This window comes from Oreochromis niloticus, linkage group LG23 (assembly GCF_001858045.2).
Source record: "Oreochromis niloticus isolate F11D_XX linkage group LG23, O_niloticus_UMD_NMBU, whole genome shotgun sequence".
In the NCBI taxonomy this organism is placed as follows: domain Eukaryota; kingdom Metazoa; phylum Chordata; class Actinopteri; order Cichliformes; family Cichlidae; genus Oreochromis; species Oreochromis niloticus.
In genome coordinates this window covers 21,507,157-21,579,245 of record NC_031986.2, presented here as the reverse complement: position 1 = coordinate 21,579,245, position 72,089 = coordinate 21,507,157, and positions in this window count along the sequence as shown.

The window sequence follows — 72,089 nt, the reverse complement described above, 5'->3', positions numbered from 1 at the left end:
GTTGGATGTTTTCCTGTAGTTTCTCCCACAGTAGCAAATGCACTAAGCAACAGACATGTCTGAAAAGTATCTCAACAGACTGGCTGACCTTTTTTTTCCTTTGCTTTGCTTTTCAGTTTACTTTTATACTACTGTAACATCTACTGTAACATTGACCACATAACGCCAGGTCTCCCTGGAATATATTGTGATGTCAGTGAAACACAATAGGGAGTGTGCACCACCCTCATGCTATTCAGCTTACAATTGTGCTTATATAATATAAGTTACATTCTCAAGAAAGCAAACCACTAAATAGGAAAAATTAAAAATTCAAGCTTCCCTCAGAGATGAAGCTATCAGTATCTAAAAGTGCTCAATACTCATCAAATCTCCCAGTCCTGGTCTCAGTGCACAGAATCTTTAGAAACATTTGAGCCATAGCAGCCTGTGATGGTACATTTTGTTGGTTCATCACTATTATATTCTGCACAGAGGTCAGTGGAAGTCTGATTATGACTCCCCCTGACTTTGATGATCCACTGACTTTTTTCTGTAGCGCTATTATCAGGTCAACTTTTCTGGTTTGAGTGAAATGTCTCAGATTATTGCATTAATTATTCACTTTTCTGTGCTATAGGGTGTCAAATTCTCCAAATCAGTCTTTGTTTATAGCACAAAGACTGCAGAGGGAAACGAGGGAATCGCTAACGTGTTAGCTCTTCCAAATACCTCCTAAACAATGGTTGCCTTGGTCTGGTCCACTTTCAAGTTCTGCTTCAGGTTCAATTTATTTTCTAATCAGTCCATCCCTGTGGACCCTCCACTCAGCCCACATCTCGCCCTCCTCCTTCCTCCTCTGTTCCCCTTCAACTGTTCCTGCCCCACCCAAAAGGTTCTCCCCTCCTTTCCGCTGTCAGTACAGCACTTTTAAGGGAATTGGTGCTCTTTGAAATGCATATTCTGCAAGGCCCAACACTGGCATGTGTACACTGCTGAGTAATTGTGTAGGCCAAATGTTTAATTACACATGGCAGGCCAAGCAGCGGGAGGCCACACCGCAGCGGGGCTCAAAAACAACGGACTAGCTTCTCTTCTCTCGGTCAGACGCGCCAATAACAACCAGCCCCCCCACACCCCTCTCAAAAAAAACATACTGAGAGTACAGACGGCGGGCCTAGGGGAGGTGAAGGGAAGGGAGGGAGGGAAATTTGTTTTCATGTTTATGTGCAACAGCAGATTTAACTATTAAAATCCTGCACAGTTGATGTTTGATCAGTTGCAAAGTGCAGATATCCTTTGCAGTTACAGGCAGACGCTTTATGCAACAGCACAGCTCACTGAGCTGTGCATACCTACAGCCACAAGGTGTGCAAACACTTAGCCTAAATGTGCTCTTCTGCTGAATGTGCTTAAGCTTTGCATTAGCCCCGTGGTGGTGTTTGGTCTTCTCAGCAGGCCTGGGCTTTGTCCTGGTTCTGCTAATGGATCCAGACTGGTCCTGGGGTGCAGCACGGGGGAGACGGGGGAGACTGGGGCCCAATGTCTGTGACCTCTGGATGGCGGGGTCGGTGGTAGGAAGTGCAGAGCAGCGGGGGAAGTGGGAGCACCTGTGCAGGTCAGTGGCAGCCCGTCAAGCTTAACTAATTTTGAAATTGACCTTCAACCTCCATTCCCACGGTGCACCGGGGCGAAGGCTGAGAACGGTCTGCTCCGGTCTCCTCTTCCAGCTTGACTCCTGTTTCTAATTACCGGCTAGAACAAAGTTGTTATCTGATTAAGCCTCCTTATAAAACCATATCATTGATTGTATCCTTTGCTCAGTGTCGGTACAAATTAGCCCATTAACACACAACAGGGACGTGGCGAGTGATTTAATAAAATGAAGCTAAAGCCGATAATGGCTGCAGTTCTTTGAGTGGTTGACCTACTGTGAGGGATTAAGGAGGCCCGCTTTCAGCCTTACACCGATACTGACGTTGTCTACACACACACGTACCAGCCAGACTAACTTTACACTGAAGATATATGTTTGAAAAACTTGGTTCGCACAAACCAATAAAAGGTCTGCGTGTATTTTTGTATCTCTACCATATGGCTACAGTTGATGGTTTTACAGCTTGTTGATCGGTTAATCCTGCATGTCAAGATCAATGACGCGGTGAATCACTCTAATCTGCCTGCAAGGCCTGTTAAAACTTTCTCCCCCCGTGCAGCTACACTCGCGTACAGTATGTCGCACCTGTGAGCATGCATGCATGCATGTTTGCATGTGTACATTAGACCCGTGTGAGTGCGTTTTGGTCTGCCGGTGTGGTCTGCAACCATGTGCCTACAAGCTGGAACATGCTCAAACAATCACATAACAGTTAAACTGCTGTGGCCCCTCAATTTTCAGCCACACTCGGTGTCACGGGGAAAGCCGTCTGGCAGAAGGAGCGCTGCCAGATGTCTGGATGCTGGAGTCTGTACATAAGAAAGGGATGTTGGGGGAAAAAGCATTTATTCGTGTAGTTATCTGATTGTATGATCCTATGATGTAAAGTAACTTAAGTGCAACAAAAAATCCTTTCTATACAACAATAATTATGTGCTTACTATTTAATTTAAAGTACATATAGCAGAAATAATGTAATTATCTATGGTTACCTAGCAGCAGGAGCCATTATGATCAGTTAAACCTTGAGTTTGAGAAATTTGAGAACATTATTTTTTTTAGTGTATCTCAGAAAGGAAATGCACTGAGCAGATGGCACATTTAACTCATTCATATGGGTGCTTCTGGGCTCCTGTTAGATTTCATATTGATACATTTTTAGTTTTTAGATGGGCTTATTCATTTTATTTAGTTTTATGTGGATGTGTTGCTACAGTGTTACAGTTGGGGACCAGCTCGGCAGCGGCTCTTTACATAACCATAACTCTGTTACCGTTTGTGCTAGATACAAAATTTCAATGGTTTCAGAAAGAAGAGAAGATGAGCTTTATGGGGATATTTGGTGGATGACAATAGCACAAAGCATTTACCAGGTACTGCTGTTTGAACACAGATAGAAAAATCAGCTCAACCTAGATTTAACCATGTGCGCATCACATTACAGAGCTACAGAGAAAATTCAAATGGTTCCTAAAATTTTACACCCAAAATGAGAACAAATAAGTCCAGACAGCCTGTCTGCCTCTGTTGCCAGTCATTGCATTGAAGTTTTTTGCATTTGGTGACCAGCTGGTTCCTCAGTGGTCTAGAGTGCAGCGCCTTCAACCTCTGGGCAACCACTATCAAGGTGCCAGGCATTTGCACATGACTCCTGGTAGGATGTAATCTGTCTCCAAACAATCATGGTCCAACATGGACTGCCTGCAACTCTCTCAGACAGACCGGTGAGGATTTGTAAGTCATCTAATTTATCAAAGCAGAGAGAATCCCAACATGGTGCAATTAGCTGAGTGTTGTCTGCCTTGTGTTTCTGTGCAATATGGGACTCGACCCAACTGGTTGCCAGTTGGTTGTATTCTGGGTGTATTTGTATATACAAGAAAGGATATATATATATGCTATAATTTGAGTCTCAGTGGCTACACTGACACCCAACAAGTGAAAGATCCATGATTCGATGCTGAGAGAAGACACAACTAAGATCAGTCTTAATCTCGTTGGCCAATAGTTTTTTTCAATGACCTTGTTTTGGACAAAAATAAGACAATAACTAAATAAAAACTAATGCACAAGGACAAAACCTGTTATGAAATGTGTTGCCGCTTTTGTCAGTGATTAAAAAAGAGAAACAAGATCCAATCAGAACTAATTAAGTTGTGTAGAAAGATGGTACTCATTTTGAAATGATCCTATCAGGAGTAATCTCCTCCTGTAGTAAGGCTAGACGTGCACATTTGATCACCCCCTGGGAAGCCGTACAACAAGCTCCCATGCTCCCTGTTTCTCATGAAAACACTGCACAATATCCACACTTAGGAGGAAGAGAAGAGCAGACATGTGGGAACACTGAGACGACAAACTTTTACGTTTTGGCCACTGAATCAACGTTAGTCTACTTTTATCTCATCATATGTAGTCGACTAAAACTAAAATTTGATGTCAAAGGAAGCACTCAAGAGCAGCTAGTCTATAAGTTGAATCTCAAGCCAATGATAAGGAATTGCAAAACAGCACATTTCTGTGTAAATCTGCCAAAATCTTAACCACAAAGGTTAATCAACCAGCCAATGACGCTCACTCCTCTGCTGCGGAAAAGACAAGGATTCAATTCAAGATGTGTTTTAAGGTGGGCTGAGAGGAGAGTTCTGGTGGAGGGTATGTGAAGGATGACAACCAACAGACAACAACATCCGACAGCGGGCTTATTTTTCACCCTAATTGCCAGAGCCCTTTGTCAGGTTGGGTGGGGGGCAGCCAGAACGCTTGGCATTCTTGACTTCCTGCCAACTCTCTCTCTTTCTCTCTCTCAGTATCCATCTTCCTCACTCGTTTTGTGCCGCGCTAATGGATTTTTTCCTTGTTTGTCGTTGCCATGGCGAAGGGATCGTTGCCAAATGTGTTGTGTGTGTTTACACATCTTCTGCCATGCGATTTAAACGTCATGAAGAAGGTGGTGGTGGTGAACGGGAGTGGGGGGGGGGGGGTGGTTGGCTCTGGCAGATGGGTAGTGACAACCTCTTTAAGGAGGATGGGGAACGCCATGTGCTGATGACTTCTGACCTCTTAAGTGCACGTGCAGAAACAAAACACTGCCATAGAGCAACTTTTAAGACACCTGAAGTTAGATAATTGAAAATTTAATAAATTAAAAAGGATAAAAATCAAACTTGTTTCTTTTTTATCAGTTGATATTACGGAGATTTGAGCTTTTCCTCAAAAAAAACAAAAACAAAACAAAAACCAGACCCTCATCTCCTCTATTTCCCACAAGCATAAACCCTGAATCCCAGCATTCTCCTGGCATTGTTCCTCCACTGCTAGTCATTACCATCATAAAAGCTGTGAGGATATGCATGGCTTCATTCACAAAATCATCTCCCAGCGTATGGGTGATGAAATCTCTGGGAGGAGTAGGAAGAGACAAAACTGCCCCGGGAGCAACAACTAAATGAAAACAGCAGTCTCAGCCCAAAGCGTGTTCACTCAAGCAGGAACCCCCCAGAACAAAGGGGCTGTTGTGTGTTTTCAGCAACCCTGGTGTTGTACGGGGGCCTTGACCTTAGCCGGGCTTGACCTCAACCTGCAAGAGAAGCGGCTGTTTGTTTGGAAATGACACATTACACCTCATGTGTTGGACGACAAAGCTGCTGTCAGTCACAGCGGCGTGACTCCAGGCGTGATCGATTCTCGTAAGCTGGTAAATTCAAGCTAGACACTACGTCAGGATGTTTTACTTTCAGGCAGAATTTCATAAAGACTTTATTCATTCGTGTAGTTGATTTTATTCCTTTTTTGAAACGTAGTCACCTCACAACCTATTTTTTTCCTGTTTATATAGAGCTGGAAAACTATTCTCTTATTACAAAGCCACTGACATCTATCAGTCTGGAAAGGGTTACAAAGCCATTTCTGAGTCTGTGGGACTCCAGTGAACCACAGTGAGAGACATTAACCACACACGGAGGAAACCTGGAACAGTGGTGAAGATTCCCAGGAGTGACCAGGATGAAAACATTTCTCCAAGAGCTTCGATGGCTCATCCAGGAGGTCACACAAGAACCAAGAGCAACATCTAAAGAACTGCAGGCCTCACTTGCCTCATGATTCAACAGTAAAACAGAGACTGGGCAAAAATGGCATCCACGGGAGAGTTCAAGGAGAAAACCACTGCTGACCAAAAAGATCACAAAGGCTCGTCTCGCATTTACCAAAAACATCTTGATGATCTCCAAGAAAATATTCTGTGGACTGACGAGACAAAAACTGAACTTTGTGGAAGGTTTGAGTCCCGTTACATCTGACATAAAACTAACAGCATTTCATAAAAAGAACATCACAGCAACAGTCTGGGGCTGCTTTGTTGCTTCAGGATGACTTGCTGTAATTGATGGAACCATGAATTCTGCTCTCTAGCAGAAAATCCTGAAGAAGGATGCTTTGCATGGGCCATTCATGCCTCCGATGTGGCTGAATTAAGACGATTCTACAAAGGAACGTGGGCTCCATAGCAATTCCTCCACAGCAATGTGAAAGACTTTGACCTAACTTTGCTTTCTTAGTTAAACAGTACTGGCAACTTTTTACAGAATAGATAAGACCATTCCCTGTAAACCATAGAGATAGTTGTGTGGGAAAATCCCAGCAGATCAGCAGTTTCTGACCAGGCATCAAATATCTGGCACAAAATATCTCCCACACCATTACACCAGCAGCCTAAATTCTTCATATAAGACAGGATGGATGCATGTTTTCATGTTGTTTACGCCAAATCTGGGCTCACCAAACCAGGCAACATTTTTACAGCCTGCTATTGTAAGATGTCTCAGAGTCTTTGTGAACTGTGCCCTCGTCTTTCTGTTCTATCACCTACCTGATAGGAGTGGCATCTGGTGTGGTCTTCTGCTGCTGTTAAGATGCTCTTCTGCATACCTTGGTTGTAACAAGTGATTATTTGATTTGCAGTTTCCTTTTATTAGCTCAAAGAAGCATTCTCCTCTGTCATCAATGGGGCATTTTAACCCAGAGAACTGCTGCTCACTGGATGTTTTCTCTGTCTTGAGACCATTTTATGTACCTCAGAGATGGTTGTGTAAGAAAATCCCAGCAGATCAGCAGTTTCTGAAATGACAACAACAACCATGCCACATTCAAAGTCACTCGAATCGCCTTTCTTTCCCATTCTGATGATCAGTTCGATCTTCAGCCGACTGTCTTGACCATGTCTACATGCGTAAATACAATGATTTGTCCTGATTGGCTGATTAGATAATTGTGTTAACGAAAGGTTTAGCAGGTGCACCTAACAAGGTGGCTGGTGAGTGTTAACTGCTGTTGTATATGCCAGTTGCTAGACTGAAATGGCATCTAGCATCTGGCAATTCAAAAGCAGCCATTACTTCACTGTAATTTAGCAGGAAAAGTTTTTACAGTGTCGTTTTTAGAAAATGCTGCTCACACCTGAGGAAATATATGCATTACGTCCCAGTGGTGTTCTAGCAGGTATTTACACCGTGTGTGTGTGTGTGTGTGTGTGTGTGTGTGTGTTTCTGGCATTGAAATAAACCACAATGTGTGTTTGTGGTAATTAATGAACACTGATATCTGTCAGGTTTATCTATCATCTCTCAAAACCAGTCCAATTTTGTGAGTAGACTCAATAGATTGCCATTTTTAGTCTTTATTGCCACCTTTACCTTGCAAAAACTCTAACCTCACCTCTGTGACTCACATCCAGGCCGAACTGTAAATACATTGTGAGTGTTTTTTAGCCATTGCCTGCTCTATGCCAGTAAGCAAGGCTCCCCCACTGACCTGAAAGACCTGAACATGAGGCGGCACTCAATGCATGCTGGGTCTTCCGATCTGCTGGGAAACATGGTAAATTTGAACAATTCTTCACCCCAGAGAGGAGGTAGGCACACAAAAGGCCTGACCTTCTCACCTTAGGAGGGGAATAAAAGTGCAAACAGCTAAAGGTGGAGAAACATAAAATATAACCAACAAGAAAAAGGTGGTAAATCAAGTCCATAACGAGAGAACAGCTGTGAAAAAGGCTGTACTTACAAAAACGATACCCCCTGATTGTTCAACTTCCACCTTAAGACATTTCCACTTCTAGTCGTCACATGGACCGGCTCCTGCAAGCACTTAGACAAATGCAATTTCACTTTATCAGCTAGAACATACTTTAGCAATCATCTCATTTTCCACTCGGTCTCCCTCTCACGCTACTAATCTATATTATTTTCACATGCCGATATGGTGATCATACAGCTCATCCGCAGGCAGGGGGAGGGATTTGCATCCAGGATGTCGTGGTGAATGATGAGACTGTACTGTAATCAGTGCAGGGGGTGAAAAGACAATGCAGGGACGTAATGTGTATTCAGTGTTTGTTTTTTCAACTGTTTTATGATGATACAACTACAGTTTGCTTGCACAGGCATAAACCAAACATACTGCTTAGGTAGATGCAAGAAATAAGTAACACGGTATACTGAAATGTAGAAATCTAGCTCTCATCAGATTTAACACAAACACAAATGTTTGCAGTTTAACCATTTTCGTTTTAAATTAAAGGTACTTTCCAATGATTTTACATTTAAATGTCATAGAGATGTCATCAAGTTTATCTGGGATTGGGTCCTAGATATTCATAATGTTAAGTCATAATAGCAGGCAGTGCAGTCAGTGCAGAAGTCATTTACACGAGTCGGACATTCTTCATGTCTTCATGTCCTTCTTCCATTCATCCATGAATATATCTACCTTCCTTTTCTTCCTCAAATCAGGGAGTTCCCTCCCTTTAACACTCATACTACCTCCATTTAAAGTTCCTGCTCTCACATCTACACTCCTACCTTTCCTTTTCTTTTGCTTGCTTCTGAATAGCAACAGCTTCCACCAGCACCCAGCCGGTCAAAAATGGAAGTGGTCATTGTTAACCTCAAATTAACCTTAATTGTTGCATTGCAGCTTCCTTCAATATGGAAGTCAGATTTTTGATGATCCACATGACTGATTTGGCAAAGATTTTATGCCACAGACCCTTTCTCGCACAACCCTCCTCATTTATCCAGGCTGTTGGCTGGCACTGCTGGCTTATAAGGTCACTTGTAGCACCAAAAATCCAACATGGCAACAAACAAAATGTTAATGGTGAAGCTTCAAAATGCCTCAAAAACCAATGGGAGGTGTCACGTCTTTCTTTTACAGTGTGAATGGTAACATGAATTAGAATGTATCCAGCTTTATTATGAACTCATGCAGAATATAGATGTCACTTACTAACTAAGACCTCACAGAGGCCAGTTGGTGGCTTTTGGCAACCAACGGTTGTTATTCCCTAAACAGTGGCCAGCAGTTGCTGTGAAATCTGTTGGTAAGCCCCATTTACACAGACCATAAGACTGTGAGCACCGATTAAAGGGAAAAAAATTGTATTCCCCAACCAGGTGGTCAGTGGTTGCTGGAGGCTGCTGGCATTCGATTTTTTGCAAAGACGTATATGATTCTGCATTGTGATAGTGACTTTGTGACTCTGGTCAGAAACAAGTTGCCACTGTCAGTTTGCATAGTGGATGCTGACTTGTTTGCAAACACTCGCCAACTACTTGCTAAGTGGTCGTGAAGCTAAAACACAAACTGGAATCAGACACTCATTAGCTTCAAAGTAAAAGCTGGACCTTTTGAAACCTGTCTTACCAAACATGCAACATTTACCCTTTTATTTCCAGATCAGTCACACTTTTTTAAGTTTCACTACCTGTTAGCAAGTCGTTGGCAAATGTTTGCAAACAAGTCGGCATCCTCGAATCTTGTTGGTAACTGTAGCAATCTGTTTTCCAACCAGAGCAAACATAAGGAGGATTTTTACGATGGAATGTTATGGCCACATTAAGAAAAAAATATAGTTGATCATTTTGAGAAAAAAGCCAAAATGTTGAGATTACCATTGTTGTTTCAAGACAAACGGTCACAGTTGCTGTACCCTCCTTGTACCCTCTACAATATGTCTTGTTTAGATTTAATGAGGTAGTGAAACAGACTGGTCAGCTGTCTTATGAGACAACATAATCCTCTTTATTGCACGAGGGTGTAACCATTGATAACATCACATCTGTCCATTACCAGCCAGTTCCTTTTGTACAAATCCACTGTCTGTGTCTTTGTCGACGTTTATGTGCTAAAATAGAAATAATTTCCTTTGCAGATTTTAGTCCAGTAGACTCTTCATGATGGATTTCACCAGCAGCCAGCCAGAAACCTCAGCATCTGCTTGTCAACTAGTCAGAGATATTTTCCCCTATCCAAGAGATCGAGGGGGTTGCCAGTGGGTCTCTAGCCTTAGCTAATATACATATACATATGCATTGCTCCTTACTCCCCCAAAAATCAAGGTGGCTGCGACTAAAATGCTAAACATGCGCTGCATGGGCCTTTTTTATATGGCCTTTAGAGGACGACAGGGAAGCTAAGGGAGGGTGGGGGCTGGAGGGCTCGGTACTTTATGACACAGGTGAAGGAGTGAAGCAGAAAATCAGTTGAAACTTTAAAAGCTTGACAAATGAAAGCCTTACGTTGCACATACTGACACAACAACATTTTGCCTGTTCCCAATTAAATATCCATATATGTTAACACCAGCTTGCTAATACAAATGATAACTCATGCTACATGCCCTCACGTGTATATTTTACATTGACAGAACATTAAAAGTTTCCTCTCATATTTAATGGAAAAATGCAGATAATTGCCCTCTTCTTCTTCTTCTTCTTCTCTCCCAGCAGAGCTACTCTCCACTATCAAACCAGCCTGATCGTTTCAACACGTATGCATGTTTAAATATTTCACTTGTGATATGTAATATGTGGGGGAGGGGGGTGTAGAGCAGTGAAACAGCCCTCAGATAGTGAGCTTGATAATCAGAGGCTGTAGTTTCCTTTCCCCTCTCCTCTCTTGGTTTTGCACACCTTGCAGACCTGCGTTTACCGCTGACTTCTGAGTGCCTTTGTTAAACAGCCATTTGCACCCGCGTCCCGTGAATACATTTCCTCGGGGTGAATTCCATAATTTTTCATGTGCCAACGTGATGGATCGTCCCCGATTTTAGATCCCAACTTTGACAAGCATCCGAGGAGGGACCACACCGCCGCTGTGGAGTGGCCTTTGTTTTGCATTGCAGCCCATTTAGTGATAGACAATAAATCTTCCCCATGCAAATTTTTATCTCCCCCTAAGTGCATGATGCTTCCTGAAGGTTAACATGGATTGCGACGGGATTCAGCATTTTTGTGGCTGCAAAACGGCGTCCGCGCTCGTCCTCGTGAGGAAATAAGCCGTGCAGATAAACCGGCAATCCAGGCGGGGATTAGTGACGATGAGTGATTTTATGTTGGTTGTTACAATTTGATGGCTCTTCCGCTGTAAACGCTTGAAATAAAACCCATTAAAGTTTTTTCTTTTTTTGTGTGTGTACACTGTCCCCCTACTCTCCCGCACTTTTACCAAACCATCTAAAATTGCCCCCTTCAGGATTTCTGTCAGCCAATACTCGAGGTGCGCGCTATGTGCGTGCTCGCGTGATTAAAATGAACCTGCCGGCTTGAGTACCTGCAACTGGCGAGTCTGCGCGCCGAAGGAGGCACAACAAAAGCGGGCGGGCCATTCTCCCTCTGATAAACAGACATAATTCAAATGTCAGCATTTGAATGTCATCCTCAAAGAGCCCTCTCCATCAGCGCGCAAGTCATTACAGACGATAGGGAGAGGGAAGAAAGGAGGGGGACATTGTTTCATCTGTTTGAGCTTTCTACCCCTCTAATTATTAAAGCAGCTTTCTTCCCCCCCTCCTCCTCCCCTCCATCTTTTGAAAATGCACAGAGGGAGAAAGAGATTAGAAGTATTGTTGCCTTTTGACAATTCTATCCCATCACCAGCACCACCTCTCCTCCTCCTCTGCCTCATCCTCTTCATACAGGTTTGAGTTTTAATTTGTGGCCGTTGAAGAAACAGAGCCCAGATGGCGAGGCACACAACACGTCATCCCTCTGTCTGTCTTCTTCCTCTCTCTCTACCTTTTCTCTCCCTCAGAACCAGCACCGGATAACAAAGATATGCAGATGAGGCCGAGGTGGCGAGCTCTGGATCGGTGCCAGGAAGATCGTCTCTCACAATAGCGGGGGACAAATTGATGTGTCCTGCAAACTGTGCCACAGTAGCAGCGGGGTTACTCCGCCGGCCCTGCCAAAACCGTCACTCCGCCGGTGCCAGGCAGGCGTGCCCCCGGTGGCAAAGTGAGGACATCAGCTGCTGAGCGATTGCCAGAGGCCCGTGACACAATATGTAGCATCAGTGTCAATGATGTCATTAGACAGAGAGCGACGCTGCCAGCAAACTCATTAGCCCGAGTGGAAGTGCCCCAACTCTTCATATAGCCACAATACGAGCAACAAATGCACTTCTAGAGGATGCTTTGATAGTTTTCGAGTGCTGTGATTCCTCTCAGGTTGGGGGTTATTGGGTCAGATTGATAAGATGAAGCATGCATTACAGGACTACAGTGAGCTGCATATTATGCCAAGTGGTAGCCTGCCATTAGGCGTGGAAAGGTTCAGAAAAAGCACGACAATACAGATGGTGCGCCACGCAGAAGATCCAGTGAAGTGGGGCTTTTTATAGGGATAATCGTTTCTGGCTTTTGTCAAACTGAAACATCAAGATGTTGGAAACTTTGTGCATTTGCAAACTATACCTGCCAACACAACACTCCCATTGTTCCATCTACCCATTTTCTCCTGTTTCGATGTTTCCTCCATGCTTTGCACAAATTTACATTTGCATGAATTCTGTGCTTTGCAAAAGTCTTCAGCTGCCCCTCACACCTTTAGATTTTGCTTCCAAGGAGCCTGACTTTGTTGTCATTTTTAAAGTGCTCATGAACAATAGTTCTCCAGACTTTCCGAAGGTCTTTCAAATGGTTTCTTTGGACTCTGGCTGCTTTTTCACCCATTTTCCTGTCCTTGTACCTGACCATTTTCAGAGGAATGTGTTGTTCGTTAACCCACTTAACTCTGACCTATGAATGAACCCACTGAAGCATAAAAAAGTCTCTTAACTCAAAGGATGAACCGGTGTTGTGTCTACATATAACAGACAACTTAGCAAAGAACCTATTTTAAATTGTTACTTTAGGCTCTTTGTTACTAGCAGCCTGTCACAAAAACACATAATTTGTTTCCATTTCTTTAGTTGAATCTATGAAAAATGCCAAAGATAACACAGTTTGACAGATAAACAATAGTATTTTTGCACCAACAGGGGGATTCCCAAAAATCTATTAACTGTAAAGTCGATATATCTCAACATGGTGTACATGTTGTTAAAGCCTAAAAAACTATCTACATTAGATGCAACAGTATCTGAAACTCGTGCACAGTACTGTGCATGCCTCTGTAAGTTTAACATCAGCCAAGTTTCAAGATCTTCTATGAAATACCATCTTCAGACAGCCCACTACATATATTTTAACCCCACATGTGACCACAACCTGGCAGCCTACAATGTAATTTATGTGTAACCAACTAATGTCTGCACAGGCATGCAGATCATCCACCCATCCATTCTCTTCCATCATGGAGCCTATCCCATTTACCACAGGGTAATAGGCAGGATACATGGACTGTCCGGCAGCCTGTTAGCAGGGTACACTCACATTCACATGTGTGGGCAACAACCCAGAACAACCAATCAACTAAATACATGTCTGTGGAAGGAAGCCTAAGTACCCGGAGAACCAAAGCAGACACAGTTAGAACATGAAAACTCACTCTCTTAGCCTCTTTGTTGCTTCACCACTTTGTTCCCATTTATTTCTATGGTCTAAAGCCAAGATTTAAAAAATATGAAACTAATGTGCAAGTAATGCAGACTAAAGTTGGAAAGATATTTATTGATCAACCTTCTTTAATCAATAACTCATAAGTGAGTCATTGTAAAAAACACAAACAGCACTTCTTTTCAACCATATCAAAGTAGATAATAAAATGAAACTTTAAAATTCCATCAAAAAAGAGCAACCTTCAGGTTTTTCAAAGCAGCAGGGACCGTCTACAAAGTGTAACCCTGAAACAAAAAGAAAGATGCTTAAAAAATATTCAGTCTACACAATGGGGTGTCAGACAAAATGACTTCACATGTGTTTTTTAACACAGTTAAAAACAATTCACTAACTTCACAGATCTCCCGTCGTCTTTTGGTTAGGCAGCGACAGTCAGTTTGGAAAACCTCCCATACTCTCAAACCTAAATGTTGGCAGGTGTATACATGTGTTCCTGTTATCCTAACTACACCTACGCAAGTCAGTTTGGCTGTGTAGGCTGGCTTCTCACAAGCACTACAACCATGAAGTGCAATGCTACTCTAAGATGCTAAATTCTCTTTTATCTTTTCTAATGTTTTTTTTTCTGCTACCAACTGTAGATTTTCTTTGGCTTAGCAGAAAGAGGTCACAACTTGCTGAGTGCGATCTTCCTGCTGAGCAAACACCATCAGTTTGGTAAGACTCTCCCATTCTTGACTTTTTTGGACCTGTGCTCTTTATATTATTATGTTTTTACCCTCATTGAGATATGCATACCACTGTCAGCAAACAGCGTATAACCTGAAAATACAGCCTGCTTTCATTCTCAGCAGTAATCTTATGTAACCCTGCTTGGATTTAATTTGCACAATGACAAATAATTCAGAGCTCCTGATTTTTCTGTTTCTGCCCTTCTTGATTAATACAAATAATGTAAACAACTGGTTCACAATGGTTTTCCTGCTTTTCACCAGTGCTTGCTTCAACAAAGTACACATAATAGCACCTAGACCACAAACTGAAAAACCAAAACTCTTCTTATAATCTTGACATATGAACTGGTAGTAAATACTTTAGAAGGTTAGCGAGGCAACTGGAACCTAGCATGGTTCCAAGAGCCTGGGAATGAGGTTTTAATGAGGTGATCAAGCTGGTTTGGGCTCAGTCACACAGGCCTAAAGACTGGTTGGTGACCATTTGGCAACCAACCAACTAACCAACCAACCAACCAACCAACCTCAAAAGCACAGTCACCATTTGTCTTTAAACTGGATCAAGATACAGCCAACCTGCTTTGTTCAGTGGATGTCAGAGATCTAGACGTTATATGTAGCTACAGTACTTCATCCATATATGGAGGCATCTGAGCATGGAGAGAGATAAAAATCAAAAATAGCTCAAAAGACCAACAACAGTTCAGCGACTCTAGTTAATGAAAGTAAAGCATATCAGAAGTGACAACATTTCCTTGTGTCAGGACACCTGTTAACAAAACATGCTGGAACTATGTTCATTTAACCTGTAAAGTTGGACATTTTAACATGGCAGGGTATGAGCACTGGCCTGCTTCTGGAGCCAGTGTCAATCTTTCACTTCCTTTAACAGAAATTTTCAACCCCCATTCTTGTTTGAAAGTGACATGAGCCTGATAGCTTCTAAAATAAAGACGTGATGAAGAACTACAGCTTTCTGGAGAATAATGTTTTTAAAAAGTTTTTAAGCTTTGGGGTAAAGTCAGATTTGGAGCATAGCGACACTGAAACAAATGGTGAAACTTGCTTCTCCACTTTGCACCAGCTCCTTAAATGTGAAAGCTGAAAATTGTGAGCAACCTTGGAGAGGAAAAAACAACCACTTGGAAACCCATTTATAGCATATTATTCCAAATCTTCTGAGAGCTGATCCTTCATGTAAGAGGAAGCCCCACTGGATCACCTAAGCTGGAGAGCATGCAGGCCTGCAGAGACACCACCGGGCCCCCAGTAGGCTCTCTGTGCCTCTGCCTCCATCTTTGATGAGTCTCCCTGCTTTTTTTTTACAATCAGCACAAATCAATATACATGCAACAAACATGCCTTATCCGCCTCTGATGAATGGCCGGGGACTGGAGAGAGTAAGAGAATGCGGAAGAGGGAGGTAAAGGCATAGAGGAGAGATAATCATATCTCCACCCTCAGTCAATAAGCCTACGCCTCATTACCGATGCATGAGGGAGGGCTGTGGGGGGAGAAAGTGATGGAGACAGTATGCACTCACATACTCATACTGTCATTACCTTAAATTAGCGGCAGAACATGATTATCCCTAACTTAATGCCACTCTATTCATATATGAAAACTGTCTGGTGTCATCCACACTTTGCCCGAGGAGAGGAGAACATATTTGAACAAATCTGCAGCAACATTAGAGTGCATATTGAAAAAAATAAAATAAAATCACAGATTATTTATCTTGGGGCAGAAATATTCACCGCTCATGCACAAGATTAAAAATGTCTCTCTCAGTGTAAAATGATGCAAGGGCAAGATGTTCCCTCCCTGAGCGGGCTTCACCATATTATTATGACACAGGTCTAAAAATGGCTCTTTTTTGGAGCAGGGGAACGAGCTTACTTAATTGCAGGGATTTGGTGAATATCGTTTGAAATGAAACATCATCATCTACATCTTAACAGACATAGGCAGAGTGTGAGGTGGAAATGAAAGCAGTCACTGCTCACAAAAGGGAAAATAACCTAAAAATGGTTAAACCACAGAGATCATATCTATTAAACTGTGTGGGTGGGACAGAAATAATGCTTCTTTTTATTTTTTGAGATAATGTTTGGCATTCTGTGGGGTTCTCTTACTTGCAATTGAAAAACTGACATACTGGAAAAAATAAAAAAGTGTGTGGTAGAGCTCTCTCCATGTCATATGATATGTTACTCAATATGATTTCTTGAAAAAAAAATTCAAGGTCAGCTTTGACCTTGGGCGCTAACAATGAAGGTCAAGGTCACCCAGTGAAGGTTCCCATGTCCTCCAAGGCTTTGCATATTGTTGTGAAGTTTGTAAAACATCCATAAAAAGCAGTGGGCAATATAATGTTTTACTGATTTTCACAATTGGTGTGACAATGACCAATTTTTCACCAAAATTAATTGGTTATTGGTTTCTACCATCACACAAAATTTAAAAATGATATCTTGAAAACTGAATGCTAGACTGCTGATAAACAGACAGACAAACCAAGAGAGCTGATAACATTCTCTCTCCCTTTGGGGAAAAATGAAACAGCTCCTCACCGATGGACATAAGGACCCACTGCATTTGAGTGTACTGTAATGTGTAGCTGTAACCACAAATTTTTCAGTTTGTAGGTTTAACTTTTAGTTGGGGGTGTTTTAACCTAACCAAACTGAGAGTCATTAGTGACAAAAACCAAGTGAAGCAAAGTGCAAAACATCAACATCCCAAATGAAACACATTCTCCTGGCTGATAAACTTAAAACATCTGCCACCACGACCCTTTAAACTTTCTACAAAACACCAATGTAGAGACATCACCTCTATCTCACAGAACAGCAGTATTTAACACCCAGATGTGAGAACTCATTGGTTAATGTTGTGCGTTTGACCCAAACTGTGATCTTTTACTAAACATAGCCAAGTAATTTTTGGGGCCTGAACCAAGAAGTGAGTACAAATCAGTGAGTAAAGCCTACAAACCATGGTCTAGTGCAGGGGCGATCAATTAGGGCCACAGTTAGGGCTAACTGTAGCATCTACTTTTAGCAGTAACAGTTTATAAAGAGATAAAATTAACTGTGAGCAGAGTTACACTTATTTGTGCCCCCCTCCCCTTTAGAACAGTCACAGGTTCTCATGTGGCCCCTTGGGACAATTATTGGCCACCCCTGGTCTAATGACGGACTCAGGGCTTAATTCACCATCACCCTTTCAACCCCCTAATTTAAAATAGGACCATTATCTCCTGGCAACCAATATCATTTAAAGGTGACAATGCTAAACAGCAACCAAAGACATTTAAAAGATGAATGTAGCTACCACTGTGTCAGTTACTGGTTTCTGAAGCCTAGAAAAAAACATTTTTCCTCTACGCAGGTACAATGAGGATCAGTGGGTCTGACTGTGAAAGCATACTCTCATTAGCTAATGACTTGTGATTGGCAGCTTGTTAGCTACTAAATGTGTGACTGAGAACCTTCGCAGACATAATAAATGTGTGGTTTCATAGTACAGATAATGGTCAGTTTTACGTTTGATTTACAAAAGTTGTTTTCAAAACAGAGGCGCAGTCATTTCATTTCAATAGCTGTGCAATTTGGCCCAAGTTCACAAACTAAGGTGGTGTTCAGCTGCAAGTAGTTTAATAACAGCTATAAGCTTTTAAATAAAGCTAAAACACGTGTACGTTAAATGCAGGCCTCGCTTTGCAGTCTGGCAGACACAGTTGGTATAACGGAAACAGGCTTCAGTAACTGACACCAGTGCAGGAATGTATGCCATGATATTTCGACACTAGCTGTAGCGTTTTTTATCCCTTTCAAGACGTTGAAATGAATTATTAAAATACCCGACTGAAAAAAGTTTTTCTGTGTAACAGCAGCTGGTGGCTTTAATAGTAACACTACAATCTTTTTGCTTGATTTCTTTGGTCTTAAAAAATGCAGTTTTCATCGAGTTTTTTAATTTTTAATTGACCAATAATTTTCTTCATATTTTTCCTGTTTTTTCTTTCAATAAAAAGACGATAACCAAATAAAAACTGATGCGCAAGGAAGAAAAAGAAGAGATTAAAATATTCTTGGGAGATGAAATCCAGTCAGAATTAATTAAGTTGTGTAGAAAGATGACAAAAGTTTGGAAGTGAGCCAATCAATAAATTGTGCAGCAAGGTGAGACACGTACACGAAATAGCACAACTAACTTCCATGCTCCCTGTTTCTTCTGAAAACTTTAGATGTAGTCCACTATAAAATATTTAGTTAACTAAAAGAATTTAGTTTCCTTAATTATCTGTGTGCTTTTGTATGGGCAGAAATCTGTGCCATCAGAAACTGAATTTGAATAATTTAAATTTGAATTTGAATTGCTCAGATTGAATCTGAATTGTAACTTGAATAAATGCTTTTGAAAACTGAATTTGAATTAGTCTAAATTGAAATTGAATTTATGGTTTGAAAATGATCATCACTAAACTGAAATTGAATTTTATATTTTGAAAATGAATTCATTTGCTTTGAAACTGCATTTTATCCTTTAAAAATTCAGCTCTCGAATAATTTCAGTTTCACTTCTCACCATTCAGTTTCAGTTCTACAATTCAATTTCAGTTCCAAAATTCAGTTTTTTGGAACTTACATCCGGTTCCGGGTCAAGCGCAGATTAATAGCACTACGTTTTACTAGCGGACTGAAAGCGTTACTGACGGGAATCTACAGCGTCTTGAGCTGAATTAAGACTTCAGAAGTCATTCGTCATGTCGAACGACCAGCGGATAAACTCTCAGGTTGGTAATAAATATATTACATGTATAAGAACAAGCGTCATGTTAACAAATGATAGCTGTAAGGTAACTTTTATGCTTGTTGTAGCTGTTAGCTAAAAACGCTAATTTAGCATCGTTTGCCCTGAATTCAGCTTTGACAAACAAATATGATCGACTGTTTCTAGTAGAAATCCAAAGTTGTCATCTTGTACCCTGTCAGAGCCCTGTATGCTTGCAGAGACCCCTACAGTAGGGAAACATGCAAAACGGTGTCCAAACCTTTGTATTTATGTCTTACACAGCATCCCAACTCTTTAGCTAACTTAGTAACTTTAGCTAAAGTGAATAGTGTAATTCATTAGTGCAGCATTACTGGATCACCTCTGTTTGAAGTGATATAATATGATATACAACTATCACTGAAACAGCAAACTTTGTAAATAAACGAACAACACTTCTCATTCTCTAAACGTTTGGCCACATCTGTAGATTACACTATCAGTGCTTGTTCACTCTTGACAATAATTACATTTCTAAATTCTTTTTGTGCATTTACAGGTAAACAATATCTAATATTTTATTTTCTGTATAAACTGTATATCTCAGATTTCTGCATAGTTTTTATTTCATATTTATATCCTGTTCATAGCTTGTACTCACTACAGCCTGTACATACTTATAGTTATAGAATATTCATAACATACTTCACACTGTGTACATTATAACATACCATAATAGACCCATTTCTGTAATATACTTACACATCTATATTATTGCTAATATATATTGTAATATATCTATATCACGGCTAAAGCACTTTCTGGATGGATGCAAACTGCATTCCGTTGCCCTGTACCTGTGCATGTGCAATGACAATAAAGTTGAATTCTATTCTATTCTAAATGACTGCTTTGTCTTTCAAAAGGTAAAGAGCCTGAGGCCGGTGACAGTCCAGTTCTACTCTAAGTACATCCTTACGGTGGCTCACAGGACAAGGCCACATTCCTGTCCTGCCAGGAGAGAAGAGAAACTTCAGAGTCTTCATGCAGTTCAACCACACCTGTTATATTCCATATGACAGGGGTCTCAAACTCCAGTCCTCAAGGGCTGGTGTCATGCAACTTTTCCATGCCCCCGAGGACTGGAGTTTGAGGCCCCTGCTGTATGGTGTTCATGCTGTTTTCTATCCCACAGTTACAGCATGTCTGACTGCCTGTTCAAAAATATATGATGAGTTTAAGCATGTGATGAATAAGGCCTTCCATTATGGTGTTTGTCATCACATGTCACAGACATCTGGATGATCATTTGGAATAAACAAAAAACTAAAAACTTGTTACTTCATCTTTTATCTTTATTATTATTATTGTTCTTATTTTACATTTTTCATTGTTAGGCATTAGGTTTATTTGTAGTAGTCCTTTCCAACTTCTTTCCCTCTTCCATGTTACTGTGTCAGCTTGTCAGCATCTATTTGGGTTTGGGAGTGGAACAGAAAGTAAGGAAATCCAAAGTGCCATTAAAACCAGGAGAGGTTCTTATAGTTCAGAAGAAGGGATTAATTCAAAAGAAATGACCTCAATGCCATATTTTATTTAGGAACCCTAGAGAGCACTTTGCAAAATAACACATTCTTATAATTTCACCCTCAGATGAGCCAAGCTACGACTGTCAGGGAAGGTGATGTAGGTACAGAGCATGTGAGAGTGGTTAAGTTGATGTCTCTTGTCTAGATGAAGGCACAAGAGGGATCAATGGCACGGCGTAGAGATTCAGTATCTTCAGTCTTCAGTGGACAATCCATTTCTGGCACAAAACACCTGTAAAAGATGGTCGATTTAGGAGGTGACCTGACAACTTCAGCCTGTCAAACATAGCAATGGAGCAGTATGTTTAAAAAAAAATCTGATTAAGCATGCACTCAGTACCCTAAGAATTATTATGGTAGTTAAACACAGTGATAGTTGTATATCATATTATATCACTTCAAACAGAGGTGATCCAGTAATGCTGCACTAATGAATTACACTATTCACTTTAGCTAAAGTTACTAAGTTAGCTAAAGAGTTGGGATGCTGTGTAAGACATAAATACAAAGGTTTGGACACCGTTTTGCATGTTTCCCTACTGTAGGGGTCTCTGCAAGCATACAGGGCTCTGACAGGGTACAAGATGACAACTTTGGATTTCTACTAGAAACAGTCGATCATATTTGTTTGTCAAAGCTGAATTCAGGGCAAACGACGCTAAATTAGCGTTTTTAGCTAACAGCTACAACAAGCATAAAAGTTACCTTACAGCTATCATTTGTTAACATGACGCTTGTTCTTATACATGTAATATATTTATTACCAACCTGAGAGTTTATCCGCTGGTCGTTCGACATGACGAATGACTTCTGAAGTCTTAATTCAGCTCAAGACGCTGTAGATTCCCGTCAGTAACGCTTTCAGTCCGCTAGTAAAACGTAGTGCTATTAATCTGCGCTTGACCCGGAACCGGATGTAAGTTCCAAAAAACTGAATTTTGGAACTGAAATTGAATTGTAGAACTGAAACTGAATGGTGAGAAGTGAAACTGAAATTATTCGAGAGCTGAATTTTTAAAGGATAAAATGCAGTTTCAAAGCAAATGAATTCATTTTCAAAATATAAAATTCAATTTCAGTTTAGTGATGATCATTTTCAAACCATAAATTCAATTTCAATTTAGACTAATTCAAATTCAGTTTTCAAAAGCATTTATTCAAGTTACAATTCAGATTCAATCCGAGCAATTCAAATTCAAATTTAAATTATTCAAATTCAGTTTCTGATGGCACAGATTTCTGCCCATACTTTTATCTGTGATCTATTGAAATACCTGAATTTGTGTAGATCCGCCATTAAAAACAGTTTAAAACCTTGCACGCTGTCCATGGTCCTGAAACTATAACAGTTTAATTAATTTAACATTTCACTGTTTATTTGACTCAGACTTCTATAAGACTGGAAGTCGTTTTCCAACCACAGTAATTGCCACCAGAACAATCAGGCAGAACAGCTGTATTCAGCTCCTTGATGAGAATGCATTGGTTAAGGTTTTGAAGGAGTGAATTTAACCTAAAATATGATCTGTTCCTGACCCGATTCGAGTAGCTTTTAGTGCCTAAACCTGTGAGCAAACCAGCACCTCTTCAACCTCCCAATTTAGACTTTCTCTCCTTTTAAAAGAGTGACATTATGATCCCAGATCATGTCACGGTACCAGCGCCAAAGGACACTTTGTGCATATCCCCGTGACTCCAGCAGTGTCTGACAGAGCAGCAGTATTTGACGCCCTGGTAAGAAAATGGGTTTCATAAAAAGTATGGTTTTCATTTCCCATGAGACTTCTCAGAAATCACACGTGCAAAGATCAGTTTCACCTGTAATTTTGCATGTGCATAAATTCCAAAATTCAAATGGGATTTTTTCACATGAAGTAGAATTCCAGATGTCTCAGATGGGCTTTTATTCTTTGATCTCACAGGTTTGATCTGGATTTTTGTCCACCATCAGTCCAAATTCAGCTAAGAAGTTTTTTATGGGGAAATTTTAATATCAGTATTTAATTTATCTGTAAAACTGACTTCACCTATATTATATGTATTACCAACACACTGGATTCAAGTTCCCAAATTTTGAAACCTTTGAATCCTTTGAATCAGAAAAGATGCACAGGCTTCTGTTTTTCTTTTCAGTGTGTTTGTTGTTGAAAGGAATCAGCAGAGGTTCATTAGGAGCATTCTTGTCAGTATCCTGGTCTCAGGTTATATTTCCCTCGCCAGCCTCCATCCTTTCTTGCCTTGCGTCTTCTCTTCTCTACGTCTTGAACCCCAGATCCTCCAAGATCAGGGTTTTAGGTTTTACAGCTTCCAGGGGTCATCCCTCCTGTGGCTTAAGAAGGGATGCCAAGTCCCCCCAAGAGGGCCACTGATCCAGAAGGTCCCCAGAGTTCGGCTCTTTCAGCCAGATTGACAGATACTAATAGCGTGGATGCCTCTCATCCCATAGAGACGGCCTATTAGGGCACAGAGCCGAGGGGAGACCAGGAAAGTGGCCAACTAGTGGCTGACTTATTAGTGAGATTGGCGAGTCGGCGCCACTGCGGGGTGCTGTGCTGATATGCATATGTCACGCCTTCCTCTTCTCCGTTCACCCATTCCAGTCCTGCAACCCTCATCTTCTCCTTTCTCTTTTCCCACCTTTTGCCCCTCCTCTTCCCTCCCTTCGTCACCTCTCCTGCTCCTCTGCCTCACTCGTACTCTCGTCGTTTACTCCTTCTCCCTGCCCCTCCCTCCCTCTGAAGGGCAGGTCCCTTTTCCTAATTGATCTGTGGAGATTTCGGCTAACCTTCTTCCTCTTGCAAAGAGAGATGAGAGAGCACAGATTAGAGGTGAGAAAAGAGGAGGAGACGTGAAAGATGGATGGGTACTCTTTATGCCACTGCTGATATAGTAAGCACCTAACGCAACAGATCCATTATGTAAACACAGGAAAAATGTTTTTTAATAAGTGTCCACTGGGCTCTTGGGTTTTATTAATTTGTTTATAATATGAATTGGACTCTGTAGCACTAATGATGATGACATTGATGATAATAATCCTGAATGCACTAATCTTAATAAGCAAAACAAGAAGAGAAAAAAAAATAGAAAAATAGCGAGGATGTCCCTGAATAGTTCTGGCTTTTGCCCCCTTAGAAACCAGTGAGGTGATAAGCGGAACCATTATCCAGGCAATCGATAAAGTGGGGACCGTGATTAATGTCACCCCAAGCTTGAGCATCCCAGGGCCAGGCCACAGGGACTACTACCATCCCTTTTCAATACACTGCTGTCACAACCCGGCTCATAGGAAGTGACAAACAAATGGGAGACCACACACAGGCTTCTAAAGGCTGTAAAACATATTTAATGAAAATAAGGTAAAGTAACTTAAACACAATGTAAAGGACATAACAGCCATAACTGAAACTTCCAAACGAACAAGACGGGAGCCAGAGACAGAGCCAGTCAGAGCAAGAGAGACCCAGCTGGTTCAGTCAAAGTGTCTTTTATATGCACTGGGACTGGCCTACTCAGGTGTGCTGCATCTGTAATTGGGTCAGCTCCACCTACCTGCAAAAACAGGTAAAAGCAAAAGCAAAACACAAGGCCAGCCCACTGGCTGTCACACTCCCCCCCATAGAACAGGGTCTTACCCTGAGTGGACAAACACAATCATTTACATTATGAATTTGCAGCTAGAAGAACATGTACCATGTACACCCACGCAACACCTTTCTCCATGCTGAAAGTCCTTTCATCTTCAGCACATCTCCAACCTCAGCAACCTTGGTACCTAGGAGCAATTTAAGAGGAAGGAAAACGATACTGGAGAGGACATACTTCAAAACATATGAGGAGTGAAGCTGCTGGTTACAAAGGGGCACGGGACAAAGCATCTGCCAAGACATTATCTTTGCCCTTAATGTGCTGGATGTCCAAAGTGTAAGGCTGCAAAAAGAGAGCCCACCGCATGAGCCTCTGATTTGGGTTCTGCAATGAGTTCAAGAAGGTGAGAGGGTTATGGTCAGAGAATACCTCAATAGGCCGAGCAGAATCCAAATATACTCTGAAATGCTGCAAGGCCAAAATTAATGCCAAAGCTTCCTTTTCAATGACTGAATAGTTCAGCTGATGGGAGTTGAACTTCTTGGAATAGAAACTAACTGGATGTTCAGTACCTTGCTTGTCAGCTTGGACTAGAACAGCACCTGCACCAATGTGGCTTGCATCTACATACAGCTTGAAGGGCTGATCCAGACGAGGTGCTAAAAGCACAGGTTCAGAGCACAGTAAAGCTTTCACATCCCGAAAAGCTTGCTGGCATGCTGCAGACCAAATAAACTTTACTTTGGCCTTCAACAAATCAGTCAGAGGAGCAACCACTGTTGAAAAGTTTCGACAAAAACAACGATAATAACCGACCAGACCCAAAAATCTCATGAGTTCTTTTTTGGTTACTGGAACAGGGAACTCTTTGATGGCCAACACCTTTGCATCAACCGGCCTCACATAACCTTGGCCCACAACCTTACCAAGATAGGTCACAGTTGCTTTTGCAAATTCACATTTTGCCAGGTTGATAGTCAGATTTCCCCAAACTAAGCGTTCAAACAGAGTGCGAATACGATCCAGATGATCCTCCCAGGTGCTACTATATACCACCACGTCATCTAGGTAAACAGCACAGCCTCTCAGCCCATTAACAACCATATTCATGAGTCGCTGAAATGTAGCTGGAGCATTGCGCAAACCAAAACCCATGACTGTATATGAATAAAGACCAGATGGTGTGATGAAAGCAGATATTTCCTGAGCTCTGGGAGTCAGTGGCACCTGCCAATATCCCTTCAACAGGTCAAACTTGCTCACATATTCTGCTGCACCAACTCGGTCAATACAGTCGTCAATATGAGGCAAAGGATAGGAATCGGGTTTGGTCACTGCATTTACTTTACGAAAGTCTGTGCAACAACGTGGTGATTTATCAGCTTTTTCAACCAACAAACATGGGGAAGCCCAGCTTGATGATGACGGCACTGCAATGTTGTTTTCCAACATGTACTGAACTTCCTTCGCAATTATTTTACTCTTTTCCTCAGAGACCCTGTAGAACCTCTGCCGAATTGGTTTTGCATCACCCACATCAATATCATGCTCTATCAAGGTTGTTTTAGAAGGTGTATCTCTAAACAAAGTTGGATAACTTTTAATTAATGCAGACAGTTCTGCACGTTTATCAGTAGGCAAATGGCCCAACAGCACATCCAAGTTCTGAAGAGTGTCTGAATTCTTCAGACGACCAAGCAATAAAGGATCATCAGGTGCTGCCACATCCTCCCCCCCACAAACTGACTGCGCCATTGTACAAGCAGTCAACGCTGGACTCGAAGTGGAAGGAGAAATGAGAGAGCCTGACAGACCGACGGACAAAGGACGAACATGATATGGTTTTAACAAATTAACATGGCAAAGTTGATTTCTTTTCCGGCGATCTGGGGTAGCAATCAGATAATTCAGGTCAGACAGTTTCTGTACTACGGTGTAAGGCCCAGCAAACCGTGCCTGGAAAGGTGACCCTGCAATCGGCAGCAAAGCCAAAACCTGGTCACCCTCACTAAACTGCTGCTCTTCAGAACGCCGGTCATGAAAATATTTCATCTTGACCTGAGCCTTCCCAAGGTTCTGTTTGGCCAACTGACCTGCCACATACAGTCTGTGCCGAAAACCATTAACATAATCTATCAAATTCACTGGTGGTTCACCTGATAACCACTTATCACACAGCACTTTCAAGGGTCCCCGAACTTTGTGGCCAAAGACCAAGTCATTTGGGCTAAACCCAGTACTCTCCTGGCACACTTCCCGTGCTGCCAACAGAAGCCACGGCAAACCTTCCTCCCAGTCACCCCTCATTTCTGTGCAATAGGCACGTAACAAGGACTTCAGCGTTTGATGGAAGCGCTCTAAAGCACCTTGGCTCTGCGGATGATAAGGAGAGGCTTTGTTATGTGTAATATTCAACAGCTTAAGAACTTGCGCAAATAGATTGGATGAAAAGTTTGATCCCTGGTCACTCTGGATAATCTTCGGTATGCCAAATATAGAAATAAACTGTGTCAATGCCTTCACCACAGACTTGGCTGTGATGGTACGCAGTGGATATGCAGCAGGATAACGCGTAACCTGGCACATCACAGTCAAAAGATACTCTGAACCAGATTTTGATCTAGGAAGAGGGCCCACACAGTCAATGATCAAATGTTCAAATGGGTTACTCACAGCAGGGATGGGACAAAGTGGAGCAGGTTTAATAGATTGATTGGGCTTACCTACAACTTGGCAAATATGGCAGGTTTTAATGTAAGCTGAAACATCACGCTTAAGACGTGGCCAAAAGAAGTAGCGCAAGATGTAATTGTAAGTCTTCGTCACTCCCAAATGCCCAGATTTGTCATGAGAACACTTCAACACCTCGTCACGGTATTTAGTCGGAATCACAATCTGGACAACTGGACGTCCAACACAGTCCAACCCTTGCGGACTCCACTTACGGACTAGTACATCCTTCTGCAGAAAATAACCCGAGGCCGCACTTCTAGCGTCAACACTAGGTTGCACCTGGCAAAACAACTCAGCCAAAGACTCATCAGCATGCTGTGCTTGAACTAGCTCTTGTTGGGAAACTGACAAATGTTCAGGAACAATCAAATCTTTGACAACCTGACACTCTTCTGCTTGAGTTACAGGCTCCGCATCCCTTTTAGCTGCAGCCCTTGTAACAGCACAAGCTACAAAGTCAGAAAAACCCTGTTCACACTCATGGGACTCATTCAGAACTCTAGATTTAATAGGCAAAGAACTGTCAGCCCAGACGCGATTTCCAGCCAAATCATTGCCCAAAATCACATGTACGCCCTCAAGTGGCAAAGCAGGACGAACACCAATGCAGATATCATCATCCACAAAACTGCATGACAGCCTGACCTTATGCAATGGGGCACAGATAGTGGTTAAACCCATGCCTTGAACAAGTACACACTCACTAGTATCAGTAACCTGTGAAAATGGTAACACGGAGGCTAAGATAAAAGAATCCTTCGCTCCTGTGTCACGCAAAATCTTTACAGGAACTTTATGAACATCACCTGGGAGTGATACAAACCCATCTGACACAAAGTCCTCAAACCCCGAATAGCTCTCCGAGTCAGACTTAGTCAAAACTGGCATTTCCTGAGGGACTACTGAAATTTCCCGTGCAGGAATGGTAAGAGCCACAGGCTTAACCTGTTTGCCTGTACGTGCCAACTTGCTTCTCAACAAGGGACATTCTGCTTTCCAGTGTCCATCACCATGGCAGTAGTTGCAAGCTTGACCAAGCTTACTGGGCTTCACACCACCATAGCCTTTTGCAGGATCTGATGACATAAACTTAGTTTGACCCAAAACTCTAGCAGGAGCACCAACTGAAAAAGTGTTTCTACCAAACTGCCCCTTATGTGCCAAGACATATTCATCCGCCAATTTAGCAGCGTCAGAAACTGTTTTCACTTCCCGTTCGGCAATGTAAGTTGCCACCTCAGGAGGAACACGCTCTTTAAACTGCTCTAATACCATTAATTCACATAAATCCTGGAAAGTGGACACTCCCAGTGCAGAACACCATCTGTTGAAGTGTTTAGTCAAGTCCCTCGCAAACTCTAAATGCGACTGCTTATCAGACTTTTTCCATGATCTGAAACGTTGACGGTAAGCTTCTGGTACCAACTCATACGCTTTCAGAACTGCATCTTTAACAGTAGCAAAACTCTGACAATCAGCTGCACTAAGTGCTGAATAAGCTTCCTGAGCCTTCCCAGTCAAAACAGACTGTAACATAATCACACAGTCAGCTTCTGGCCATCCTCTCAAAGCGGCAATGCGTTCAAAAAGGGAGAAAAAGGCATCTGGCTCTTTTTCATCAAATGTTGGCACCAAGCGCAAATTACGCACAACATCAAAAGTTTCAACTCCTTGTGGAGAAGACTCTTTAGCCTCAACACCACCTGATAACTTGCCCGCCTTGATTAGGTCTAGCCGATACTGCTCTAGCTCCATCTTTTCCTTTTCTAAAGAATGCCTCACACGTTCTTTCTCAATGCTCAGCTTGTCTCTTTCCATTTGTAAGAGTAACAACTCCTTTTGCTGCTCAAAAGACAAAGCAACGGCAGTTGAGACCACAGACTGATCAACCTCTGCCACTAAAGCCTGCATTTTACGTGGCAACACGCCTGTCTTTACTAATGCAGCCTTCAATACTCCTTTAATCTCATCTTTCAACCGTTTATCCCCAACGTCTACATCATAATGTTCAACAAGTTTCAACAGTTGTTCTTTAGTACAACTGTTTAAGAGTTCCTCCGATGGAGACTGAACAAAAGCATCAACTGTAGCCATAACAGCAAAGTATTGATCTTGAAATGCAAGTGAAATCAGCACTTCCCCACTAACTGCCTAACCAAAATCTACGTAACTGAAGCCTAGTCTTCATGCAGTTACTTACGGTGGGTACTTACGCACTAAAAACCACCAGAAAGAGAAGGGCAACTGCACAAACAGCGACCCCCTCAATTCTGGGGACGTGCTCCCGAGACGACTGCTCTAACCGTGTTCACCGCAACAGAAATGTCAATGAATGAGTCTCAAGAGAGAAACACTCCTTCAACCTAACAGGGAAAGCACTGGTTTTAACTTATGCACATTCAACAATCAATACAGCTCATATGCTCCAAAGTTGACTCAAGACAGCACATCAGCACTAGCTCCACCAAACCTAAGCCTATAGGAAAACATCAGTGTTAACATGACTGCCTCCACTCAATCCCCCTAACAAAACGGCCTCCCAAACAAAACACACAGCAAACCCAGAACATCAAACCACCACAAATAACCAAACGCATCAGCAATTAACTCAACAACTGCCTACAAAGCAAGGCCTAGCCAAGACACAACCAGACAAAGCCAGCCAAATAGATGAAATCAAACAGCACTAGCTGCAATCAGCTGCAAACAGACCAGCTCTCAATCAAACGTCAGAAAGCTTACCAAACCAGGGTAATATCCCGGACGAGTCCCCATTTGTCACAACCCGGCTCATAGGAAGTGACAAACAAATGGGAGACCACACACAGGCTTCTAAAGGCTGTAAAACATATTTAATGAAAATAAGGTAAAGTAACTTAAACACAATGTAAAGGACATAACAGCCATAACTGAAACTTCCAAACGAACAAGACGGGAGCCAGAGACAGAGCCAGTCAGAGCAAGAGAGACCCAGCTGGTTCAGTCAAAGTGTCTTTTATATGCACTGGGACTGGCCTACTCAGGTGTGCTGCATCTGTAATTGGGTCAGCTCCACCTACCTGCAAAAACAGGTAAAAGCAAAAGCAAAACACAAGGCCAGCCCACTGGCTGTCACATAACAAGCTTTGTGGACAAGCCAATTACGGTCGTTCTATGGTAGGCGATTTACATCGAGACTCTTTTTGGATCTCTTCATACTGGCTGTGTAATATTTCTTTGAGTATTCATTTATTCTCTTATTGTAACCGCAGTTCTTTTGGGAACTACTGCACTTTAAATTAATTTGAGAAATGAGTTTAATTATGTGTGCTCGACCTATGCTGTGGAAATTGGCTAAATTGGTGTACACTACAATAAAGTCAAGAAAAATTGGTCTTAGCAGTAGTAACAGACTTCAGGAACCGGATAAAAAAAAATATATAAGCAACAAAAGGCACACTTTGCTTTGTCAAGAAAAATGTAAATTGCTTTTATGTCACAAAAAATAAAAGACAATAATGTTCAATGATGTTGAGGTCCGGGCTCTGGGGAGGCCGATCCATGACTGATAGTGTTGCACTTTATGTTTTTCTATCCAGGTATGATTTTACTGCATTGGCAGTGTGTGTGGGATCATTGTCATGCAGGAAAATGAATCAAATGCTTTCCAGATGGTATTCTGTGGTGGATCAAAATCTAATGATACTTTGCTGCATTGATAATTTCATCACTTTTCATCAGTTTTTACTAAAAAAAAATTAATATATCACACATTACTCATTAATTTTCCTAAAAGCAATTAATAACATCACTAGCCACTAAAATAAGTAATTTGTGACACTACTCTTTACATTACTTTTAACCTTAAATGCATTGTGACTTAAATACAAGTTAATATTATAAACAGTCCCACACATGAACAAAAATCGCTGTCCTAGTGAGGACACACATACGATCTTTCATGTTTAAATGTGAATACAAAGCCAACAGTACAAAGTAGTTGAAAACCAGCCCAACAAGACTTCAAAGTGGTTTCCACACTTCAATGCTACAAGCCTGACTGCTCATCACTGCCTTTGTTACCTGTTGAAGCTCAGCAGCCATAGCTGCTGAGATGGTGTCGGCATTCGCTCAGCTTTAACGTCTCTCTGGGCTCTTCATTAGAGCCGTGTTAGCATGCTGTCTGTGCAGATGCTTGCAAAAGAGCCAAAGTTGTGTTAGCAGCATAATACAGTTGTTTCTTTGCAGGACACAGTTTGCACTCACTGTCTTGCTCCTTTCATGAAATAAAAATAAAAGTCATTTGTCTGGCTCCTTGAAAACAAAATACAAACAGATGATTGATGGCTCAAGAGTTTTGCACAGTACTGTAATTCCTGTACTAAACAGAGTTAAAAAATATCTGGTAATATGCTAAATTTCTTTACTACACTAAACATAGAGAGTTAGCTGTTGTTTGAGAACTGCTGAAACTAAATCTTCATCTTTTAATCCTCACCATCATAGCAGGCAGATCTTCTGTTCTTGGTGCCACAGAGCAGCAGGGCATCAAAAACTTGGACACAGTTTCGCAAAACATTTTGTATAATTGAATTCACTTTGTACAAACTGTGGCTATTAGACAACATGTCCGGCTCAGTGCCAGAGCAGTGCAGTGGGTATTGTGTAAGCAAGGCAGAGTAAAGAAATCAGGCTTGTGGAGGTGCTCGAACGGATAGAGTTTGTGTCCAGACATGTTTTGGTAATTAGCAAATGCATAACTCAACAGATCCATAACTTCAACCGTGGTTTCACAGGGGTGTCAAACATAAGGCCCGGGGACCAGAATCGGCTGGCAAAGACTCCAGTCTGGGCCACTGGACGGTTTTGTAAAATGTGAAGGAGGGGCAATGACCAACCACATTTATTCCTTCCAATTTAAGCCCAAATGGTCGTGCTCACAGATGTCTTTCATTTACTACAGCAGGATTTCTTTATCACGTAGAAAAACTGAGACAAACTGTTGAAATTACACTTTTTTTTCTACATTAAGATATCTCAGGGATTAATTATGTGGTTATACTTTTTTACAGTGACTGAAAGGAAAGTCTCACTGGTCCGACCCAATGAATTTGACATCCCTCCTCTAGAATGAAAGAGTGCAAACAGATAGTTAGCGGGTAAAAGTGATTCAGGGTTTTACAGAGTGGTCTAATATTGACTTTTTTGTCTATATCAAAAGGATGTTTTCTGGGATTCTTATCAGAACATGTGCTGAATCAAATGTGGGAATCACGTCCAAAATGCTCATCTTCTTAAGTCAGTCAAAACAGCAAAGGACTTAGCATTTGGGGCTTGAAGGCAGCAAAGTTTCTGAAGAATGTGAATGCCGAAACACGAGCTTTCTTATTTCAAGCAATTAGCCCATGTTGTCACAGTTATTTTATCATTGTGCTCGTGTCTGGAGATACTACTTTTAACTGTGCACATTTGCCACGAACCCATCCTTCTAACCTTCCACTCAGCTATCTTCAGTGTCACTCAGCGATCAGAGACCTGCTCTCTCCTCTCGCTTCCATGCAGCTATTATTTACAGGATTAGAGTGGTAGAGATCTTAGCACGAACACTCCTCTGCTGAGAGTGGAGAAAAAAGACAGGCAAATTACCAGCTAATGGACCACCGGGCACTAATATCTAAATCCCCAATCTGTCTGTAATTGCTGCAAAATGCTCCGGCTTGTGCTTTATGGGCGACTTCTAAGTGACTCTCCCCCCCTTCTCACTCTCTCATTCCTTTCCTTGCTTTATTAAAGCAACAAGGAACGGGGAAAGAAAAAAAAAAGAAACGAGTAGTGCTCTCATTTTCCCTCGGAGTCCTTTCACTTTCCCTGGTGGAATCCCCAAGACATCATTAATGTCTCTCCTCTCTTTCATATCTCGACAGAAAGGGAGTGAAGTGACCGTCCCACAGCTGGCTGCCTTGCTTCGTCGTCTTCCCCTCCGTCGAGGAGCGAGTGATTAATTTCCTTGTAAGGAGAGATACAGCTGGGGGAGAGCGAGAGGGAGATCTCCGTTTGAAAGGTGCTTTATTTGCATTAGCATTCATAATTACTTAATGACGAATCAGATATGGTTCATTGCGAGTAAGTGCAGAAACAAGCTGTCTGAATCATGTATTTCAATTAGAATACCACTAAAACATGGTCCTCCATGACCGTCCAATATAAGGAGGACTTTATTTATTTAGCTGGGGAATTATTATTGGGGGACGACGAGGCCTCGTTTCATCCTTTGTCATCACACTAGAAGGCAGTGTTCTAATTAAAGAAAGCCTGTGAAACACTGAAGGCCTATTAGAAACGTTGAGATAATTATAGATGAAGAGCATACGTTCCACACACATTAGGCCTTTGGCAGCTTAGGAGATAGGGCAACACCTTCTGTAAGGGAATATTTATATTTTAAAATGCCCAGTTTTAATACATTTATAGATATTGTCGATCACCTCTTGATATGGAATGAAAAAATGCCTCAGTTCTTTATGTAAAGCTAATAGCTGTCTAACATGAGTGAAGAGTTGGACCTTTTAACCTTGTTTGTGGTATTAGCGCCTTTGGGATGTGCTCTAGTTCTGGTAAAGGAAATTATAGTGCTTTTTTTTAGCAACTATCCGTGCCCATACAGTTTATAGATGCACTTTGTAAACCAAGCTAGCTAACATTAGCCGACAGCATAGCGCCATCTTATTTAAACATGATCACTTCTGGCTCCAGTAAAAAACAAGCTAGCACTGAGTATAAAGGCCCCAAAATAGGCCCAAAACAATGGATCAATTCACAGTAAGCGTGCTCTTCCTTTATATTCAGGTTAGAGGTCACTCTTAAGAAGCAAATAGCTAGTTATGTTCTCTGGGCTAACATCAGTTTTCTATTTAGGGTGTTTTTTGGCTAACTGGCGCAAGCTAACCAAATACATGTTTATTTCATGCCATGTCATTTTAACCTGAAATAGGGAAACTTGCCTTACCTCAGGTATGATTTCTATCTTGAAGATTGATTCTTTCTGAAAGAGAGAGCTATAGAGATCTCTATTAAGACCCGGAAGTGCTCGTTTTTAATACAAGAGTCCATTTCAGATCATCTTTAGTCTAATCTGAGGAGCCCACAAAACCTGCAGTTCTTCAAAAAAAAAGAAGAAAAAAAGAACAAAGAAAAGTCCTTCATAACAAAGTAACTTCTCTTTCTCCTATCACAGTGTGCAAAAAGTGCCTCCTTAGCAATATCCCTTTTAATCAAGCCAAGCCACAATAGGAGACAGCGGGAAGCATGTGTAAATAATGCATTAATAACCATCCCAACCACACTCCCGGAGGCAGCGCCGGCACGTAGGGAGTTTAAATATCTCTAAGGGATACCTTCATCTGAAATGTGCTCAGCTTGCTGCTCAGAGCCTCTGCTGGAAAGAAAGAGAAAATATTGAAACTAATTGTGAGGAGTTCAATGGCAGTTCAACGTGGAGTGCACTTTCCAAGGCTGCGGCATGGGGCGATAGAGGATGGACAATCATGTCCGCAGAGCAGTCATTGACAGTTGCTTTAGAGGGTTGTGACTTTCGATGATGAGCCATTCTGTCCATAAACATGATAGCTCAAAAAGTTTTAAATGAATTCTAATACAACTTTGTAGGGGTGCAGAGTGGGGTCATGTTAACAATCTGTTAAAATTTGGTTCACATCCACGGAGGTCTTCAAGGTGAACTTAATGACTTATTGGTCAAAAAAATGACAAAGTGTCTTATAACTTAAAAACTGTGATTCTTACAAGGGTGATGTCCTATATGAAGGTTTAAAATATTATGCTACATTTGACTGATTCATCGATAGCGCCATTTAAATATATGTTTCTTACTGCGACTGTTTCTACTGGCAGCTTATGGGCATACAGGGAATGATATACGGGGATTCTAAATATCACGCTACTCTGACGTTTTCTTCAAGGTCAAGTAAAATCAAACTTTCATAAAATGTATTTTATCTTTAAAAGAATGCTTCAAATTCTGCTGCCTTTGGTTTTATGTGCAACATTTAGTAAATGACACACTGGTTTATGTGGATTCTAAATGTCACATCATTGTTTGCATCCATATATCGTGTCACGCTTGACCTCTGACCTCACTTTTACATTTCACATCTGCATTTTTTTCAAATTCTCCTTAAAATGTGTTTTTTATTTTAAAGAAAGTATTGTAAAGACAAAAAGAATGAGTTGCTTTGCTACTTAGAAATATACTGCAGTATAATATTATATAATAAACTCAAGTTATTCATGTACAGTTAGTTACAAATAATTACTTAATACCTACTCCTACATAAAGTTTTTGTAATCAAAGTAAACATCTGTCATGCTAACCTTATCTGACTCTTACTGCACTTAAAGAAAAATAAACGAATGTAAACATAATACAATATTATTCCCTTAAAAGTAAATAATGCCTAGACATTGAGCTGCCTTGGTGAAGGTTTGTACTCTCGCATTGCTTCTTGTTTCCTCTTTGAACTCTGAATCTTATTAAGCACCATACAGAATACAAACTTCTCGTCTCATCTTTGAAGGTCAACCAGACGTGTCAACATAAACCAACATATATTAATCAACATATAATTTGACAAACTTTAATTGTTGGCTGTAAATTCAGGGGATGCATACTTTTGTGGCTGACAGTGTTAAAAAAGAATAAGTTCATTATTAAGGTGGGTGACATTCAGCTGTGTAAACCCAGCTGATTTCCCTCTGTTATCTGAAGGCCTAAAGTTTCTGAAAGTTTAATGTTCCTTGTTTGCAATGTGGGAAATAAATTGGGCTGCCAGATTTGGCTTGGGATGAAATGCTGCAATATTGTCAATTGGACAAAAGATAGAGAATATGGATGGATATATTTTCAATATGCAGGAACAGCTGTCAGGGCTCTAAATAATATGCAAATCAGCTTTGTGAAAAATATATATGCAGCGCTTTATTGGTTTAACTAATTAATATTTCACTGAATACTGTACATTCGCCATACTATGCATACCAAACATGCTTGTCTGGTGCCAAACCACAGTGTGCTGGCCTTGCCTTTGGTCCAGAAGCCTTGATGAAAAGCCAAATCAATGTGTTGAAACTTCAACCAGTGCCTCTAATCCAATGCTGTTTATGTCTGCTGCAGTCGATAGCCTGTAACCTTGGTCATGGATGCGGCGCTTGCCTTCACATCACCACTGTCGTAGTGCAACAACCTCACAGCTGCAATTCTGCCAAGTTTTTATGTTCTCACCTCGGCTGAAAAGCTTTGCTGTGGGTTGAGAAAGGTCTCTAACCGTCTCTGGCTTGTGAAACGCCTTCAAAGCCAATCAGGCAACGTGGAAAACGCACTGTCATCACGCTAAAACTGAGGCTGCTTCTCAGAGTTGCTGAAAAGTTGACATTTTAGAAGTACAAGGCTTTTACCCTAAAGCAATGACATAGTATCCTGCTGTGGAAGCCTGCTGTATGAATGAGAACATCTGGTCTAAGATGCAGAGACTGTGTGTTTGTGAACAGATGCGTGTTCATGTACACAATGACACAAACCCAGTCAGTCCCTGCCAAATCTTTGGTATATGAAACCCCCACCTCCCCCCATGCAAGTCCCCCCCACACCCAGTGGTCCCATTCAACACGGGGAGCAGCGGGCGCGTCGGCTCGCCACCAACGGAGACCCGCTGCCAGTGTTAAGCCCTTTTAATGACTGGATTTCCTCCCGATTGCCAAGTTCCCGTGTAATTGCTTGATGGTCAGACCGTCGCTGTGCCAAAGCTAGGGGGGGGGACGCTTGGCAGTCGCTTTGGTGTTGGCTTGGACAAGGGTGAGCAGAAATAGCTGCAGCGGAAGCTTTCGGAGTCGCCGATCGGACAGTCACAGCCCGGGGTTTTCACACTGAGAGGGATCAGAATGAAAAAGAGCCTTGTTGTCAGAGAAAAGAGGGCATAATGGACAGATTGTTTCTGTTTGCTGAACCCGCGAAGGATTGTGTTACCCCAAAAGCATCACTTCACGCTCACACACATCCGAATCTCTCGCTTTGTTTCTCTTGTTTTCTTTCTGTCTTATTTGCTATTACATACCTCCTGTTTTTTTCTCCCCAGAATCATTAGAATCACCAGGCTTTTATCTTGGCTGAGCTAATTTCTGAAAATAGAAAGCATAAGTTAGCAAAAAGCAGATCACTAAAAAAAACAGCAGGAAAGAGATTTTGGAGCGGCGCTCCAACACCTACCATACATAGCTGCAGGTTGTCAGTTGCCTTTGTCAGCTACAAATGGGAATCACTGCCCTTTACGCACTTATCAGTGACCTTAAACCCAGCATATTTAGCCGCCTTTTGTCTCAGCACACAAAGATATCCAGGAGGCTGTAGTTTTTTAAAAGACGGAAGAGGAGGGGGAAAAAAAGCCAAGATGTATGGTAATGCCCTGTTCGGCTGCACTGGCGCTGCCACTGTGGCAAACAAAACACTCTTTAAGAGACCCATAGAGCGAGAGAGGTAAGGAGATACATCAATCAATTAACAATTACCCCTGCTGCTAATCAGCTGTCCCCGGCCTGCGCCGGCCGGCCCTTTTGTAATCCCGTTGGCAGCATCAATTAAATTCTTAAGGTTAGTCTATTGAATTTTCCAGATAGGGGAAGATGGGGGTGGGGGAGTGTGAGGGAGAAGGACAAACTGTAGCCCAAACCTTCTCCAGCTTCTCTTCTCTCATACACTATATCAGGCTTTCATAGCACCTAACTGAAAATAGGCTAGAATTAGTAGAAAACTGACGAAAAGACTATAAGCAGAGACGATAAGACACCCCGGGTTCGGACGGGCCTACAACACAGCATAATACAGCGAGACAGCTGTGAGCAGCAGAATGGGAGAGGCAAATTCTAACGTGTACGAGGGCTGCAGTTTGAAATAAAAGTGAACAAGGTGATGGTCTTGTACGCTGAAGGGTAAGAGGGTGTGAATTATAAAGCGAAGTGGAGAAATGAGACCAAGAAGTCGCTCAGCGCCGTACGTGTGTGACTGTGTGGGTGTGTTTGTGTCTTTGTGAGAGCCAGTTAGAGAGTTAGAACCTGAAAAGTGAGGACAATTTTTTTTTTTTTGGAAAGCAAGGCAAGTTTAGGCTGTTCTACTTTCTCATCTTCTGATCTTTACACTCTACTGTCAGTTTTACAGGCAACCTCAGAAAAGTTAGCTAGAAACTTGGAGAAACCTGAATTCATTGGACATATAGGAACAATGTCAGTCATTGCTTTGCTTTCTGTTGGCTATTTACTTTTGTAATTTCATGTGTGGCATACAGAAAATGTTTGGCATGCTTTACATGCAATTATAATTCAGTTACTAACTGGGCTGAGTCCCAGTTTTGTCCTACTTATTAGCTGAAAACTCGCTGGGTTAAAGCAGTCAGCTGTATCCCCTCAGTGTCCTTTATAAAATACACCAAAACTGTCCATCAAATGCATTTACACCACTTTTAATACATGGAACAACTTAAGGTTAAAATTAACTTCAGCTTAATCCATCATTAAGTAAGTAAGTCTACATCTCAGACACCAGTTTATGTTTCTCATCTGCGTACTGAATCTGAAGGCAAGTGATGAGATTTTTGGTACCAAGAGGTTACATGTTTCACAGATAAACTTGCTGTATAACCCAAGTGCTCTTGAGCTTCAGGCCATGAACTGATGGTCTGACATCCTCCTTCAGGTTTTTCTGCTAGAGAGCAGAATTCGTGGTTCCATCAGTTACAGCAAGTCGTCCTGAAGCAGCAAAGCAGCCCCATCACACTACCACCACCATGTTTGACTGCTGCTGTGATGATCTTTTTATGAAATGCTGTTAGTTTTATGTCAGATGTAACGGGACTCAAACCTTCCACAAGGTTCAGCTTTTGTCTCGTCAGTCCACAGAATATTTTCATGGGGATCATCAAGATGTTTTTGGTAAATGTGAGACGAGCCTTTGTGATCTTGTTGATCAGCAGTGGTTTTCTCCTTGAACTCTCCCATGGACGCCATTTTTGCCCAGTCTCAATAAGACAGTCTCAGTCTCTGTCTTATTGTTGAATCATGAACTGTGACCTTAACTGAGGCAAGTGAGGCCTGCAGTTCTTTAGATGTTGTTCTGGTTCTTTCGTGACCTCCTGGATGAGTCGTCGATGTCCTCTCGCTTCACCACTGTTCCAAGTTTCCTCCATGTGTGGATAATGTCTCTCACTGTGGTTCACTGTCGTCTCCAAAGACTCCGAAATGGTTTTGTAACCCTTTCCAAACTCTTTTCCACACTGTTTCTCAGCTGCTTCTTTAGATTGTGGCATGACGTGTTGCTTTTTGAGATCTTTTAGCCTGCTTCACTTTGTCAGACAGGTTCTATTTATGTGATTTGTTGATTCAGCAGGTCCGGCAGTTGTCAGGCCTGGATGTGGTTCATGAAACTGAAGTCAGCTTTCAAAAAATGTCCTTAATCACAATTAATTTGTGATGTAACACAGGGGTTCAATTACTTTTACCACAGGGCCAGATAGGTTTGGATAATGTTCTTCCCACAATAAATGAAATCTTCATCTATGAAAAACTTATTAAAATTTTTTATTAACTTGGGTTAAGCAGCTGGTCCTGACAGTGTAGCCGATAGAGTTTTCACCACCATCTTCAACCTCTCACTGCTACAGTCTGTAGTACCATCCTGCCTTAAGTCAGCCACCATCGTTCCAGTGCCCAAGAAGAACACAGTGAGATGCTTGAATGACTATCGTCCAGTTGCTTTAACACTCATAATTACCAAATGTTTTGAACAGCTCATCATGTCACACATTAAAGCTGCCATCCCTGCAAACCTCGATCCACACCAGTTTGCGTACAGGGCAAACAGGTCGACAGAGGATGCCATAATAACAGCTCTTCACACAGCCCTCACACACCTGGACTGTAGTAACACCTATGTGAGAATGCTGTTTGTGGACTTCAGCTCTGCCTTCAATATAGTTCAACCCCACAAACTGGTTAATAAACTAAGCAACTTAGGACTCAGCAGCTCACTGTGCAGCTGGATACTGGACTTCCTGAGCAACAGACCCCAGAACGTAAGAATGGGAGAGCACACCTCCTCCACCCTCATTCTGAATGTGGGTGTCCCACAGGGGTGTGTCCTCAGTCCCCTCTTATACTCACTTTTCACCCATGACTGTTCACCAATCCACACCAGTAACACCATTATAAAATTTGCTGATGACACCACTGTCATAGGACTGATCGACAACAACGATGATTCAGCCTACAGAGAGGAGGTTCAGCATCTGAAGCAAAGGTGTGACGACAACAACCTGCATCTGAACACAGCCAAGACCAAGGAGATGGTAATCGACTTCAGAAGAACAAAGCGATCTGAGCACTCTACCCTCTACATTGATGGGAAGGAGGTAGAAAGGGTAGAAAGCTTTAAGTTCCTCGGAGTCCACACCTCGGCCGACCTTACCTGGTCCACAAACATCTCCCACCAGGTAGGGAAAGCACAACAAAGGCTGTACTTCCTCAGGAAAGTACGTCAGGCACAATTACCCCAAAGACTGCTAGTAAACTTCTACCGCTCCACCATTGAGAGCCTTCTGACTTACTGCTGCACACTCTGGTTCAACTGCTGCACCGCGGAGGACAAGAGGAAACTGCAGCGGGTGGTGAGGGCAGCAGAGCGGGCAATCGGCACTTCAGTAACCCCCCTCAGAGACATCTATACTGGCAGACTTCAGCAGAAAGCCAGGATCATCATCAAAGACCCCTCGCACCCTGGACACTCACTTTCCCCCCCCCTTCCCTCTGGTAAACGCTACAGGTCCATCAGGTCGAAGACAAACAGACTCAACAGAAGTTTTTACCCACAGGCTGTCAAACATGCCCTACCTCCACCCTGATTGGAGGATAACTGCACTGCCAACACTCATGGACATTACACCTTATTTATAAATCGTATTTCTGTTTATACTTCAATGCAACCAACACCCTTACCTCTTTAAACTGTATTTATTATAACATTATTTAGTATAGTTCCAACAGCACCCCTCACTCAATGTGCAATATCATCCCCCCCCACACACTCAATGTGCAATATCACTGATCACACTGCACCTCTCAATGCACCTGCTAGTTAGATGGCATGTATGTATATAGATGTAAGCGTGTATGTGGAAATATGTGCGTGTATGTATATGTACATATGTGTATGTATGAGCATGTATGTTTGCAGGTGTATGTATAACTTGTACATATCTTTCTTGTGTAAATGTAAATTTGTCTGTTATTGTGTAAATACTTACGCTATTGTGTACTCCACACACATGGAGAGATGCCAAACTGCCTTTCACTGTTCTTGTAACAGTGACAATAAAAAGCTATTCTATTCTTTTTTCTACTATTAATACTTTTTTCAAGATCGGAAACACATAAGTGCAACAAATATGGAAAGAAAGAAATCTTTTATCCGGCACGGCAGTTTCTCCAAAAATAGCTAACAGACTCAAACCAGTTATCTAATAACTATTCTACTTTTTTAGCATATACAATAGAAGCACCTATCTACACTCAAATAAGAAAACAAACTCCACTGTATTATCTTTTAAATAATACTTAAAATACCCTGTGATAGATTATTGACGTGTCCAGTGTGTACCCTGCCTTTAACTCTATCACCACTGTGATTGGCTTCAGACTGCATGCTTCTTTTCCTTCCACTGATGCAGTGCTGGTACTTGAGTCAGTTCTGACTTGGTGCCTTTTGAGGATCAGCCCACATTTTCAAAGTTTAGAAAACCTGGTTTTACATACAGTAGGCTGGGAAAATTTCATTGGAAAGAACACTGTGGACAGAATCTGCAGGCTGCATCTTCCAATCAGTGTTTGCAGGATTTTTGTGGTGAAAATGAGCCAAACAGTTTCAAGCATTTAAACCTTTGGTTTGGATGCTTCTGCTTAGGGTTTGCAAGAAACCTTTGCATTTGTTGCCCACTGTCCTCACAAGTGTAGAAACTCCATGTGTTGAATTGCATGTGTGTCCCCTTTGGCAAAGTCAGCACAAATACGCACAAACATGATGAGAGGCAGCCATACCGCGCATGACCAAGACAAAAGGTGGAGTCTTTGATCTGTCCATAATGACCTCAGGAAACCAAGAATCACATCATTATGTTAAAACAATCCACCCTCCACACACATTTGCTGACCGTACTAATTACACATTGCCTAATCAATACATTATTTAATCAAACCAAACGAGTCCTTTTTGTCCCTCGCTGTTCTTTTATGGCTTGCTGTTTATTGCTCGCTTCCTCCAAAGCCTATTTGTAATTTAAACCAGGAAGCATGTGAACCTGATAGGAGCACCGCTGCAGCCTGCTGGAGGATGAGAGCGGAGAATGCTGACAGCGCTCCTATTTCCTCAAGTGAAACTCTAACTGGCTGACCCTCGGAGGCCTCTGGCGTCTCGCTGAACTCCTGCTGCCTGCGATTGATTCAGATGCCGAACTTATCATCGAGGGAGATGTGGCAGAAGAAATGAAGAATTCTGCCTCAGCATTAGACGGGGGGGAGGGGGGCACCAACAGGGACCAAATATTCAAATACTGAGAAAAGATTAAGGAAACATAGATGACTTGAGTGCTGACTAAGAGCTAGAAAACACAGAAGAGCTAAAACTTAACTGTCAGTGCTTTAAGCAAACACCCAGTATATGAATATACTTTAATATGGATATAGTCAGATAAATATTATCCACTTTTTAGTGTGACATAATGGCCATTTCTAGGTCCAGATGCTCCTTCTGTTCCCCCCAAAATGTAACAAGCATATAATCACTACTGGGAATGTGAAAAATTCCAAATTCTTTCAACTGTTAAAAAAATAGTTGAGTGTAGCCGTTTTCCCAGGTGTTATAATTAAGTGTAGAGTCCAGACATCGTGAAAAACAAGACTTGCAACATTGATTGGCATTAGAGGTTAGTGGTAAGCTCATCAGTTGACCTTTACAGATGATAATCAGTGTTCTGGTTAGGCATTTCAAAAATAAAAAAAAATATACAGGGCTTCTTTAATTACAAATGTACACGGTTTTGAAGGTTAGTGAATATCTATAGTGAATTATAAACAGGTCCATAATTTTTGAACAAAAACACATTTGTTGTTTTTTAGTTTTCCCTCTGTACACTACCACAGTGTATTTTAAATCAAACAATCAATATGGGACTGAAAATCAGACTTTCAATTTTAAGTTCCAAAAGTATTGTGTAAACTGTTTATGAATTGCATAAAAGAAAAAAATTCTGAAATTCCTAAATATGCAAGAAAAAATTTGTACAACTTGAATTAAAGCTCAAAGTCTACACTTCAGTCATACAATGATAGATACACCATAAAAATGTGCCTGTGAAACTGTGTACCTGTAACGGCATGGCTAGCTACAGATCTATTGTTATGATAATATACTCCAAAGACAGCGGCCCAGGTAATGTGTTTATGGTTTAGGGTGAGAGTCAAATTTTTGTAAAGTGTATGTTTTGGCCATTGTCAAAATATTTGGATGATGGGGTCATGCAGGGAAGTCATCTGCTAATGCTAGCCCTGGTTAGCTTACATATTGACAATCAGTTGCAGTATCTGCACAATATTATATCAGAAAGAAGACAAGGGGAAATGGAAGAAACTGCAGCCACAGTGAGTTTGAGATTAAAGTGTTAGAGGTTAGTAATTGACATGTTGCTGTCTGATATCCTTAACCAAGTCTTAGTTAGCTAAACAGCTAAAATGCTAGCATGAGCCTGACAAGTGGAGTATACACCATAAAGTTTTCAGAAATATATAACAGGATCAGTTTTCCTTGTAAATTACTATCTTATTTTGCCTCTTTGGGTTGAAAACCTTTACATGGTTAGCACACACTGTAATAAATCCAAAACGACTGTTTAGGCTCAACACTGGGTAAAAAACTAGCCTCAAATGCTCTTTGACAAGACAAAGAAACTACAGGCCAGTTTGGGTGGAAATGCTAACTGTGTTCATACACCTTGACTGTGCTGGAGCTACTGTAAAAGAGTGTCAACCTAAACAATAGCAGAGGCTATGTGCTCCTTCTGCAACATCTCCCCATCACGCGGCCTCCATCAGCACGTCTGGCTGCGCGGCAGAGCGTGAACGGGTAGATTTTCCGGTAGCACAAGCCTGAGATGTGCTCCTGCGTCTCGGTGAGCTCGTTTCGCCGGGCCTCCTGCCGAGTCTTCCTACTGCCACTGCAGGGAGACGAGACTTCGCAGCCCCAGGACACAGTCACTACGGGGGGAAAGGAGGGGGTAGGAATAGAGGGAGGGGAAGGAAGAGCGATGGAGAAAAGAAGAGAGGAAAAAGATGCATGAAGGGTTGGGGGGGTGATAATGAGAGGTAGAGAAGATGAAGGGACAGACATGAGACAGAGGGGAGCGAGGGGAGGGGAAGCAGAAAGAGGTAAACAGAAAGCAAGGAGAAGTCGACAAACACAGAGAGACAGAGGGGGGGAAGAAAGAGAAGGAGAGAATGATTGCTCGCGGCTCATTTCTCCACACATGAGCCCATCTGTACAGCGCCCAGGGTGGGACGGCACCACTGCTCTGTCTGAAATGACTGAGCGAGCCAAAGACACCCCAGCACCACAGGAAGCCAAATGCAATCCCATGAATCCCGGGCTCGCCTATTATTCTGCAGAAAGCCCTTTTAAAGTGCCATTTTTTCTCGCTGATGGTGCCTTGTTGATTTACTTTCTTTTCCATCATGATTTAAGTTGTTCGTAATGTGTCAGAAAGACACTCACAGTTGAATTTCATGTTTGAATATTTGGCCTTGTACACTCTTATGTCACAGACAAAGATATATATATATATATATATATATATATATATATATATATATATATATATATATATGTATATACATACACACACATATATATATATATATACACACACATATATATGTGTCTGTATATGTGTGTATTTGTATATACAGACGCTCACACAGACTGAATTTCTCTCAGACTTGTTTCCATCAGCAGAGCAGCACCACAGGGGTAAAAAGGAGAAATTGACTGGCAGAGAGCAAGAAATGGTGTTTGCAGTGAGCATCTTGTGGTATTGTAATATTTACTGTTAGCACCTCAGGCTACATGATACGCTCCACTGTCACCATCAAACAAGCAGCTCTCTGAAGGAGGGAGCACATCTGTTGTCACCCCTCCAATCCCCTCCCTCCCTCTCCCTTATTTTTGCCATCTCTGGAGTGAGAAAAAATTCCAAGTAAGAAGAGAGACTAGCTGAGGAAGTGAACCCTGGAGTGATAGAAAAAACCCACAACTTTCTGACCCTCTTTTCTCCTCACCTTTCCTCTCCCTCTGACCGCGGCTTAGGATGCAGCCGATTCAAATTGATCATTCCTCTGACCAATAATTCATTGTGATGGAGCAGACGTGGTCTGTGCGTGGCGAGCGCCCGCTGCACAATGGCACCTGCATACTAAATAGCCTCGCCAACCAATCGCGCCATTGCATTCCTGGTCAGGTGACCCGCTGTTTATCCTCTGATAAATGGCAGGTCAAGTCGGGTGGCGCTCAGCGCCACATCTCTCAGCACCATGTCACCCGTACTCCCGACCGCTCATCAAACCCCCTCGCACCTTTTCCTCAAACCCCTCTCAGCCCCCTCCTACCCTTAAGCCCCTTCTGCAATCACAGACCCCCCTCCCACCACCACTAACACCACCACCGCCACAACCCCCCCGGCATTTGCCCCGCATGCATCCATTATTCTCCATGCTCGCTGCACCGTCAGCACAGTCATGATTGCTGACTTCTCCTTCCACTGCCAGCCTCCACTTTGAACACAATTAACTTAGTAATTGCATTTGTTTTAGGAGTATGTGAGTGATTATCAAAGCCACCTATGATCCTCCAAGCATACACACTCGCTGCCTTGCTTCTCTGTTGATGGGCGCTTGTGCAGGCAAGACCACCGGGGGGTACAGAGATAGGGCTGGGAGCACTTCAAAGCAAAGCTCGCTTCCTTGCTCAACCTCATATACCTTATTAGAATCCCCTGATTGCCAAACCCCTCTGTTGCTATTGTTTATCTGTTTGTTTCTTGGGCGGCCAGCGAGCAGAGGCTTTTCAAATGCAGGGGGTCATTTTCAGCACAGCTGCCACTAACAATGCAAAACACAAGGAGAGACTGAACGGTGGAAATGGCACACACCTACACTGCAGACGCGGGCTTTTGATTTGCAATTGAAGAGGCTGATGTGAAAATGTGTGTTTAGGGTGAAGTGTTTTGCTTTTCAGTGGCTTTTCCACTGCAATCAAAGGAGGGAATGGCCTGTATGCAGCTTTAGATATAACTTTAAGTTGTAGTCAGTGCAATTCAGGGGTTATGAATGAAAAAGACTCTTTCCAAGCTCTTCTTGTGAGTTTTTGTAAAATATTTGCCATTTCTGTGTTTTCTTCAGCAATGTCATACAAATGAGTGTTGTTGTATTTCTAAGCATGTTTCATGCTGGTTTGAGTTCTTTCTTCATGAATTTCAGAAGTTTAAAGTTTATTTACTTCCTGCCTTTGTTCTTTTCCCCACCATTGTCATTTCCTGATTGAGCTCACTAGTGCCTTATTATCTTTTTCCTTGGTTCATATTCAGCCTTTGTGTCTTCACTCAGTGCTTGTCAGTCACCTCTTCATGCTTTCCACATGAACTATAGACGTCCATAGCACTATAGATGTTTGAATTTAGGTGTTTTCAGCCCCGTTCCCACAGGTGTATAAAATCAAGCAGCTAGCCATACAATCTGCCTTTGAAATCACTGATGCTGTAATAGGACTTCTTTCATCTTAGATCATCCACAATCAAGGTTTAAGTGCTATCACCTTAAAGTGGAGGCATTTAGGAACCACAGCAACACATCCAGGAAGTGGCAGACCACGTAAAGTTGCCGACTTAGTAACTGCAGAGATCCAAACCTCCTCTGGCATTAACATCAGCACAAAAACTGGGAGCTGGGAGCTTCGTGGCATGGGTTTCCATGGCTCCGCAATTGCTGTAGGTGTAATCTAAATGGAACCTAGGACTTTTGCCCATCTTTTGCCAGCCTGGTTTGGGTTTCTGATTCAGGTTTTGGCCTTTTCATTTAATTAAAGTAAAGCGTTAACTGTACATAATAAAATCAGACTTTATATTAACATGAGTAATACTGGAAAGCAGTCAAGTGTAGATTTCTGTAAAAATCCCAGTTTAATATAAATAAACATTCACAGGTAAAATTATTAACTACTGTTGTAGTTAATAATTAGCTGTAGTTAGTGTAGTTGTAGTTCTGAAACTTGACATTTTGTGTTTGAGTATGCATTTATATAAATGCATAATATAAATGTCTAAATGTATATTTTCTTTGATGTCTTTTAATTGTTCGTCTGAAATAAAACACAACAGGAGAGAAAAATGTAAATGTATCGTAAATCTCAAAATTAACTGTTGCACAAAAAATTTTGCTTTTGCCTGTAATGCTTCACTTTTTGAGACAAACAATGGAGCCAAATTCAGCTGTAATTTCTCCAGAAAATTATCAAAATTTACCAACACCCCCATGCTTTTGCAGAACATTCTCCAATCCCAATGTAACACGGGTCCACGAACTCCTCGTCAAAATCTCCAACTCGGCATCATCAGCCTCCGTCGCCTTCTTCCACAGTTTCTACGTTCAGCTGCGTACATCCTTTTTGCACTCAAATACTGCACCTCTGCTTCTTTGTGATTCCAAACACCAGCTTGTGTGATGTCCCTGCATTATTACACATACATACACAAAATACTCTATTCTAGCCGCATTTTGTGGATCCCTCTTACGACAATGACTTTGAATAAAAGACCAGTATTGCAGCCCTTTTTTAATTGAAATGCAAACTACATCAACGGCCAGGCGGCGGAATTGGCAATACTCTCCTGGCGGCGTGATAAAGGCTTTTTTGCTGTTTCTGTGGCTATCGACTTGGTCATGTGTGTAATTGCCTAAAGCGTTTCTGAAGCCTCCGATGCGCCAATGTAAATATTAAAGAGAGCGCTCGGCTTAATAAAATGCTGTTCAAACAATATGGGGGCCCGAGTTATCTCCTGTCCGTTTTTCAGCGGGGCCCGTGAGTCTAGGGGTTGTGCGCGGGGAGACGGGGGTCAGTATCAAGATTGGACCTGCTCCTCCATAAGTGACGGCGCAAACGAAGGGGAGCGAGGCGGCGGCTGATTAAATGAATCCGCTGTAAAAATAAAAAAAAAGAAAGAAAAGAGAAAAAAAAGCAAAGAGGGCAAGAAAAAGGAAGTGAAAACAGGAGATATTTTTGAAAGTGAGAACTGTACGGGGAGAAGTAAAGGAGGAGGAGCGAGACTGAAAACAGCAGGAGGGAGGGGAGCGGCGGATCAGACAGAATCTTTAATGGTATTGATCCTGTCCAAGGCCACGGTGGAGATGAAGGCCTCCCTGCACTCATACCCTGCTGTTGTCACCTTGACCTTGGGCCAATCCCTGACCTCTGATCCTTTTGATCCCTCCAGCCTCGCTCCTGCTGACCCTCCGGTCGCCACCACCTCCTCACTTACTGGTCCCCACAGCTGCCGCGCCACCTTCCTAAATGAGAATTGACTTTGCTGCTGTGTGCAGGGTGGAAATGCGAGTTAAAGGGTGTCAATAATGTTTCAGAAGAACAATTTCTGTGGCCGTTTCGTCTTTTTTTTTCTGGCACGGCGTAACGTTTTGACATTTGCCCGCTGCCTGGATGCCGTAGCGCTCCCAGTTGAAGGGAGTGCTGCGAGGCCACTAACTGCCTTTAGCTATTGATCCGCCGGTTAAATTGCATGCACACAGAGTTAGTGGAGAGGGAGCATTGAGAGTCAGCTGCTAGGCCGATGCACACTTGGCTCACGATAGCCGCCATCTAATGGTAATTGCTTTCGATCTCTCCCCGCAGACATGCGATTTACAGCGCCTCTTCCCCTGAATAGGTGACACCAAATATTTTGTGTGCATAGCATGTGTGTATGTGGAATAGAATAGAATAGAATAGAATAGAATGCCTTTATTGTCACTATACAGTTGTAGAATGAGATACAGAGGAGGGGCAAGGAAGGAAAAATGTATTAGAGTTTGTTCTCATGCTCAAGCAGCTGAAGAAAGAAAAAAAAAAGCCAGAAGAGTCCATCGACATCAATAGGATGGGGGGGGGCAACGGTTGTAAAAACATGATAGTTGATCATCTCTAAAAGGGACACTTGGCTTTCTCCTCACCCTGCACTTCATCACCGTGTCGCCGCTGAATGGTGTTTAGGGAGCGGAGGGAGGGGTGGGCGAGGCTTCTCCAGCAAGCCCCCCAGGTGATTACACTGAATGGATTACAGCGGGAAACGGCTGTCCTTCTTTCAAACTGCCAGGTGGCGTCCATTTTTCTCCAGGCCTCATTGTTCGGCTCAGCGTACAGGACAGATTTAGACGGCCCAATAAAGTCCCGTCTTTAGAAGAGACAGCTTGATGCAGCACCTTCTGATCTGAATAGGGGATACAGTAGATCAGCCTCCTCGGCGTTAACTTGGGACGAGCTAAAACAAAGGTAGAGTCCGGGATGATATGCGACGCTTGAGCGCGCTTGGAAATCCACCATAAGCTATTAAAAACTGACCCGCTGGCCATTTTCCAAACTAATCAATCTTGTGCCCATTCACTCGTCCCTCAACTTTTTTTTTTTTGCCCCCCCACCCACCGCTCATCTCTTTGCCTTGTTACAAACAGCAGCCGAGTTCATTAGCTGGTATTTGCATCAGTCCATTCCCTACGGAGTGCCGAGCTGTTTGTGTCCCTCGTAGCCCGATACCTGCCAATGCTAATCCTGTTTACAGTAGCACTAAAACACAACTTAGTGGGCCATCCATCCCAAACCTTTGCGCCTGTCAATAGGCTTAGCACGTCGACCAAATTTATGTCAGAGTTGTCACACAGGATTATGTAAGCCATTTGTACCACTTGTCTCGGCGTTTGCTGGCTGTTAACAAACAAATCATGGTTGCCGATTTAAAAGTTCGAATGCCTTTTCAGAAAATATCAAAACAGCATCAAAATGTGGAACTCTTTTGTGTAAATGGGATCTGATATACCGGTAAAATGGTGTTCAAATCAGACCTAGAAATGATTATTGATGCCTTCCTTTCTTCATAATTACACTAGTTTAATTCAGTGTACACTGGCCTCAGTAACACTGGCCTCAGTAGTCTTCTTTGGATTGCTTACAAGTAGTCCAAAATGTGGCTGCAAGGCTACACCTATTTTTTCATCTTTGCATTGGCTCCCTATATGGTTCAGAATTTAAGATCTTTGGTGATCACTCTCAGAGCTCTGCATGGTCACATATCTGCTTACATAAACAAACCATTCAGGTTCTATGACTAAAACCTTGTAATGGTTCCTCGTTCTAGACCGAAAACTAAAGAAGACTGTGAATTTGAGGCTGCCGCTCCTTAGCTGTAATACAGTGCCAACTGACAACAGTACAACTGAGATCTGTGGACTCTACATACACTTTTTAAGAGCAGGTCAAGACAATATTTGTACTATTGTTATGAAGCACTTGGCCAAAGCTTCAGTGCGAGCAAAGAGAACCAAAAATTCATGCTTCAGCCTGCTGAAAACTCTGTTTCTGAATGTTTTTCTACTTGGGTTTCAGAAACAGTAGAAAAGGTGAGCAAAGCCACTGTGACGTCAACCATTGGTAAGTTCCCATCATTAAACCTCAAGCTGAGCATTTCCATCATACTGGTGGTTTCATATGGTGAGCAAGCAATGGGACTAGCTGAAGACTGGCTTACTTTTCATTCTCCTTTCTGACTTAAGTACTGACCATAATTTAGAAGATGGACTTAAACTTTCATTCCTGAAATCAGAAATTGAGCTCATAAAGTCATCAGGGAAGTTGAAATTGAAAGTTGAATGGACATCATAAGCATTACCACAACATCAGTTTGAGGTACTTCTTAAGCATCAGCTGGATGTTAGTGTTAGACTTTCTAACAAAAGAAAGTTTGTGTTCAAGAACTGTTTTACTATCTTTTTACTGATTAGAATTAAGCTAAATTAAACAAAATTTAATGTACAAGAAGACGTCATTGTTTGGACATAACCTCATAACCATGTGCTAACAGTTTTAGAGCACAGAGCACAACAAAACAAAGCAGGCTGTCAGGGGTAATACAATAAAAGCGCACACATTCACTATTTGACTACTTGATTATGGTTATTTTTACTTTGGTATAATCACAAAAAAATGAACAGAAATCCAGACTATATGGAGGTCTATCCAGTCTACAGATGAAGCCAATACTCCATACTATTTGGCATACATCTGATGTATATACATAAAAACCCATAATGAATATTGGCTAATGCCCAAAGCAATAGATACCACAGGGACATTTTCTCTAACATGGTAAGGTTATTATTTCATCTTCTCTCTACCTAAAAATACCATTTATAAACAGTGCTTAACAAATTTCTAAGACCACCACAGCCTAAGTACTACAGCCTAAATGAACAGTACTGGTAATTACCAAAATCATGTTTTATGGTTCTTTAATGGTTAGTCCACCAGCTTGTTGAATCTCTTTAATCAAAAGAATGTTTTTAATTCTAAAATGTAGTTATCGTTGTTGTATGTGAATTTACTGTTTTACAAAAAAATCTGAAAAAATAGTAAAGCTCATGAACTTTACTATTACAGTTATTTACATTCCTGAACAGAAAAATTAGTTTTTGTTGGCGAACTTATTACTTGAATAATTTCTGATTTCTCAGAGAAGTCCGGTGTGTCCGCTATAAAGATGTGATATATTACAACTATATAATCTTTAGTAATAAACTATGTTTTGACATATTTTGTAATTTTTGTGTTTTCTTGTTCTTATATAGTGAATTAAATAAAACACTGTATAACAGCCAAGTTTTTTTCTTTTCAGTATTTTTTTTAAATGAATTTAATTACTTTTCTGTAATAATCTCATCCATTCATCCCAGTCACAAAGCAGTTTGTGATAATGTCATGATCCATTGATTCGTGTTCCTCAACATGACTTTCTTGGCATTATTTTGTATCTCTGAACATGATTTTATTCATCAGTCCAGTAAAAAAAAAAAAAAAGAGAATGTCCACATTTGGAGGTTGGAGGGGTGATGCAGGATTAAGTTTGCAGACTATGAGAAATGCAAGTCGAGTCCTACCTCTTACAATTTTTCACACACGGTTTTTAAATACGTTGTTAATTACCAATATGCTGTTTGGTTAGAGTTATACACCAATCCAAACCCTACTTAGGGTTAAGGAATTAAAAAGTACTGATTTAGGGTAGGAACTTAAACACTACTTGATTAGCTTTACAAAAATATCATTGTTTGTTTGAAATAACAGCTAGCTGGCACGAAATCTATGTCCCATTCAAATCCTTACTTGGAAGTTAATGCTCAATAATATGAAAAAAAAAAAAAACTTCATGAACACGAAACATAGATTACTTTTCCTGTGACTATTTCACAAACGTCCGTGAGTCCGGGCTGAAGAGATGGTCTGACATCTGTTCATTGTATCAAAGTAGTTACGACCAATAAGATGACGCCATTTCAACCGTTTGCTGGGAAGTCTTTTTACAACCACGACAGCTGGCTTTGAAAAAGTAATGCAGGCTTAAGCCATTCTGCATTGCTTTCACTTTTCACGTCAAGAAGCTTGTCCTTCATACTGTTCGTACTCTATGATGGCACACCAAGTGTATAATGATGTTTTCATGTCAAGGACACAAAAGCACTGTCCACGTGTGGTTCAAACCTGTTTACGAGGGGCAGCCAATCATCTCCAACCCATAGTGGAAAGGGAACTAAAACAATTTGCTTTGGACAGAAATTCACCTGAAGGATTGCATCAAGGCCCGTTATAAGATGATTTTATTATTCTGAAGTGTGCATCATGCAAAGTCTGAGAGTGAAGATAAGAGGCTAGAAATAAGCACACGAGGTCCCCTTTAAAAGATTTCTTCCTTCTCCTCCATAGAGGTGCTTCTGATGCGATAATGAATGAATATTTGATGCCAGATTCGCCGTCATGTTTGCAGAAGCGTCAACAAATCAACAGAGCTGGAGTTGTGAGGATTTTACCCAGCAACAACAAAATAATGAGGCTGACAATTAGTCATCTGCTCCAAGGGGGAGCTTGTTATTCATCATCTCTTAAACTTGGATTTGTGGCTGCTTGGGAACAATATTATTAAAAATAAATAAATAAATAACTAAACAAACCTCGATATGAGATCTTATTTGAATCCATACCGACTGTATGGGCTTTTTGTTGTTGTTGTTGTTGTTTTTTTTGCTTTTCCTTTCAGTGACTGGAAAGGTTGCGTGCTAGTTTCACGAGCACCTGATGTGTCCTACTCTAAAGTGTTTGATTCACCCAGAGCTGATGTTAAAATGGATTCCTGGAAGTTTTCCAGCACTGTTTTGTTCTCGCTTTTGTTACCTTTCGAGTATTGTGTATGATAGAGGGACCGCTGGGACTGTTTGTCACACTGATCCTCTTATACTGCCTCTATCCCTTTGTTTAAAGCAACAATTAAAACTGTTAAGCCAGCCACTGTTGTATTTTTTCCCTCTAAGAGCATTTTTTTTATCACTTCAAAGAGTTTAAGAGCCTTGATAAAAATACCATATTTCAACAGCACTCATTTTTATGTGAACAAATAATGTCACTTTATATTATCAGCAGGGGAAGGGGAGTGCTGTAAGGTGCAACTGAGCTGTGTGGTTCTGCCTTTATTTTAGCCTCACGCGGACTGCACACCTCAACGTCTCACTCCGTCTACACCAAAAGAGCCTAATTTATTCATTTACGGCATAAATATAAAGTTTCCTACAGCGGTTTATAATCACCCCACTCAGCTTGTGAGATAGTTCCAGCTATTCAGTCACTATCCAGTGATAATTCCCTCATAATGAAGTCATTTTCATTTTTTGGAGTATCCTTGGCCTTGCTCCAGGTTCCCTCAGATGGCGACCAGATGTCGAGACGTATCTCTAAAGACTCCCAACACTTAATTTTTAGGGGATTCTTCTCTCAACATGTGAATCTGTCATTCACACACGAGGGGGAGAAAAGCATGGAATCAGTTTTAAGCTCCATCTTATGTTGTTTTTCTTTTTTTTCCTCCGCCTTCGTCTCTTCAGCGAAGGACCCTTTAGACTCGAAAAATATTGATCGGTATCCATGAATCCTTTTGAGCGAGAGGGTCTGATTGTTGGCAAAACATTTAAACATGCAATATGGTAGTATCTGCCTCTCTCATTAAGCCACTGCACAAGGCTGAATTTAAAGTGATGACAAGTTAGTGGCGAATGTAAACAGGCAGAATTTGCTTGCCAACAGAGGCAAGTGTGTTAGTAAGAAGTCTAGGGAGCAAGAAATAGTCTTGAAATATTTATAGGGTTTGACTTGGATCCCTCCCTGAGGATCAAGCATTGAAAACTTGCAATCCGTGGATTGCCAAAGGCAAACTGACGCGGAGGTCAAGCCTATAGGTTTTTCTTTACATGAAAACAACTCGTAAAAGGGACGGAGACAGAGCAAGGAAGAGGATAATATATTCCGCGCCCAGGAGCGGGGTTTTAGCTTGAGAGGGTTATGGATTTTTTTTACTCCTTCCCGCTTTTTGTTGTTACAGACATCTCCCCTCATTTTCCCCGGATCAAAAATCCATTTTGGATCATCCATTCGATATTAAATCTGGCAGGTACTTGTATACACAACAAACTCAATTTGCCGAGGCGATTTTGAGATCTTTCGCGGGATGTGTCGACGACAGACAACAAAAAGATCCTTTTCTTTCATTTGTAATGCCACGGCAACGGTCGAGTCACATCGAGTCGTCCTTCTGAGGCGCCGAGGGAAGAGGACCGCGCTTTCATTTACATCGTTGTTTCAGGGTCGTCTACCTCGTCGCAATTCAAATATTCTAAATGTTTTTTTGTTTTTTTTAAAGAAGCTGCTCATGACATATCATGTATGAAATGGGGTGCAAGATCTTTATTGTGAATTTATCTGAAAGACACTCAAATCCATTTCATACCAAAACAGACGCCCCTCCTCTGAAATGCCACCCGTGACTCTACAAAACCCAGAGAGGGGCTGGCTTCTCATTTCCTCATGGTTACACACGCAATGAGGCCAGGAAATTGGACAGTAGGAGGCAGCCCCTCAGTGTACCACATGACATGCCTCAGACCCCTCTAAAGGAGTCCTTTAGAGAAGCCAGAAATGTCCCTGATTACTTTGCTTTATTTCAGCCTCACCCTTCATTCTGAAACATCACTGTTTTTTTTTGTAGAGAAAGCAATTATTTTTCATTGAAGCCACAAGAACTCTGTCAGCAATTGTCTGTCCAGCGTGCGGTGTAATCTCCTGAAAAGAGGCGAGACTTGTGTCCCGCGGTCTCAAGTGCTCTCGTGCAATATTCACACGGCAAAATCGCCGTTATGCGGACCCCAACACAACATGTGAAGTAATTGTGAGGCAACAATTACCCAGGCGAGGCCAGACGTAATCAATAGGCCATCAGACAGACGGGTCAGGGGTCAAATGTCAGGGGTCAAGGTTCAGCTTCTCTTGGAGACTGTGTTTATATGCATGTGTGTGTGTAGGCACTGTTTTCTTGTCCTCTGGAGGGAGAGGATGCTGATTCATAACCAGCAGGGGGATGGACAGTGAGGTGGAGTCCAGCTGTAGCTCCGTGATCTATTCTTCTTCAGGCGCTGAGTATTGATTAGAATCTACCACATTATTGCAGCCCCGAGGAGAGGCAATCCAAACAGCTGGGACAACACTCGAGGTCCCTACTCCAGCACACCTGGGGAATGATACAGTGGAACTGATAATCTCACATGCATAAAATGGGCTGTTTAATGGCTGCGCGGGAGTGCAGAGTGCATCCATTTCCATCAGGTGTCCCGATTTTGTGCTTCAGAAAATCTTCTCCGAGTCAGAGTTTAGCTACGAGGATTGGAAACGTGTTTTTTTTAAAAGGATAAACCCTGAAAACGGCACAGGAATGTTTCATGATTTAAGCTTGAAAAAACATCATTGCCTCATAAATGCTCGAAATAAAAGCTAATACAAGCCCGGCTTGCAAGTTCATCACTCAGTAACATCAATTACAATAATAAAGCTAAAAAAACAGGATGATTTACGAACAATATACAGAGTAGCAACCAAAACATCACATCAGAGCAGACCTAGTGTTAAAACAAACATTTGCCTTTTTTTTTTTTTACCATAATCTTGATTCTAAAATGTTCACAAGTTTAACTAAATTTGCGAATGTTACGATTTGATTAATATGTTGATATTTCTTCCTCACCAATCACCTGTGTCTGAGTTTATGGCACCATTATCCTAATTCATGTTACTAAGCAACCAGCTGGCACACCTGGTTAGTATTAGCTGCTGAAACAAAAACAGTGGTGTCGAGAATAGATTTACTCTTACTTGGATATTGGGGGAAAAAAAGTTTTTGTGTAATTTCCATAAGATCATGTAATTGTTATTGTTAATTATAAATGAGCTGGACCCACTGATGTTTAGTTTTCTCTCATGTTAAGTGTCTTTTTTTACGTGTCAGCTGATCTTTTATATCTTTCTTTTCTTATGTATCCATATTTCATGTCCGCTTTTATTTTGAAGGGTATTTTCTAATGCGACTGCTGTTTTCACTTCCTGCCTTTGTTCTTTTCCCACACTTTTTATTGTCCGATTGAGTTAAACTGTGCCTCGTTACCATTCTCTCCCTGGAACATACGTATTTAGCGATTGCCAGTAGTTGTGGCAACACAACAATCTCAACTTCTGCACAACCATTTTTGATCACAATGTGATCTCACAGATTGCCTGATGGGAAACAGCGTCTCATTTATAAACACAGACAGATTGCCAACACATTGTGATTCAGTCTGGCCAATGAGCATAAACTCCTCTGTGACGTATTGCAATACAACCGGTTGCCAACTGGCTGTTTTCTGGCTATATGCAAATATAGTAGAAATATATCTGAATTTCAGTTTTCAAGTATATTCAGCAGCAGATTTGAAATTTTTGACCATTTATCATAAACAGATTACATGAAAAGATCAAATTATCGCTGCAGTTCGTCCTGTTTTATTGCTTCAGTGAAGTGAAGTGTAGTCGCCCTGTCTTTGAAGCAATGAAATTGCAAGTTCATTCCACACAGTTCCAATAATTTTGGTCATGCTACAGTCTCCAACCACTTTTTCCCTCCTGTGACTGTAGCATGAATCTTCGCTGACTTTTTTTTGTCTTTCTCTGGATTTTTGTAGCTGATTTTCCCATGTTTGCTTTGTACACTGCAGTCTCCTTGGTGCCCTGGATTTAGACATTTAATTAGTAACACAACACACTAAACCCGTGTTAAATATCCATTCAGTTCTTTTATTTTAAACCTTTTGATCAGAATAATCTGATTTGCATTTCAGAAAGTGCATGTTGAAGCGATTACTGCAAAAACATCCCTTTTGGGAAGCTGTTGGTTTGTGTTTCTGTTCTAATTTTATTCACTAGCTGCTCACTGATTAGAGATGTTGTTGGTCAGTGTTGTACTCTATGACATTCAGTACATTTGTAGTGCCTCTCCAGCTCGTTATTTCACTGTTTGGCTGGACTGACACATTAAAGTTTCAGGCTTCAGCGGCCTCCCTCCTCAGTCACATTGCACAGGGTCACACGCTGCATTGCCTAACTCAGGGATTCTGACACATTTTGAGGCCAAGGACACTTTACACAGGAGGAAAGGTTTTCCCCTGGTATTTTGAAATGCTTACCAGCTATCTAACTGGCTAATAAGCCAAGCTATGCAAAAGCTGGACGGATTTGTTGCACTGAGAAGTGAATGGTGGCAGCTGATGGCAGACTGCTGTGATTTGTCACAATCATCTGCCAAAAATACGATTGCAGGGACAAACTAATGTGTTATTCAAATAGCCACCATCTGTAAATATTCACTTTCTGATGATACAGCAAATTATTTGAAGGACTATTTCAGACCTCTAGCATCCCCACACCCCCTTTTTGAGAACTAACAACTGAGTTAAATTGTATGTTCTACTTCTGGTGGAGAGGTGAGAAAAGTTTAGCTTTTCAAGCATCAGGACAGACTCGAGCCAATTTTATATCACGCTGAAAAGGATCCTTAGGGAGCAGGGTGTGTGCAAGGCAAGCCTGTCATCTAACCTTACAACGGAGAAGCGGTTAACATCCAGATTACAGCTAGGTAAACTTAACTACTAAACGAAGGTCCACTGGCATGCTAATGAGGTGGTTGTTGCTCGTAAATTATGCCAATAAATACATCACCAAAGACCTCATGTGTATATTTGAGTATAACGGAATAACAGATGCTTTTAAAAGAAAACCAAAGTAGCTGCATATTTATTTGAACCGAGTTGTGAACCCAGCGCCTTACCAGAACTGTTCACTTTGAAGGATATAAGTTGTGAATTTTCCAGGGGGAAATAGTGACTATGTGTCATCCACATTTTGAACAGCCTGAACCCCACACTGAGCTTTCTTACCCTTCATCCAATCAAACAGTCAGGTGACCTCAAACTGTGTGAGCTGTAGAGCAGCCAGCGGCTGGACCAAATGATCCAGAACCTTCTGTTGTAAAGTGGATGGCCTGCAATGCACAGGAGGAAGAGGCACAGTCCATCATCAGCCTCCTCCTGTGCGAGACCAACCCGCTACTCTTATCCATCCCTCCCTCCTCGTCTTCCTCTGTAGCAGGGATGTGTCCATGAAATATGTGCAACTTCCCACTGAAATTAGAGGGCCCTGAACCATGAAAGGCACCACAGGTATTGGGGTGCACGGTGCGCAGCGGCGACGGCGGCAGTCCCCGCTACATGCCTGGCCTCTGTGTAGTAAAGCTCTGACGGCAGAAAGACACACGAGCACTCGTCTGTAACATATTAAAACCAAGGGAAATAAATTACCCCAGTGCGCTGATGAATTATGAGTTGTGTCTCAGGAGCTCGCAACGCTTCATAACTTGGAAATCTTCTTTGGAATATGGTGAGCGTCACCTGATTTTTCTTCCTCCCTCCGGACTCCTCAGATTTGTGGGTAATAATTGCATTTTCTACTAATCTTTGGATCTAAAGCCCCCAAAAAACCCTACAAAAAGAATATATATCTGCATTCAAATCAAACAGAGGAAGCTCCAAACGCACACACAGCTGGAGCAGAAAAATTCATGGAAAAACCTCGATAGTTACAGGTGCTAGTGCGCAGGAGCTTTTTGTTTCATAAATGGAGTGCCACATTACTATAAAACCTGGCACTACAAAGAGTTTCGAGGAGCTAGAACCACTCCTGAGCTCGCACTGCTCCCAGAAGAGTAAACAGAGGAACTAACCATCGAAGCAGCAGGTTTAAATTAAACCAAAATGAGAGTTTCTTCTCACCAAGGCTGTTGATTAAACCCGAGATGAATGCTCAGTCATAGCTAGGGCCACAGATAGATATTTAGATATTTACATCTCAAAGAAGCTTGAAATGTGACTTTGACCCTATTTATAGCGACAGGAATTATATTGACATTTTGGGGGTAATTTGTGCGTGCAGCACAAATACCGTTTGGCAGTAGCTTAGTCACACATCCATGTTTACACATCTGCACCAAGTCTATATGTTTCCGTTGGCAAATCAATAGAAGCATGCGGTGCTTGTGCCATATATGAGGCTTTTTCCTCATGCATCATTAAGAGGTCTTCCTTTGGCTTGTGGATATGATTCGGAGCGATGCAACTTACAACAGTAAATGTGTAGGAGGAGAAATCCATAGGAGAGTAATGAGTTTAGGCTGCTGGCAACAAAGTAAATATTTGTGGAGTTAATAAATCCAATCCATTGTCCAATTCAATTAAAGGGAAACCTTATTGCAGGCTTAGCCCTCCAGCTGGTTCGTCCGGCTGCTTATTGACTTGTACAGTGCAGCTCAAGGTGGTTGCTTGAAACGTCTTCATCAAGAAGATTGTGTACATGAACGCGGGAGATTGGTGCAGGTTTTCGGCAGCGATTCATCTTTTTTTTGAGGGCACCCCTGACGAGCCGGGCATCAATCTACGCAGCATTAAAAAGTGAACAACTTTATTTAGAGCATCACCTCTGTGCAATCTCGGAAGATTGACAATGTCAGAAGTGAAACATTGTTGAGCCACATGACTGATGGGCCGTTTGGAGGAAAAGTGGAGCGCTTGATGAGATATTAATCAGGCGGCGGCGGGAGGGGTGGAGCAGCGCTGTTGCGCGTGGATCCTAAATGCGAGATGTGATGGAGATGTTGGAGATCTGAGGTGTCTTCTGCGAGGCGGAGCTTGTTGGAGGGGAATAATGAATCGGCCCATTAGCATATTGTCACTGGTTGTCTTGTTTACTCCGAGGTGTTTGCCAAGCAGCTCTCCCCAAGGAGAAACGGGCGCTTCACAGTAACTTCTGGAGTAAACACTGATATGCTAATGTGTGTGCAAATACACACAAATACCCGCACACACATAGTGTATGCTCGCAGACAGCAAACACACAATAAACTTTGCTTTTAACAACCTGTGACGGGGCGATGGCTCACGTTCTTTGTCAATATTTATTGCAAAGCGGGAGGATGGGAGGGCTCAACATGGAAATGCAGGGCCTCATACTTCTCACCTAATACTGCCTGTTGTAGGGAATCAAAGGGTATAAAACAGCCGAGTTTACCCACAGCAAACAACCGAGATGTGCTTTCAGATGCTTATATCATCCAAACAGGCAAAACAATCTGGCACAACAGTGTTCCCGAAGCTATTTTCATTGACGTTTCCATCACTTCTCATGACCCATACGTGCTTGTATCATCATTTACAGCTGATTGCAGTTGTATCTGCAAAAAAGGGCTGGGACGTTCAGCTCTGTCAGTCCATTCTGTCACTTTTTTCCCTCCTCTGTCTCTTTTACCACATTTCTATTTATCCCCTCATCCCTTTGTCTGGCTACATCTCCATCCTAAACTCTCCATCGGCACTTGCTCGGGCTCTCGTAATTGCTGGTAGTCTGCTTAACAGTCACAATGCCTTACTGTAATCAAAGAACTGACAAAAGACCTCTTTCATTTCACTGTCTGCCTCTGTGTACAGTATAATAAGCTTCCATCTTGCTCACATGTCGAGAAGCCAAGGACCCCACCACAGTAATTTTGCACTGAATGAGATGCAGGTGATCAAAGTCCGCATAGTCTTTTTGATTCTCTAGAATAGCCAGGCCCTCCCTCTGCTATGCCTTTTGAACATCTTAAGATTCCTCAGAAAAAAAAAGGAGGACAAAAAAATGCTATTCCTGCATTCTTCTTGTAGATATTCCCACTACACGCTTGCCTGCGAAGCTGGTTCTCCAGCATTTTTTGGTGAAACTTTGAAGGTAAGTAAAGGACAAGCAGCTTCTGGAGGAATGAAACCTGTGCTTTGCCTATATATTTGTCCAAGTACAATATGTACAGCAGTGGTGAGAGGAACAGAATCTAGTCTGAGTGTAAAATCATCTCTGATTGCCTACAGTTAAACTCTGAATGCTATTTTAATACTAATAATAATATACTAAATATATTTGCATTGCTTTAAAAAGTTTCGTATGGGATGCTCTGTGCAGTGAACTCAATGACCCTTTCTTCACACCACAGTTTTATTTATATAGCGTCAAATCACAACAGCAGTTGCCTCACACAACAACAGTTGCCTCAAGGCTTTACCTTATATTGTAAAGTAAAGACGCAGACAATCAAACTATCCCCCTTTGAGAAAACTTGGCGACAGTGGGAAGAATAAAGTGCCTTTTAACAGGAAGAAACCTCTGGCAGCGGTTGGGGGTAATGCGATGTCATGTTTTGTTGTACTAACTTAGAACTGGACTTTGGGCTATAGAGACCTGATGGCGAAATGTATACCCCCCCGACTGGTTGAGAGTGGTTGCTGGCAGTCGCTTGTTTAAAACTGGTCGCAAAGGAGTACATGGTGCTACAACTTTTTGATTTGCTTTAGTTGTTAGCATTTTGGACCAGTCCCAGGTAGTTTGTGTGAAAGACGCTGACTTGTCTACAACCATTCACAAACTACCTACCAAGCTGTAGTAAAACTGTGAAAACTAGAAAACTAGAAACGAAGAATGTTTGCTTTTCAAATTAAGAAATGATATCATGCATCAGTTTTAGATGCTACCCTAATTAATAACTATTTCTTATATTTACTGATCACTTTCAGCTGTTTATTTAGCATTTTTGTTTAACTACGATATTAGTTAAAGATAAAAGATAAACTGCTGAAAAAGCAGGCTAAAATTCATGAATAAACATTGAAATTATTAGCTAAAACTGTGGCTAGCATCTAAAATCTTTACCTACCGGTACCAATTTCAGTTACTTTTAGCTAACAATTTCAAACTTTTTAGCTTAAATATTTGCATTTTGTTGCAATTAGTTTCCTATTGAGTTTAAATAATTAAATTATTTTTTTCATCCTTGGCCTTTTTTTTTGTTTTAGCTATCTAGTTTGGTAAATGGTAAATGGACTGATTCTTATATAGCGCTTTTCTACTCTCCTGGAGTACTCAAAGCGCTCTATACAACATGCCTCATTCACCCATTCACACCCACTCGTACAAGCACTTCTAAACACAGTGCAAACTAACCTGCATTCACACACATTCGTACTCCGATGAACGCATCGGAGGGCAATTTGGGGTTAGTATCTTGCCCAAGGATACTTGACATGCAGATCGGGGAAGCCAAGAATCGAACCACCAACCTTCCGATCAGTAGCTGATCTGCTCTACCACCTGAGCCACAGTTTATCCATTCTGATTAGCTAGGCATGCTTTTAGGTATTTATCCATTATGTTTAAATAATGGTTTAATTGCTTTATCCATCCTGTTAGCTAGCCATGTCTTTTTAGTTTCAGCTATCCATTTAGCTGTTTATGCATTTTCTTTAGCTATTTCATCTGCTAGCAATAATTTTAGCTAGTAAATTTCAGTTGATTTTTGATTACCCAGTAATGTCCACTATGATCCAACAGTTTTAATTGTTAGCCAAACATTTACCAAGCCGTTTTAATGATTTCTGTTAATGCCTCTGCTTTAATTATTTATTCATTCTTTTTGCCTGTATGTGACATCTATTAACATTTACTGTTTAGTTAACTATTAACCTTTTGGTCAAAGTCAAATTAGTTGAAGTAATTTGTCCATGTATCTACTGGCTGCTGCAGATTTACCCCCTGGGTCACTTGTACCCCTGGTTTAGAAGCACAAAATAAGAAGTGTGGAATTTCTCAATATTCCCCCTCTCAGTTTCTTGGATTTTTTTCCTGTCTTTCTCCTTCTTGTTTCCTTTTTGCCTATGATCAGTTTTCACAGGAAATGTCAGATCCATGCAGCTCATGTGTGTTTTGGCAGTCGCCAGTGTCTGACAAGCAAGGAGGCTGCACCAAGTTTGGGAATACCTGCAGGGCTGTGCGGCACACTCCAACATTCAATTAGGGGATTTCTCAGGTGATAAGAGGCAACCAGCGGGGCAGTATCCTGGGGATCCCTGCCGTCCCCTTTCCGCCTGTCCCTCCATCCGTTAGGCGCTCCAAATCCATTGTCAGAATTATGGCGAGCAGTTCAATAATTCAGATTAGAGCTCATGTTTATTAATGTCCTACATCTGTGCAAACAACGTGTCAAGCCGAGAGTTTATTGTAATTGCCTGAGCAAACAAAACCTGAAAGAAGCAATTTCCAGTTACAATGTGCTATGACAAGTAATGAGGCCATTGGCATTCCACTCCCATCGTCACCGCTGCTTCTTTTCATCGCCCCAGTATTGTGTGTGATAGATATTTTTATAAGGAGTGAAGGTGCTGGATAATGCGGTGGTGCCACTAGAGGCAGGTTAGTGATTAAAGATAATCATCATTTTTCCCCCCCTGCAAGATCTTATTAGGTTTCCCTTAGCATTACTTACTTTGACTTCCACGTGGGACCGAATGGACGTCGCCGCAACAACCACAACTAGATGGCAACTATTAATTTGCATTCTTAGAAGGAGGAAAAAATAATAACATTGCCTTGTGCCACCTGAGGGACACACGCTGCCTCGCAGTCACACTGTTTTGAAAATAGGCATTGCGTAATCTGCCAAAGCAGCTTTAAAAGGAGAGCTCTAAATAATTGGAATTGACACAGGATATCAACCCGGAGTTTCCTATCTGTGTCTAACATATTAGCCATCTCTGGAAATTAGCTATTATTGCCTAATTGAATTTTGGCTGCCAAATGTTTAATTAAATGGCAGTTGTAGGTTTATTGAATTCGCCCTGTGTTTGTATAATGGCTGAGACCTGTGAGCAGATTATGGAAAGTGCTGTGGTTTGATACATTTTTCCTCTTCCCTCCATGGTGTTTTAATGTGATCACAGTCTTTGTTTTCAGTCACAGATGGTTGAGAGCAACTAGGGGCTTGTTCTGCAATAGACAGCCATGCTGTTACACTGGAGCTGATAGACCCATGAGGACTTCGGATGCCGATTGATGTCTCTACTTAGCATTGTGCAGTCTACCTAAACTCCTCTCTTTTGGCTCAAATAGACTTATAAAGTGCCGAAATGTCAGCTGGAGATGTTTTTCTAGCTTATGCTTTCTTAAGCATTCTCACCATGAAGGACATTGTGGAAATGTTCCATAACATACATCTTTTAAGTATGAGGTTGCCTTTTTTATGGCCCAAACTTGCAATATAAGTGAAATATTTGCAGTTTTTTCCACCATTCTTGAATTTCAGAAATCCCTCATTGAGGGGTCCCTCGCTGAATCATGCTAAATATGAAAATGCTTCCATACGTAGCGACCTGGAGGCTGCTGTGTCGCTCAAAGCGCTGTGTTCGCTATATAAGCGCATGTTTACAGCGAGTGGAGGGCAGCTCGCTCGGTGACAAAGTGTTTAGGCTGCAACTCTGTCTGATGGCTCGGGGATTAGAAAATCCCTCTTATGATTGATAGATTTATTTGTCACTGCTGTCTGGACGCGAGCGGCTTACACCCCGCCGAAGCCTGGGACCATTAATCAGTGTAAATAACGCTCTTCTTATACACATATCAGGAGTCTGTACGTGGAGACATTTGACATGGAAGGGGGTGGGGGGATATTTACCGCAAATAGGCGTGTGAGCGGATGATCAGAAAAGTGACGCGGGGACGTACGGTGGCGAGGAGCTCGAGGACTTTTGCTGCTGACGCTAAACAAGAGGAAATTGATATTTTACTTTGCCGCTCAGGTTGTGGAGTTCTGGACAGTGGGGCGTGATTTTGATTAATAGCTCTATCGGATTTTCCCCACGTTAAGGATGGCATCTTACTTTCAAAAATATGGATGGGTTTAATATTTAACTTTTGGTACAGGAGTGCAGCCAAAGTAGTTGCAGAAAGTTCAGTCAGCACTGAAAATGCACTTCCAGCACAGACCCCCCCCCCCCCCCCCCCCCCGTAGCATGTTTAATAATAGCCTGGTGATTATTGCTCTATTAATTATAATTCTAAATACATTCAGGGCAAATAGACATTGCGATGATTATCGCACGTGTTTAATGCACTGCATAACAATGGTCAAACATGTCTGCTTGATGCATTTAATCTTGCCCCATTGTTGTCCAAAGAAATGATCTGATTGGGCAACTTCTCCGGGGTATCACTTCACCCAGGGTTTGCTATTATCTTTGCATAAATGCGCACCTTGTCATTATTTATTGCTTAATTAGCACGCCGCTTAATTAAATCGGCATTAATCAAGGAGACAGAGGTGGCGCTTGGGGAACACTTTACACATGTTAGCGATACTGTACTTTATTATCCAAGGAAGCATAAATCAAGCATCCCTCGCTGGAATTAACTGATAACAGTCCTCTGTTTGTGGAATGGAGGGAAAAAAATGGTTCCCCAGTTCTCCCGCGCTCAGGTAGCATCCCGGTGTAATAGAGGCTGGACGTGGACGGGGATAAAGTGGACAACAAAGGTGATTTTATCACCTTCCTCTTGTACGATGTAGATTAAGAAGTCTTTTGCTTCTTTTTTGGGCCAAAGGACGGAGATAACATTGCAATCTTTACTTTCTAATCATCCCTGGGATGGCGGGAACCACAGTTGGTGCTACGTTTTTGACATCTGAGCTCCCAATTCAATCTGTCCAACTTTGTTGAAAGCACACCCACTTTCCCACACGCATTTCTTTTTCATACACTATCACACGCACCCCGAGTACGCTCAGACACATGAATCATTTTTAATTTGCTTCATAGATCAAAAAAAAAAAAAAAAATCTATGGAGAAAAATAATAAAATAAATAAATAAACCCAATCTGTGAAAAGACATTTGAAGCTGAAAATGGTATTTGCTCCCCGCTGAATGTGTGGAAGTGGTAGGCTCTGCGGGCTCCTCTCCCCTTCACTCTCTCAATCTTAATGGAGAGGAGACAAGGAGTGCTCCCCTGTGGAGAGGGAGAGATAGGCGTGGGGTGTGGTGGGGAGGGTGGAGGGGTGTTAGTTGGAGGAGCAGGGGAAGTGGAGGAATCATCTCTGTAATTAAAGCTGCTTTAATAGGAGGTACCAGGCAGTGGAAGGGAGGTCAGTCCCGATGGAGATGAAGCCCCCAGAACGGCCAGCCTCGCGCTGCACCCACCCCCACAAAAAAAACCATCCCAGGAGGCGAGGTGGGTGCAAACTCCTCTTTTAGCCTACTGCCACTAAGAGGATTTCACCGGCGGGCCCTCGTGGGGAAGGGTGCTTCGGTTAGAGGGGAAAGAGTGGTGGTGGTGGGTGACGGGCAGCAGCAGTGGTGGTGGGGTAGAGAGCCCCTGCTATGGCACAGTGGAAAGCCCTGATTAACTCTCACCGCCAGTCCAAAACCCCGTCATGCAAATGAAGGCAGCCCGGTGCTTTTATGGAGGGGGGGAAGCGCTTGTCAGTCAGGCTTGGCCGTCCCTTGATGTGCTTCCATTGTAATTCTAGGTGTGCTGGTTGTACCGTCTCAGATAGGAGCGCAAGGTTGATTCATCCCCATAGGATTGTTAAAAGGTGGATCTGCTAAGTTTTCAAAGTGACTCAGACGGAGGGGGTGGCAGGGAGGAGGGGGGCGGCTAGCGCTCTCTTGTCAGCTCTTTCTTAGCCCATCACAGACACTGGTTTTGAAGATTTTGCTGTCTGACTTTGTGATAATGCATAATGGGGATTCTTTGACAGTACAGTCATCCCCCTGAGGACAGGCGGTACGCTTGGGCCCCTGTAGGTATGGCCGGCGTTGCCTGGGCGTCATTCGCAGCCGTTTGAGCGCTTCATCGAGCAGGGATTTTTATTTTTTTTCTCTGTATTTTTTTTAAATTGTTTCCACTTCTATTCCTAGGCAGAGGTCACTTCAATCTGCACACCTCTTAGCAGTGAATGGAATTTAAATCAATTATACGAATGTTGCCGAAGAAATATTTGGGGTCACAGGCTCGCATTTTCAACCGTTTCTCAGTTCTGTGTTATCTTTGGTCTTACTGTAGCTCAGCTCCGATCCTCGTGAAACCTTTAGATGCTGCCTGAGAGCTAATTTGGAGTTAAATGTAACCCTCTGAGTAGCCTGAAAAACCAGTGTGGGAGAGGAAGGCCAAGTACAGCTCTCCCTTTTTTTTTTAAGACAGCTCACTGTAAATTAAGACCTGGAGGTAAAGTGTGTTGCAGTTTCCTGGGTCGCACACACATTCAGGTTTCTCTGCCTGTCACAGATTGTAGCTTAGCAACCTTTATCACGAGCCCTCTTTGACCTTGACAGTGCTTTTCCTCCTGCTTCGGCCTCCTCTTAATCACTGCCAATTCCTCAGGAATTGGACCATCATTAGGAATCTTGCTGCCAAATTTGAACTCTGTATTTACCCAAACATGCCATTAAACTCATGACCTCTCTGGCCTTGCTGGACTTACAATTTCTGAAATCTTTTCTGCATGAGCTACAAGAAAATGTGAACATTATCACACATTTAGACGAATAATCACCAGAAGTGTTTTACGTTTGCGTTTGGTGCTTGTTTTTCCATTCTGTGCATGAGATAGCGGGGTCCAAAACATCCTGTACTGTAACGCTGAACATATGTAAGTACAGCGACTGGGAAACCAGTGCACTGTATATAGCTTTTATACTGTAGGTATACCTGAGTGACAGTATAGGCCTCAGTCATGGAGGCCTAGAGACTGGGTGGCGACCCCCTGGAAACCTTCAGTTGCTTGGTTAAAGTGTGTATCCCCCAACCACCAATTGGAGGTTGATGGATGTCATCAAAAATCTCCATGCAAAGAAAATAAAATATTATTTTTATATATTGTATAATAATATTATGTTAGGGTCTTCACCTTACAATATAAAGGGGAAGACTGTTGTTGTGATTTGGCACTATATAAATAGAGTGAAATATGCTTGGATTAAACTGACTTGATACCAGACGCATTAATTTCATTTGACCAGATTCAGTTTTACATTACAATCAAAATAACGAAATAATTTACATGTAAACAAATTAAAGTCAGAATTCTGGGGATACATTTGTTTTTGAGTGCGACTGATTTGGTTAAATGTAGTGCACACATACTCTCCTTTTACTCTTTAGCTGTAGTAAATGCTGAAAAAGTGAAATATTTATTTTCAAAGTAAAAGCTGTGTCTTATCACTTTAGCCGGTGTGTTTTACTCTGAAAGTGAGCATTCTCTGTTTCTCTGCACAGCATTAATTTTAAGCACTTTGGAAAAATGCTCGTCTTTAAAAGAACCATCACTGTGAAATAATTAGTAAAAACTGCAGTAAAAATGTCACTGATTTGTTGTTTAATGCAAACTGGAATGATGTTAGGAGGTTGAAACTATACATCTCTATACTGATACTCATTTATATATTATACTTAGTAATCAAAAGTTACAAGCTTAGAGACACACCTACCACTGTTTTATTAATCGTAATTAATATTTTTAGTTCTCTTCTAAATGGTGTTTTTCAAGGCGTGTGCAGTAAAATAACCACAGTGAAGCACAAGCTTCATCTCTCAAACAGGTCACATGTTACAGATGTTACAATGATTTTATTTTTTATTCTAGTGGATTCCCTACACTTACAGCAGACAGCTGGTGTTGAGAATACAGTTGAATAAATTCTCAAACCACATAATTTTAAGATTTCTGGAGTTGACATCAGTCTTCAGGTTCTGTCCATGAACAGCATCAACATGCTGGTCCAGATGTTTCTGCTCCTGGTGAAAACACTCTCACTTTCCTTCCTGGATTAAAACACTTTAATGTCAGTTTTAATTCAAAATAAGATGGTAAAACAAGGATGACAGATCTGAACATCAGGAGATATGGATGCGTGAATGACTCAGTTCAAAACACACCGACAGCATTCCAGTAAAGTTGAATAAAATGATTCAGTTTTGAAGCTTAACTTTAATCTCAGCCAAAACCAGTTAGCTATGGACCCAAATGGCACCAGTTCAAAGCAACGTTAGCTAATTGTATTTCGTGTTTAACTTCCATCACTGTGCGAAGGCCAGCAGGGGTTTTTAAAGAACAACGGGCCGAGAAGCAGGACATCACGGGTTCAAACAGATGATAGTTGGCGAGGCGTTCTGGCTGTTACACTAGCAGCAGTGGACACCTTGGAAAACAACCTGACAAATCGGCCACAGATTTGAAGTTTAAGCCATTACATTCTCACCTAAAACATCTTAATGCATTAACACCTAAGATGCAAGCACACACGCAAGCTAGTACTGGGTTGTAGTCGATCAATCTGAGTAGGTACTAATGAAAAAGGGGCTTTAGAGAAGCATCCCAAGTTTGGATTTTTGTCCTAATGTGGAGTTGATGCTGTGCTCCAGGATTTCAGGAGGAGGTCGTTTGTTGCGATCAGTGAGCTACATATCCTGGCTAAAGTTAGCTGTTGCTTGCTGTTAGCATTGTGCGAGAATGTAAGAAGGATACTGAGGCTAGATCCTCTGGATCGCGGGGCTCTCATTTGTACAGTTAGGTTACGGTCTAACCAGGCGTTGGCAATAAAGTGTCTTTTAAAACATGAAAAATGCTACATATGCTGCAGTTTAAAGAGTCAAACTGTTCAATATGCTTTATACAGCAAAAACAACCCAAAGTCATCGAATATCAGGCTTTCTTGTTTCTTCTACTACTGATTAGACTTTAGTTTCCACAGCTTGATATGTTAGAGTGAATTATTTCTGCAAAGAGAAACCTGGTCTCTGCCTCACCCCCGGCAGAGCAGCAGTCTTAATTTAAGGAGAGGAAAAAGGAGTGACTCGAAGCGAACGGATGGCAACTCTCCCATCTCTCGCATTTGTCATTTGTTAACGCACTTGACCTCATAATCAGACTGCCGGCGCAACAAGGCAGCAAACAAGTTATGTCATGTTATCAATTTATCCAACATGACAAAGTAATAACAGCAATAAATGAACATGTACTTTGGAGCGGCGGCGTTGCAAATTGAAATGCGGGAGTGTGAGATGTGCTTCTCGGCAAAAGACGGAGCAATGAAGATGATGGAAAATCTAATATGAAGGAAGACAAGTGTTTACATTGCGGCTTTGTGCGTTTTACATCCTAAGTACTCTCTGTCTCTTTGTTAGCATCCCCAGGGCTGCTCTCACTGGTAGCAGAGCAGCAGAGCGGAGGCACAGTCGCAGTTCCAGTATGGCAAATAAAACAGCCTGATCTGATGGAGAAAATACTGCAAATTTATAAGCCTCACTGTTCTCGTTTTGGCTGTGTCTGGTTGATTTTGCACAGGGATGGCCTGCTGGGTGTGGCTTTCCTCCCGGGGCAGTACAGTTGGTTCCAGTTTGAGAGTTTAAATCAATCCATCAATCACCCGAGGAAAGGAAGACATTCTCGCTGAAGCTGGAATACACCTCGATACATATTTCATACACCTGACCAACCTCTCAAGTCACTCTCATTTGACATCAATTCTCCGGGCAGCCCTCAAAGGCCCTGGGCAGTTCACCTGCACACAGGACAGGCTGGCTGGTTCATATACTGCCAGGTCCTTCTTTATTCTCAACGCCCCCGGCACTTCACAGTTCAGCAGCTCTGCACACCAAACAGCACATCAGCCTGACAAATACAGAAGAGTGATAAAACAGCATGTTCTCCTCTGTGTCTCCTAGCACGCTGCAAGTGAGCAACAGAGCTGCAAGACTGCATGGAGGAGTTACCTGGAATCATGAAAGGAGGCGCCTGGGGAGCTCGGAGGTAGCTGAAATCCCCTGCAGGTCTGGGATCAGCTCAGGCCAGAGACCTCTCTGCATTTCTTTGTTGAAGAAAAGAGAAGCGGAGCACACTGATGGAAGCAATCAAAGGAGAATGTGTTATAGTCATTTTCTTATAACTGTATACATGTGGCTGTGGCCATGTTCAGTGAAGCCATGAACACTTATCTATGGGTTTTTGTGGCAGCTGCTGCCATAGACATTTGTGTTAATGGAGCTGATTCACAAAATGACAAAAGCTACTTGACAGCGCAAAAAAGTGATTAACATGGATTGATGCAACGCCTTTAATCGTGAAGACTATCAGCACTGAAAGAAACAAAATGGATTCTTTGTCAAAATATGAAAATAGTCTTTAAAAAAAAGCCAGCATTTTTACAATGAACAAACTTTTCCAGTTATGAAAATACACATTGTCTCATTTTTATTCCCTCTAATAGTTTTCCTACACCTTAACCAAACAGATGAACAGCTAACCCTTTACCCACAAACACTCACGTCCAAGGTCTAGCCCAATGGCTGTGTAAGCAAACAGTTAAAGGAAGTTGGGGACACAGATACCAGCTAATATTTGCTATCATAAGAATAAAATACTAGAAATACTAAAATTTCACTCACCAAAACTAGCTAGTCTACTTATTGAGACATTATTTTCCAAACAACTGCATTCAAAA